At 37.4% G+C, this 72,089-nt stretch overlaps 3 protein-coding genes and 1 non-coding gene across 4 annotated transcripts; 2 read left to right on the top strand and 2 right to left on the bottom strand.

The window, feature by feature from the left end:
• Positions 1 to 1,288: 1,288 nt before the first annotated feature.
• Positions 1,289 to 1,444, top strand: Smp_200610 (uncharacterized protein; the record flags this gene model as incomplete). The annotated part of the gene is made up of 1 exon (XM_018794518.1): positions 1,289 to 1,444. One exon carries the CDS (start codon positions 1,289 to 1,291, stop codon positions 1,442 to 1,444), a length of 156 nt encoding a protein of 51 aa, XP_018648923.1.
• Positions 1,445 to 24,615: 23,171 nt separating this feature from the next.
• On the bottom strand, positions 24,616 to 25,461 carry Smp_160720 (hypothetical protein; the record flags this gene model as incomplete). The annotated part of the gene is made up of 1 exon (XM_018794517.1): positions 24,616 to 25,461. One exon carries the CDS (start codon positions 25,459 to 25,461, stop codon positions 24,616 to 24,618), a length of 846 nt encoding a protein of 281 aa, XP_018648922.1.
• Positions 25,462 to 35,666: 10,205 nt separating this feature from the next.
• Smp_160710 (putative upstream stimulatory factor) lies at positions 35,667 to 69,697 on the top strand (the record flags this gene model as incomplete). Its single annotated transcript, XM_018794516.1, has 6 exons — positions 35,667 to 35,900; positions 56,971 to 57,613; positions 59,914 to 59,995; positions 61,191 to 61,338; positions 63,308 to 63,820; positions 69,025 to 69,697. 6 exons carry the CDS (start codon positions 35,667 to 35,669, stop codon positions 69,100 to 69,102), a joined length of 1,698 nt encoding a protein of 565 aa, XP_018648921.1. The 3' UTR covers positions 69,103 to 69,697.
• Positions 41,371 to 41,436, bottom strand: Smp_tRNA_01076_Gln_TTG.1.1. Its single transcript has one exon. It is a non-coding gene (tRNA).
• Positions 69,698 to 72,089: the final 2,392 nt, after the last annotated feature.

The following is a 72,089-nucleotide window of genomic DNA, read 5'->3' as shown; positions in this document are numbered from 1 at the left end:
TTCTTGATTTATATTAACGATCTTCCCCAACAAGTTTCATCTGACTTATTGCTTTTTGCTGATGATGTGAAACTTTGGAGAGAGATACGTAATCATAATGACATACTAGTTCTTCAGGAGGATCTGACTGGACTTCAAAGTTGGGCAGACGACAACGGACTTACCTTCAACACTTCAAAGTGTAAAGTAGTCCATCTGAGACATGTTGCAGACTATAGTTATAACTTAGGTAACTCCCCTCTAGAAGTTTCCCAAGTTGAAAAAGATTTAGGAGTGTTGGTACCCTATGACCTGAAATCGTATGCGAACTGTGACAAAAACGCCTCTCAAGCAAACCTTGCACTGGTAACATTGAAGCGCATTTTTGGCCAGTTTGATGGTAGAACCTTCCATATAATCTTCAACAGTTTTATTCGTCCCCATTTAGAGTACGGAAACATAGTATTTCCTCCCTCCCTCCAAAAGGATAAGGACACTCTGGAACGTATACAACGTCGAGCCACGAAATCAGTTCGGGGACTCAAATTCAAACCTTACGAAGAGCGCCTCCAATCACTTAACCTTTACCCGTTAGAGTACAGGCGTCTTAGGGGTGACCTTCTTATGACTTACAGTATACTTAACACTTCTGGTCATCCTCTTAAACATCTTAAGCTTAGTCATAACACTAACCTGAGAGGTAACACCCAGAAATTGGAGACCCTACATAGCAGAACAGACTGCAGACACAACTTCTACTCCGTTAGAGTTGTCAAGTGCTGGAATTCGCTGCCGACTGAGCTAGTCCAAGCGACCTCCCAGGAGTCCTTTAAGAGGAAACTTGACCTATTCTTAAGGACTAAGGATAACATATTATTATGATTTACCAAATTCTTTTTTTCCTCTATTATCGTTCATATACCTAGGTTCTTGCCTGGAGGTATTGGTGATCCACTGCTACTAGACACGGAAGCCCGTTAAGCGAAAGCTTCTTCTATTCCGTCCTCAACCATTTGAACATCCCAATCCACCTGTTGTAGATAGTCCTGTAAAGCTAACAAATTCAACCGTTAGAATTAATAAGTTATTCACGGAATTTTGACTAGGTTATATTTTCAGCAATGAAGAAAGATAGGCTGGTATTTCTGAATAATGTAAATTAGCCAGTCTGCGTGTATAGGCTAATCATAGTGACTTTGTTTATATTATTACTAGAAATTACCCACCATGGCAACAGACTCGATCGCAACAAGAAGTAAGCATCGCCACGTTTTGTTCAGAGAATACTACTCTCGTTTGGGAACATTATATGGATGAAAATAAGAAGTCACTGGATGACATGCGCGCAGAAAACAGCGATATGAGCAACGGTTCAGCAAACAACACACTTGGATCTCAGACATCAGAATACTATCGAATTGATAAAAGATTGCCATATCGCTTCAATAATCCTGGTAGACATTAACTAATACTCATATCTGGTAGATAAGTTTGGGGGATATGATCGTCCGAAGCTGAACCCGCTGTATAGAACGACCAATTCAGAGTATGGTAGGCTTAAACCAAACGTACATACGATGAATGTTGTCTATTACAACAAGAATCAAGAATTTTCCAAGGTATTCCACATAACTTCCATGCTGATTTTTAGCGGTACATGAAAGCTGGCAATTACAGAAATCACTCCCTGAATACTGCAACCGATCATAAATATTCATAATATCATGAGTATATATACTCATAGCAACTACTATGCCATCGATTCAGAAAGCCCAGATGAACTATAAGATGCGACCTAACATGTTAGGCTTATTTCACTTATCACATCTTTGTGTGTAATTTTATCTATGAAAATAGTGTATGTATCCTACTCAAAATACAATTTGCTTGTGAATTTATGATTTAGATGTTGAAGATACCAGAGGTATTGTAGTTTGACAACACCTTACCAGTAACACCTTCTATAATTTAATCACGCCCACCCAGTGAAATCATAAGTCAGAAGCGAGGAGGTTAGGAGATATATTTGATAGATTATCAATATATCAAGAAATGACTGATCTAAACAGGCTAGTGATCGCAGGATTAGTTGATCACAGCGTACCTACTCGTGATCCGGTGCGGAGGCATGACTGAGCATCTTCAGCTTGATGAGTCTATTACAACTAATGTGGCCAACATCCAATGTCGAAGACTCACAGAGCTATTTATTTTGGGGATTTATTTACCGCTACAATGTCCTTATTGTTTCTGTAGTTCAGCTAACCAGCTTAAGATTCAAGGTTTAAATTAATATATGTGAAGTTACTGTAAGAATACTGAAGGTGATTCTATGACCAAAAGTTTTGCCAAGGAGAGGTGGGAGATTGATATCTTCGTACTAATATGCATATTTATCAAGAAAAAGTTAGATAATAGTTAATAAGGTGATCGTTGGCTATATGCAGATTTGTACATTGAGGGAACTAGCAGTGTCTCTCGAAACTTGCATCTTTGAGAAAATTGGTGTCATACGTCCACAACACCAAGGCTAAATTTCGTGATCATCTCAGAGGAGTGGACAGTTAAAGCAGAAGTCCTCGTTGCTAATGCTTGGCATGTCCTTGAGAATCTATAAACATAAGTCACCAAACCGTAAGTATCGTAGGCAATACCATGTAGCATCCTACCAAGGCTCAGAAAAGACATCTGAATCCTTCTTTGTAAAAGATAAAATATTTGAGAAAAATGTGAGTCAACAAGGACTGACCAAACTAAGTCTCATTATTAAGAATCTAAGAACATCCGGGTTTTAGTCGCACGGAAATCTTCAAAAGAACGTGTAGTAAAGCCTACTAGCTACTATAGAGAATGAAAAAATGTATGTTTCTATACACAACGTAGGAGGCAAAGTCCTGTGATATCCTACTGACAAAAACCAATGTTATCTTGTATTTAAGAGACACAAGACACGGTCTTGAGGATTATCACCCAGTATTTGGCCAATGCAGGAACAATCAATACAGTAGAATAACGTTAACTCACTGTATTTTTTGGTTTTTCATCAACTGCTTACAACCTATATATAATAGTATCAATCTTTAAAAGTCAGTGTACATATATTATATCATAACATAGGAAGAGTTTTCATCAATGAAGATTGATGAAAAGAGGAACGAGTACGAAAGAACGACAAAGGGTTTTCATCTGTTAATCGATGTGAGTGTTTATAGTTTGAATATGGAAATATTCTATAATAAACAACTGAGAAACAAAATGACATAGAAAAAGTATCCTGATGTTATTGATGTAACTGTTTGGCTGATCCAAAGAACTTCTCGCAAAAGATAAGAAATGCTCAGGAAACACTAAGAAGCATTTTACCCAATCAGCGTTTACTAGAAGTTTTGCCAGAAACATCACGAAAGTGAAAAGTCACAATTAGAGTTTCTGACCGGCTGATTACTATACTGCTACTATGTTTAGTAGCACTCCAGAATTTCCAGGAAGACCCAAGGACTTTTAAAATTATATAAAAACCCTATATTTTTTGTAGATGAATGAAGCTCTGGAGTAAAGTGCTTCTCGCATATTTTGCGCCTTTTCTCTCGTGTTCACATTGCTGTGTAGATTTAGTTTGGGGAATACGAGTATAGCGTTCAGTTAGCAAGACTTATCAGCAATCTCCGAGGAAATCATTGTTGTTAATATACTATCATATAAATTATGATAAGTATGTAAAAAATATATCGTCAATATATTTGTTCTATGTAATTTTGTTTCTCAATTGTTTATTATAGAATATTTCTATATTCAGACTATAAATACTCACATCGATTAACAAATGAAAACCCTTTGTCGTTCTTTCGTACTCGTTCCTCTTTTCATCAATCTTCATTGGTGAAAACTCTTCCTATGTTATGATATAATATATGTACACTGACTTTTAAAGATTGATACTATTATACATAGGTTGTAAGCAGTTGATGAGAAACCATGAAATAAAATGAGTTCGTGTTATTCTGGTTCATTAACTGTTCTTACTTCATTCAAATTTATAAATGGAAAAAGGTCGTATGAAATGTCTTCCAGTTTCATTAGTCGAAATTGTCAATGTTTAAGAGGTTATTATCAAGGAATTATTCAGATGTATGTAGTAAAACATGATACAGTAGCCTCTACAAGTTTTAGGAAAGTTTTGTAAATATATGATGCATCCAGCCACCGAGAAATTGGTACATTCATGAAAATCTACACGGTAATTTTCTCCTTAAAACTTCGATACTGGGTACAGTCAACCAACCATGACATGAAAAGATTACTAGCCTCTCAAGTTGGTTTGTGAAAGGCCGGCTATATCGATTTCTCGGATTTCAACACAAACATACGACGGACTAACTAGATCAAACTTGCTCCTTCCATCACATAGAAGAACCCGAGGTAACCCGATCAGCCTTTGAATTACTTAATGGTGACTTGACATTTGAAATATTCCCACTGTTCGCTTTCTAGAACAGAGGATGTACAAGGACTCCCTAAAAAATTTCATAAGCTCAGATCAAATAACTTGATAGCCAACTACTAATCGTTTTCTGTCGAATCACTAACATGCGGAACCCCTTAACCCAAAGTGCGGTTACACGTACCTCTGTAAACTCATTGAACTGGTAAATTGAGATCGCCAAGACTTACACAGGCCTACCAACTTTCTGACCTGGTCAAACCGAGACTGAATTTGAAATTCTGACAACTCTCAAAGTTTTGAGGATAGGTATTCAATCTAACTAGTTTTGGCTGTGCCAAATGAAAGACAATTAATGAGTTTAGTATCCATATACAGCTTCCATAGGCGTATGAAAAGATGGCTGAGATAATTAAGGTACTATGAGTTATTAGAATATAAGTTTTATTTATCCATTGAACCATAGACACAAACTTGGCTGTCTTGTATATTTGTTATAATTAGGTTCTCAATCTGACGTCACTCATCAATGAACCACTTGTAATTGTCCTTGTATTCTTGAAGTTAGAAGAATGAAACAGTTCTGCAAAATTTAAGTAAATTTATTTGGTGTGTTTAAAACCTAGCACCTAGGTAAAATTAGACTACAAATTTATCTTAAGGCCACTAGTGTTATACTAGAGCAAGACCAATATCCATAAAATTAGTCGAAATATATGAACCTATCTTAAAAGTTACTATAAAATAAAATAAAAACTGCATACACGTGTCCCCTCGAACTTCTTGCAAGATTGAATCAATCTTTGTGACCATCCAGACAGAATACTGAACCAAACTGCGCTGCGATTTATGGATTTCGGTAAATATGTTGACACAGTTTTTCCACAAAATTGAGATGGCCACTTTGTAGCTGACTGTTATTTTGGGTCTCCAAAAGATTGTAAATAATTACTGAGTCAACAAAGAGCTTGAGATGGAAAGTGCGTAGCAGCTTAGTGCCAGTAAGGGCTTATCCTAGCTTTCCGACGGGCTTTAGTAACTTAGACAAAATGTGATTATTGAATCGTTTTTCACTATTTTAATAACTTTATTCTCTTCACAAACAATTATGACCTTCTGTACGTATACCTCTTTTGTTTATGTCCTTATAATTTTAAACCTAGAGGTCTTATGTGTGATTGTATATGTATTTGTTCATCATTATCTTGTCTAATGAGTCTCCTCGCTCGCACAATCTAGTGTCTCTTTTAAACTATATTAATGCTTGTCATGAACGATATATGTAGTAATTGCCTTACAGGAAAGGTAAAAATCCTGGTTGCCATCTATGCCAGAAAACGTCTGAATGATAATTAGTCCGTCTTCGCCGCCCACTATGTTTATCACCGATAAAGTTCACTACACTAAAACCTTCACACTCTCTTGGCACTAACAAACTGTTGAGCAAACAGCCTAGTCTATCATGAAAAATCTATGTCGCGGGTACGAAAAGATGATGATTTAGCATTCCTTCCACTTGATTCACATTTACACGTGTGCAAACTCTGGATTGTCTCTCAAGTCATCAGGTTAACAACAAATAAATTCATGATAAACCATGAAATGATCACTGGTTTAACATCTCACACGGAAATGCTGATTGACTACGACTACATTCAACCTCTACAACCAGCAATAACTGAACAACTAACAGTTTTGAGTCCATGCAACTATCTGAAAACTGGGAATCAACACCTGTATACATAAACTACTACCATCGGCATGCTTTGATGGTCCAACTATCCATAAGACACACATAATACTATACATTGCCACTCTTAAAAGTCCCCTTTGTTTACTTCAAATAAGCAGAAATAGTACGTAAATAAAAAGCAGGAATAGATTGTGATTAGAACGAATAGACATTATTGATTTACTGTTATGAAGTCACCAACGAGTACCCAAGTCGCAAAAATACTCTAAAGATGTTTGATAAATTCTCATTGAGTATATGAAAACTAATTTACTGCATAATAACTATAACTATTATTTGGTAAAGATATAAGTCAAGAGCACGACGGAAGAAACTGAACCATAAAGTGATTTGGTATTTCAAAATACGCAACTCCTTTTGATATTTGAAATCTCGAATAACTTTATGATGCAACATTTCATATCCCTCTATCAACCTATAGAATTACCAAGCAATTATAAATACGAATGTCTAGCTTAAGTAAATGATTCAGTCGAAAACAAAGTTTCTTAGCCGGATTCTCGTTACTTTGACGTAAGTCTCTTGTTCGACCCTTTCGCAAATGGAAGCACTTAGAAAACGGGCTAGTGAAAACACAGCTCTCTCTCTACATATATATATATATATATATATATATATATATATATATATATATATATATATGTCTCGCGTACATACAGCCACCTGTTTGAGTTTTATCCAAAAAATCGGTACATATCATCATTAAAACAATATAAGTGATCAGAAAGGAACAGTTAGTCCGGCTGGAAAGAGTCATGGAGCCCAAGAAGTTACTACATAAAAATTAAACTCCAGGAGTTTGTAATGGCCCCCGAATGCCCTGGTACGGCCGAGTGGGGGCCCGCTCTTTCTCGAAATACTCTCACACGGCAACACGTACACAGCAACTGCCAGGGAAGTCCTACTCACTGCCTTCTCGCGGTGGGGCTGCTGTTTACCGAATTCAGAGGACGAAAAACGAATGTCCGACGCTTTAACCAGGTTGGTGGATACGGAGCATCCACTAAGGGGAGTTGGAAAACCCCGATCCCAAACCAATGGTGAATATAGGCTCCAGGATCCCAAGGGAACAATTGGCGTATGAACCAATTGTTGGTCACCGGCTACCATGAGACTGCATCTTCTGACGTTGCCCCACTGACTCGTGGATCAGACCTTTAGGTCGAAGGTTCCGAGCGTGGCCCTTTAAGAAGACCATCTGCTTTGGTTTGGGCATCCGGGTAGTATCATGGCCCTCGCACAATTAAAATGAAATGACAATGAATACAATGTGGCGCATATAAATTTGGTGCCCCCTCCTTGTACCAATATTTATGTGTTCAAGTAGACAAATAATAAGTCAGTAATGCTGAAAATATTTGTGAAAGTGAGTGACACTCACAGAAAGAATTGTGAAATAATGTTGGTAGAATATAGTGTTTAGGCTAATATATGTATAGCAACCAACTTTGCCTTTTTTAACTGCTCAAAATTCACGGGATGAGGACTATTTGCGTTTATCTTCTGAAAGAAAAAACATACTAAATTGTCTAACGAAATATATTTAAATTACGTCCAGAGAGCAACAAATACAAAATTCAATTGGTTCAGCTCGTATATCTACAATACAGACACACTATTTATGTGAAAATTATGCCTATGATGTAGGCGATAACTTACAAGTTTCAAGTTTTCTTATGTTCTGCCAATATATGACATCCCTCGCACCAAATGAGCGCCATAAGAAATGCTTTTAAATTCCCTCATTGTTTGCGTTACCATATCTTTCTTACTTTCATATGGTTACAGTTATTCTTAAACGCCATCCATTAGAAATCTGAATACAATCAGTAAAATGGTATATGAGTTGACTTTGTTGGCTATTAGAATATAATACTAAGCCACCGTTCCATCACGTAAACTTAACTTTCGAAAAGTTGGTTTGTCATTGTAATACAATGGCAAACAAAGCTTGTCTGCTTCTATACAAAAGTGGCTCGGAAGAGACAAAAATGGCAACACTGCAGTAGCTCCTTTTCTTTATGTCTTATTATCATACGCTTTGCCCCCAAGTACGATTACTATTTACGTCAGATAAATCACATAACCTGCCAGTTTTTTTTGTCAAACGTATCAATTAGCCAAGTGATTTCTCTGCAGTGCTGTCTTTTGTACTTTTCTCGCCACTAAACTTTCACACATAACCCCGATAAATTTCTTTCTTTCTGACAATTTAAAACATTTGATGATCAGCAAAAGTGTGGTATCTATGAGAAATCCATTCAGATAAACTCATTAATTATTTGAGAAAAATCAGTACAAAATTCATGAAACAACCTAGGAAAAGTGTAAAGCTTGAAATTGTTGATTGTTTTTGACACATCCCTATTTCATCCATTCCTCCTTGACTGTAAATGTTACCCTAACTGAGATCAATTTGTTATGATGAAATTATGACAAACAACATCGTCTCCAACTGAGCATTCCACAGGTTCCCCCTTAATACAGAGTAAAGCGTATAAACGTGAGCCACCAAAATAATTAAGATAATTTGTGAGTCGATAGTAAATATTGCTTGGATTTTACAATTAATAGAAAGGAATAAAAATCGATAGTGTTATGACAGGTGTCGTACAACACTATTCATAATAATAAGCACTACTATCATCATTATTGTTCCTGTTAATATCATTAAAATTGATATTGCCATTATTATCATTGATGTTATTACCACCATTATCAGTGTAATTATTATCATTAATGGTTGTAGCGTGGTGTGTGCTAATTATGCAGACAGATATAAGTAGTATGTAGCACCAATTAGAGGTGGAAATCTTGTCAACAGAAAAGTGAATTGAAGAGAGCAGGAAGGGCATAGTGGCTTAGCTTCAAAATAGATTCCTTAGGCTCAGTATATCACTCACTCTGATAACAGTTACTAAATAATTCCTAACGGTGTGCCAATTCACAATGCAACACGAAGCGCAGACTTCACTTTATTGCTGGATAGGGTAGATAACAAAGCTACAAGCTAATATACATGCGAAAGCGAATGATTCATTGAGCGAATTTTAAGCAACTAACGTATAAACTATAGAGAGGGATTTGTGAGTAGGCTGTCACATGTGATCAAGCATAGATGACTGTGTCAACATGATAGTAATAATTTTACAAAGATATAGACTCGACATTCCGACGGCGTGAGAGGCACAAACTGCGTCAAATAGGGGTGAAATTAGGCTCTAAATTATTAAGTACAGAAGTGAGTTCAACTGAAACTGAGATCTCTTCAAGAGATCAAGCTGATGTTAAAGTAATTCCGTCGCGTGAATACGAGTCTGATACAGACTATATTTATAAACATAGCTCACTTGATCTAAAGGGTTTTACAACGCTGCAACTGCACGAAAAAAAGCGTTCGAAAAGTTCGGTTAATAATCGACAATATTATCTTGATGTTAATAAGTTGCGCGATGAATCTCACGACAAACTGGTCGATACTTCATTTCTATTTGCGACAAGAGAATCTATGTTCGTGTTATGTATATATGACGCTACTGTCAAGCAGTGGTTTATAATATTTAAATTATGCCCAACAACTATGAATCCTAAAAATTTATGTTTTCCTATTGACTGAAGTGGTCATTCGTGTATGAATTCAAATATGTTTTTGAAGGGACGTAGTATGGTTACTAATTTACTTAGAGGACTACAAGTCTGACCCTGTAATGATTTGAAATAAAGATAAAAACAACTGTGCATCACTTTCTAGACAATCCAAGATTCATGATTACATGAAATACGATGCATTGGTAAATAGCAAAGGCTTTGATTTTTCAGGTTCTAATCTTATAGTTAACCATGGGATATTCTGAAAGTGTTGAGAGGTATGAGCATATTGCCGTTTATATTATTGTTAGTTTAATATTTGACTTAGTTAACATATCTGGATGCATGACGATAATCTTATGTCACATACTGTCAAAGTATGAACCGATGATTGATATAATGGATATCAGCGAGCCTTAGGTATCTGAATGCAAATGGATTTGGGGTTCAGTAACTCTGCAAGGCTTAACGTGTCGGCCGTTTCCAAGGCAGGATTTCCTAGCTAATGTTCTTTATGGACTGTAAAACTTGGTTCCTAATATGACTTATGTGAAAATTTTTGGTAATCCCGCTAATATCGTTAGTAATTTCAAAGTTAAGGACTACTTACTTACGCCTATTACCCCTCGTGAAAGATCATAGGCCACGCACAAGCATTATCCATCCAGTCCTGCCATGGGCAATCCTTTCTAGTGGTTATTCATCCTTGTCATGTTTACTTCCAATTTTCAGTGAAGTGTGTTCTTTACTTTTCCTCTTTTCCGTTTCTTTTCAGGATTCCAAGTCAGCGATTCCTTCGTGATGCAGTTTGATGATATCCGAAATGTCGGTCCTATCCACTTCCAGCACCTTCTAATTTCAGATGGAAGCTGGTTTGTTTTCTTCCACAGTAGGCTGTTGCTGATGTTATCCGACCATCAGACATTGAGTATCTTAAGTAGACAATTGTTTGTAAATACTTGGACCTTTTTGATTATGGTTGTGGTAGTTCTACAAGTTTCGGCTTTGTACGGTAGAACTGTTTTGATAGTAGTATTAAAGATTTTGATTTTGGCTGCTGCCAGTTTAAGAGTCTGTTAAAAAAAACCATATTCTTTTGGTCGGGAGTGTTACAAGAAGGAATAAGAATATTTGACTGATTAAAAAGTGTTATACTGTATATAATTAACTTCACTATGTTTTGGATGTAATCGTTTTACTGAACTTTTGAACGTGTTCAGACTTTAGTTCCACTCTATTTCTGGTTCAATAATTCAGAGACTTTGCTCCGGAAACCTAAACATTGAAGAACGGTATTTTTGAGTCGTTCACTTGCAATTTAAAAATAAACTTCAGTACCTTAATTGGAATTTGGTCATATTTTCTCGTGTTCATAAAGTAAAAGTGGATCAATCGACCGTATTTCAATAACAGACGACAGAAAAATTTGCACGTAACGGTATGTCTAAAAAGGGCAATCGTTTATTATTTTATTTCTCATAGACCATAACGATACCATTTCGTACGCTATCGAATTTATCTAGTGACTGAAAAACAGCAAAATCTCTATCACATATAACTAATATATCTCCCACTTATCTCCTTTAAAGTTACCTCGCCAATGACCTCACTAGTCATGTTTTCAGCATATGACATATATACATCAGCTAAGAGAGGCCTCAAATGGCCAACTACAACATCACTAATCTGTCGAAAATGTTCACCTTCAACCGTGAAGTGAACTTTTGCAGTACATTACGAAAGTAGTTATTTCGATAGTGTATACCGAATGAGAAAAAATGAGAAATCACTTAATATATGGTCACAAAGGAAATTAACAGTCTTAGCTAGAGGTGCACTCGTAAAAACTGTTTACATCAAAAGGATGCATAGTCTTTTCTTTAGTATAGATGTCATCAAGAAGACCAACTACGTCAAATGTATATTTTAAGGAAAAATTACAAAGTTTATAAAAGAATAGGTCGGGTAATTTGGCTAACAATTCTTTTAGTCCATGTGTAGGTAAACCACAAGTAGACAATAGCGGTTGTAATGAATTACTAGGTCTATGAATTTTAAGCAATTCACATAAATTTGGGAGAACGTAGTCTTGACATCCGCAAATTTAAACCCCCTTATGTATGCGAAAAAATTTGTCGTAACCTTGAATTTGTCCCCGTAATACTAAGCTCACTTTATTTTTTTATTTTTTATTTATTATTAATGGCTTTATTCAATATTATAATCTGGTACAATATAGAATTCTCAGCACGGTAATGCGACAATTTTCTATTCTTTCTGTACGATGCTAATTTTTTCTCTTCCCCTTATTTACAATTATTGCTTCGTCCATTTCACCTTCATCCAATTGATCTTGATTAGTTTCCATATAAAATACTTTGAAAAGTACATGTGCGACCAGATAGTTTGAAATGTATAGCACAGATCCATCATATTTTCCGCATCAACCCATGTTCTCGTTATTCTATCGGACTTTACAAAAGGGACTAACTTCTTTGGATTTCTCTCCTATATTTCTTCCTTTACAAAGAGGACTTCCGGTTTCTTTGTTCAACCATGGCAGGCTGCTACGTGGCATTGTCCATGGTACGTATGGTTTGGCGATCCATCTCTATAAATTCTCAAACTCCTGCCAAGTAATGACTATGAGGACTTTCAGTCTGATAGTTCATTCTCCTGTGAAGTTAGTCAAGAATTCACCTTGTAGTCCGTCTACGTTGATGTTCTATGTCGAAATGATTGGGGGCCTACTATAGTTAGACGAGAATGGTGACGAACCAACTAATGCTGAAGTCACACCTCGCGACCGGCCCTTACGTGGATTGAACCATCGACGCATCAAAGGATCATGGACGCTATGGAGAAGAAGTGAAAGAACAACCACTGCCGCGTGGGCCAGTCCATGCATATAATTGACTGGTGCGCGTTGACTATCCTTGACCTTGACAGGGATCGATGATCTGTTCGATATTCAGTGACATTTCACCGACCCTACAATACTCCCCCACCAGATTCAATGGTCGTTTGAATCGATACCAAACATGTTGGGAGTAGTCGCGCGCCGGAGGTTGCCAGACGATTATTATGAATCCTACGGGTATTGCCGAGCTGTAAGACAAATGGAAAGGAGGGGGCAGAAACTGATCGGAAAACAACGAGTAAAAACACGTAACTAGGACGTTGGTTGAATGTTAAGCGATCAACCATAGAAATAATAGAAAAAGAAACATTTTGGAGTTTTATCAAGTCGCGTTGAAAAATATAGCTATGACAAGTAGTTGAGTTCCTCAGATGAGAAACGTTAAGTTTGCCGCAAGAGTAGTGATGTCACAGTGATAGTACGATAAGTGTATTATCAATCGATGCCGATGTTTGTACTGCCCTCGGTACAGAGTAGAAAGTCAGTAAGTGTCGTTGACATCTGTTCGTAAGCGTCGATTTCTAGTTATATCTATATTTAACAGACTAACTGTAAGTACAGAAGTATAACCGTGAAGATAAGTCGTGGTTTCCTTGTGCGAAGCTTCTGATCAACTTGCAGTCAGTTTGGAAAAACTGATAACTGTTGTTACAATCAAGAAGGGTCGAAGAATACAGAGCGAGAGCGAAGGTGGCACGATGAAATCTCTAAAAGATGATAAACGGTGAGTGCTGCACATGTGTTTGATGAGTGAACCGAGAAATGTCGAAAAGAACATAAGAAACCAAGAGTGTCACTCTGGACTCATGTCAATGATATCGGTGAAAAATGCTGTCAGTGTTGGGGTCGAGACGACAACATCGTTGTCAGTTTGCAGGAGATGCGCTCGACTGCGTAAACCGATGATTCACGTGAATGAGTGTCGTCAAACCACCAATTGAACTGGACAGGCTTTAGATCGTCGAGTAGTTGAACAGCCGATTGATGTACCGAAATCATCTATTAGGTAACAGCCACGCGGAAACAAAACTTCATAGGATAAAAAAATACGACGTCGAATTTGAATAACTACAATAGTTCGGATGTGTTGTAATGTCACATCGAAGTAACATCATTTCGTATACTGACAATTGTATTGAACGTTCGTTTGGGCATTGTTTATGTAGCAATTAGATGTGCAGTAGCAAACATATACGAAGACTATCGTGGGGTTAGTGGAAAATTTCAGAGGTCGTTTAGATATTTCTCAAACCCGTATTGCATGTGAATAAGCCGAAGACGGAATTAAAGTGACTTTCGTGCAATAAGGAAATCGAGCCATGATTTACTGTGAGATAACAGCAAATACAAGGCGCATAGTAAACATTAATTTAAATGGTAACCACCAATGTAACTAAAGTTTAGGTTTAGATAACGTGATCGTTTCGTAAAAGAGCTTATTATCTCGTGTTAAGTGACATTAAATACGATGAATTGTCTAGTAAGGACATGGACTAAGATTGCTCGTGTACACGTAATACGTTTTTCTACAGCATGACTTAAGAGTCATAAAAGTACTTGGTTTCGACTAAAACTTGACGGCAGTGACAGAATATATGACTACTTTACGTGAAAATAGTCGCGAAATGTTATTAGTCATCATAAACATTATACGTAATTATCTAATGCAGGTATAAAACTCGCCTGGGTTACTCTTGCTCCAAAGTAATTGAAATTTGTTAATTAAATTCGTAGATTAACAAAGCGTTGTAGACTGAATTGGTATACGTCCAAATTTAATTTGAGCCAAACACGTAGCATTGCCTGGCGAAACAGTCTAAACAAGATCTAACATTGCAAGAAATTTATAGTTCAAACTCACCGTAAATTTGTAGCATTCGTATCTTCTGATTCGCCATGGAACTCAGCAATTGGAAATTAGGCAGGCAGCGGTCAATAAAGTAAAATATTCTAGTGGATAGTTTTTGATAGTAGTTAGTTGATAGTGATTAAGCAGAAAGATGAATTTATAATCGACAGTTAATCCTGTATTGGTTATGCAAGTGGATAAGTTGCAAACTGATATGCGTTCGTGTTGCCTTGAGGCTATACTTACGAGTGGTTGATATTTTAACAGACATATTACACAGGAGCATTTACATGCTACTAATGCTTGTTAAAGAACCACGATAGTCGATTATAGTCGTAGTTGATTGGTTAGTTCTATCGATTGAACTAATTATTTCAGTTGAAATACTAATCAACATTGATATGAAGCAACGAATGTTCACAGAAACTGATAAAGATAGCCGAAGTTAAAAATGAAAAATAATAAGTATAGAATGCAATAAAAAAGATCATAATGATAGGTTGCGTTATTCGAAGTCTTGCTCACCAGTGTAGAACATCAACATTGATGTTCTATGTCGAAATGATTGGGGGCCTACTATAGTTAGACGAGAATGGTGACGAACCAACTAATGCTGAAGTCACACCTCGCGACCGGCCCTTACGTGGATTGAACCATCGACGCATCAAAGGATCATGGACGCTATGGAGAAGAAGTGAAAGAACAACCACTGCCGCGTGGGCCAGTCCATGCATATAATTGACTGGTGCGCGTTGACTATCCTTGACCTTGACAGGGATCGATGATCTGTTCGATATTCAGTGACATTTCACCGACCCTACAACCTCTCCAATATACTGGTAGTTTCTCTTTTCCTTTGATTTTAGACCATCAATTCGTAAACTTCATTTTTATTTACCTTTAACATCGATGTCTGTTATCTGAGATTTTTCTTGCAAAGTTCAGTTTCAGTTTCAGTTTGAAAAGGACAGGAGGCTTGATGGCCTGTGTTAGTCCTGGCAATGATGGTCTCTCAGCTGATCCAACTTTCTTTTGAAGGAGTCGACGGATGGAGCCTCAACCACGTGCTGAGGTAATGAATTCCACTCGTTGATTATTCGATGGGAAAGTCGGTAGTCAGCTGACAAGTAATTCGTTCGGGGCTTGTGAACTTTTTTGGAGTGTCCTCGTAGATTTTCTGTTTTGGAAGACAAGAAAAATGAGGGCATATCAGGTGCAAATTTGTGATTAAGCAATTTGAAAACTGTAATCAAGTCGCCTCTGATTCTTCTATATGACAGCGGGAATAGGTTCAGCTTGGTCAGTCTAGTATTGTACGGGAGCTTTGCTATTCCGGGAATCAGCCTAGTTGCTGTTCTCTGAACCCTTTCCAAGAATTCACTGTCTTTTTTTAGGCAGGGGCTAGCTGCTTGTATGCAGTACTCAAGTTTAGGGCGTACGAACACTGTATACAAAGTCAGAAACGTTTTAGCGTCAAGATGCCTAAAAGCCCTGCGTATGGACCATAAAGTCCTAAAACCTTTGGCGGCTATTGCGCGGCAGTGTGCAGTAGTCTTTAAGTCTTGACTAACGATGACGCCTAAGTCATTGTGTGCCTGAACAATAGGTAACTCAGTGTTATTCATCGTGTATGTATCTGTACCCTGGTGGCCAATATGCATCACAATACACTTGGAAGTGTTTATCGGCAATTGCTAGGTTTGGGACCATTCAGATAATCTCTCCAGGTCATTTTGAAGTTCTAAGCTATCGCCCTTGCTCTGTATCGCTCTCCATATCTTGACATCATCAGCATAGAGTAAGACCGATGACGATAGTACGACGAGGGAGATCATTTACGTACAGGAGGAATAACACTGGCCCCAAAACTGTACCCTGGGGGACTCCACTAAGCACAGTTTCCCAGCTAGGCAACTTGGAGTTCACCCTTACTCTTTGTTGACGCCCAACCAGGAAGTCTTTTATCCACATCAATAGATTGCCTCCAATCCCGACATTCCTTAGCTTATATAATAGCCGGTTATGCGGAACTTTGTCGAAAGCTTTGCTGAAATCGATGTAAGCTACGTCTATAGGTAACTTTTGGTCCTTAAGAGCGCACCAGCTTTCACGAGCGACTAATAAGTTTGTGAGACAAGAGTAACCTGTTCTAAAACCATGCTGCTTTTCGGAGAGAATCCGGTTTTCATCGAGATACTTTAACAGCTCCATCCGAATAATCTTTTCTAAGATTTTAACAACCACACTGGTTAGGCTAATTGGTCGGTAATTCTCAGGCTTATGTTTTGTACCTGTTTTGAAGACTGGACTTACTATGGCGTTCTTCCAGTCTTTTGGTAGACGACCCTGGGTTACGGATAGATTAAAACATACACTTAAAGGGTTCGCAACAAAGTTAGCTAATTCCTTTAGTAACCTAGGATGCAGTTCATCGGGTCCAGTGGATTTACCTATGTCAAGCTTAACTAGCAGACCAAAGACATCGAGTTCTTTAATGGTTACGCTGTCCAGTGCTTGTGTGGGGGATTTTCATGGACTGGTGAGAAGGGTGTTTCTATGGTGTATACATCGCTAAAGTATTTAGAGAATACTTGAGCTTTGCCAAAGTCGTCCTCCACTAGTGATGTGGCAGTACTCTCTCCCCATAGTGAAGGAACGTTTCTTCTTCGTTTTATCCTTTGGTTTATATACGAATACAAGCGTTTAGGGCATTCTATGGATTCCTTAACAGTTTTCTCTTCGTACAGCTTTCTGGCCTTACGGAGGGTTGAGGCACAGGTATTTCGAGCCTTTTGATACTGAGATTTTGCCTCATCAGTCTCCAGTAACGTAAATCTATCCCACATTTTCCTTCTTTTACGGAGAAGGATGCGAACCTCCCTACTGAACCACGGTGGGGAGTTTCTCGGTCTCTTAGGCGTAGTCCAAGTGATGTGGGGGGCGGTAACTTCTAAGTATAAATTCCGGAATATGTCCCAAGCCGTTTCGATTGATTACTCTGGGTCTATTTTCCAATCTACTGATGATGCTGATTTCATGATGTCTGGTATGTTTGCTTTCCAGACGTTAGGTCTGGATTGAGCTGAAGCGTACTCGTGATCGACAGTTATATGGAAGTCAAAGCTTAAAACTGCATGATCACTTTTGCCTAGGGGTGGCATGTAATCCAGGTTTGCAACATCATCCTCATAATGAGTCAATATAAGATCTAGTAAGGATGATGCAGAACCCGGGTCGTACCTAGTTGCTTCCTTCACGTGTTACACTAGGGCACATATGATTACCGCATCAACTAGTTCCTGTTCGAAGGAATTTGTTGACGATTCAGTCCGCAGATTTCCCCAGTCCACCATGGGTGCATTGAAGTCCCCTAGGATTAGACATCGATCACTTCGTGATAAAGTGTTGAGACTGCTTAGCAGGACCTCGTTTGCCTCACAGCTTGGACTGCGATAAATCAAACTAAGTAGCAACTCTTGTCCCCTGCATTTCAGGCGGCAGCTAACTAATTCATACGTCCCACTCTCGTGGGATACACTGTCGATAATGGTGAATGGGATAGCATTCCTAATGAATAGAGCTACTCCCCCTCCTTTACGCGTTTGTGTTCTGTCGGCCCTTACTAATGTAAAACCCTCGAAATCAAGTTCCCTACTATCTATAGACGGCGTCAGCCATGTTTCTGTGACTGCGATTATGTCTGGCCTAGTTGAGTCAATCTGTACACCTAGTTCCGGTAGCTTATTTAGTAAGCTCCGGGCGTTGGTATAACAGATCCGAAGCTTATTTAGGTGGCCTCGTGCTTCACCCAGAGTGGCTTCGGCATCATCCTCTGTCGAAGCCTCACAACCCGAAAATTTACAATTTTCAGGTCTTTTTCGCCAGCGTCTAATCTGAGCTGTAGTTCCTTTTCGGCTTCCCGTCTTTTAACACGGTCCGCCAACGGTAAGTCCTTACGGAGAAAAACTCCTGAACCCTTTAATTTATGTCCATTTTCTAAGATTAAGTCGCGTTCGTTCGGGGATTTGAAAACGACTTTAAGTAGTCTAGACTGATTTGGTTTCAGATGCGCTAGATTTCCTAGTCTATACACCTTTAGCAAGGTGACTCCGGGGATGTTTTTGGGCATAACTTGGTTGAGTAGTTGTTTTATCAACACAATGTCATGCTCAAAACGAGCTTTCGGTTCTAAGCTGTCACTCTCCTTGACTCTATGGAGAATGACTGATCTGTCGCTGTGATCAGACCTCGGCTTGTCGACCCTTTTGGTGGGGGTATGATTTCCTTTTGCGTCATTTTGGCGTTTTTTTCTTACGACCCGTACCCAATCGCCAACGTTCTTTGGAGTGGTAACCACAGTCGCGTCAGGCGTACTGTGGGATTCCGGAAAGTTCAGGACGACTTGAGAGATTGGGTCATCTTTCGCGCTGGAAATCGATCGAGCCTTGCGGTTTCGGTTTCCGGAAGTTCCCTTCTGGGCACCATTTTTGATACGAGGGACAGAAGAGACTTTTTTGCGCGAGTTTCTGGTTGTGTTAGACCTCTTTGGAGGATGTTCTTCCTCCTTTGTAGAGTGTGGGTCGGCATTTTTTGGACTCACTTGGGCCTGCCTTGTGTCAATCTGCGTGTCGACAGATTGAGTTCTGACTGATGTATCCCGACCGCGCTTGCCGAGACACTTTTGCGGCATTTACTATTGAGATGGCCTCGGTTAACAGGCTATTTGCATCCAAACAGCACTGCTGACATAGTCATATGCACCCATTTTTACTGAACCGCTTGAAAGCTGCAGGTGTTAGATTTGTGCAAACTTCGTGGTACCAACCTTTGCACTCATCGCACTGCATGCCGCTATCAACAGGATATCGACATCCTGGGCGGTGGCAAATGCTTTTGTTGCATCTTCCAGTCATTTTAGGATGCGAAAGTGAGTGTTGACTATAAGTAGAAAAAAACTATAAATAGTTAGGACTAAAGTACTAACAGACACAATAGAAAAACAAAGGTACTCTGGAGTACCGACGATAAAACTATTTAGGATACCAAAAATGATACTCTAATAGAATACTTTAACTGAAAGAAATTCAATCAAAGTATAAAAACAGTAGTCTTGATACGTTAATAACGATCAAAACAATAGAATTTACTCAACGAGGAAAAATACCACTGTCCTTTTTAAATAGCGCGCGGAGTGATGCACTTCGTAGTGGTAATTTTTATTTGTCCTTAACAATCCAATATAGTGTTCATTAAGTGACAGGTTCACCTTGCCTTTTTTAGCTGATAATAGTTTGATGTCTTTGTTCACTCATCTGATTATTATACTGCGGATTTATTTGATTTCGTTGAATTATTGACTGGTATTATTGCCGTTTAGTTCCGTTTCCTTGGGTAATTTTATGCAAGGCATATTTTTTATTATGATAATCACAATCGTACCCAACCCAACTATCGTTCTTAATTCACGTTTGAGATATAGCGAGTGCACAATACATTCATCTGGGCTGTACATAGTCCAAACACACTGGTTAAGAAATAGCGTTTGTTTTGGTTTGCTTCATTTATCGTTATTTTATTGCCCACGGATTCTGGATTTTAACCATCTTCTTGGTGTTATCGGGCTTTTGATACTTGTACCAATCTCTGTTCCATTTGATATTCCTGTCCATCGACTGTAAATCTGAACCGGTTATTTGACCGGTTTCGGAGAAATTAACAGGTTTTGTTTGATGTTATCTATATGGGGATGCATTTCCTTGCCTACAACGACAAAACTATAAGGTACCTTTTATGACGACAACGTTAACGCTGTCGTCATGAAACACGTTTGATAAACTTGCAGCTTATTTGCACTTATTTTTACTTACTTTTAGATGAAGCAAAATAGATTTTTCGTGCCTATAGGTAACCCTCGTGCTATTGATAGAAGAAACCAGAGAAGTAGTGAATAGGTCTTTATTTCGATCTTCGCGCAGTCACAGTGGAGCGTGGGATTATCTGTTCAGACAAACAAAGGCTCTCAACATTCCATATAAGATAGTAGGGAATATAACGCTTACAAAAGGTAAGGAAGTGAATGAATACTTGAACAATACTGTTTTAGCATATGCTTGGTTGTTTGGGGTCAACTCTTAACCAACCAACCTGAGCTGTTACATTAGCTTCCCCCTAGAATCGACTTCCGTAGGAACGTCGGTTCGATTAACCTATCTATCGATAACACCTTCGTTCTATTTCTCATCCCAAGGCGAAATTATCAACTCGCTCACTATTTGACTTACAATCAGTTACGACTAACGCTTTCAATGATAGTCCATGGATGTCTCTTCATTTACCAGCTTGTCATCTTTGTAGCATGTGATCTTTTCTACAACTATCGCTGACGGTTTGCTGCGTGCTTTCAAGAGAAAGTGTGAGAATGTGGAATAAGAATATCTGAGGAAGTGCCGCGAGCGGGCTACCCAACACCATGTTGGTGAGGTACGATTTTTCCATGCTCAGACCGGCTATCAGGTGTTTACTCACCTGCCTCTTGAGTCGCCCTCAAGTAAAAAGTAAAGAAGAGTCTACTTCAAAGGTAATGGTGAAAATCAAGCAAACCTGAAGAACTGCTCCACTGCCTGCATAAAATAATAAGATACAAAATGGAAATACATAAATGCAATTGATAATTGTCTTGTTCATGTAAGTGCTTGGCCTCCAGAACGGATTGGTATTCTGGGTTGCTTTTTGAATTCGTTGTATTTGCCAGTGTAAGTTGTACGAGTTTGAATAAAATCCTCAGCCATCGTTTCGGAATACCTAGCTTATGTGTCCAGTATTTAAAAAAAATATTTAACATAACACTTATATATCAAAGGTAAAAGTTCTGGGGAGTTGTATGTGAGGCGGAATGAAGAAAAAAAATTATTTTTAAGTAGATGCAGGGTCTGATTAGCTACGTGGTTAGATTTATCCTGCAGTCGAAACTGTCAACATCCTTGACTGACTAATCGGATGTGCCCAGCGAACCGTTTTAGTCATTTGTAAAGATTTATCATCTTTACATTTCGATTCCGTAATGGATTTGTCAGTTAAACGATCTAACAACACGTATGGTGGTTCATGATCTAGATAAGCCGGCTTTAGCCTATCAATACTTACTGTGTCGATGTTTCCATGTTTTTCTATCACGAAATATTTAGATTTTCTTGAGATGACTTTGAAAGGACCTTCAAATGGAGGACTGAGTGGTGCTTTTATTTTGTCACATCTTATCCAGACGTGCGTGCAATTGCTTAGGTCTTTAGGTATATATACGGCGCGCGACTGTTCACGAGTATTAATCGGCTTAAGTTTAGACATGTGGTCCCGTAGTTGATCTACATAATTTTCTAAATTAAGTTTTTGACTGTTAGTATTAGGGTTAATAAATTCACCTGGTAGTCTCAGAGTTGTTCCGAAAACCAGTTCCGCAGCTGAACACTGTGCGTCAGTTTTGACAGATGTTCGTATTCCCAACATAACTAACGGTAGGAATTCTGTCCACTGATTCGGGTTTGAGTGAGATATAAGAGCGGTTTTTAGCTGACGGTGAAAACGTTCTACCATCCCATTAGCCTGAGGATGATATGCAGTGCAGCGTATCCTATTGGAGCCTAGAAGTTTAGCCAAGTTATTAAATAGTTCGGATTCGAATTGCGCTCCTCTATCCGTCGTTATTGTTATAGGTGTACCAAAAATGGTTACCCAGTTCTGCATGAAAACTTTGGCTACTGTTTCCGCTGTGATGTCCGCTATCGGGATGGCTATAGGGAATCTGGTAAATCGATCTATGCATGTAAAAAGATAATTAAAACCGTTTGAACGTGGTAAAGGACCTACCAAGTCGATATGCACATGGGCAAAACGTGCATCTGGTTGCGAGAAAACACCTATGGGTGAATTTGTGTGACGGTTTATCTTTGATTGTTGACATGCTGAACACTCTCTAACCCATTTGTGTACATTCTTCTGTAAATTCGGCCATATATATCTGGCATTGATTAGTTTTGTTGAAGCTTTTGCGCCAGGATGAGACAAAGAATGAAAGTTATTATATATCAACGTTCGCATACTTTTGGGAACGAAAGGTCGCGGCATTGCCTTGGTCGTGTCACAGTAGATTAGAATACCATCGACAGGTGATGGGAACTGTTTTAAATTAAGACTTGAATTGTTTGTTTTAAGCAGGTTTTGTAATTCTAAATCCTGCTCCTGTTCGTTTCTCAACGTCTCGAAGTTTACTGTAGACTGCTGTAGCACGTTTATTTCTAGCCTAGATAAAGCATCTGCCGCCTGATTGTCCTGACCTTTGACATGTCGGATATCGCTTGTGAACTGTGATATATAGTCAAGGTGTCGGACTTCTCGAGGTGAGTATTTATCAGCTCTCGCTTTTAGTGCATTCGTTATTGGTTTGTGATCCGTAAAGACTATAAATTCCCTGCCTTCTAACATGTGTCGGAAATGTTTAATGGTTAGGTAGATTGCAAGAAGTTCTCGCCCGAAGGTAGAATACCTTGTCCCTGCTGGAGTGAGTCTTTTTGAGAAGAAAGCAATTGGTTTCCAGGCGTTTTTAACCAGTTGGTTAAGGGTACCGCCTACTGCTTTATCAGAAGCATCCACCATCAAAGCAAGTGGGGAAAGAGAATTCGGATACATCAACGTAGTTGCTTGAGCTAATTTATCTTTAAGCTGTTTAATAGCTTCGACAGCGTCAGAAGACAGTTTGAATTCTTTTGGTTTTCCTTTTAGTGAATCTGTCAAAGGTTGCATTAATTGTGCACAACCTGGTATGAATCTGCGATAAAAGTTAATTAGACCTAGAAAACTTATCAGTTGTGTTAGAGAACTAGGTTTGGGGTATAGTTTAATGGTGTCTACTTCTTTTTTGATCGGTTTAATCCCTTCTGGGCTTATTGTGTGACCGAGGAATTCTAAAGTTTGAACACCGAAAACACACTTACTTTGATGTATGTTTATTCCATGTTCATCCAGTCTTTTTAACACTGTTTTTACATGCTGTTCGTGTGATTGCAAATCGGGGCTGGCAATTAACAAGTCGTCTATATACCCCTGCGCAAATGGCATATCTCGAAGTAGATTGTCTATGAGTCTTTGAAATGTCTGTGCCGCATTTCTCAGGCCGAATGGCATGCGTACAAACTCGAATAAGCCAAAGGGTGTTGTAATAGCTGTCTTGGGGATATCTTCATCCGCCACTGGGATATTGTGATATGCCCTGACTAAGTCAATTTTAGTGAATATGTTCATACCCTGTAAACCGTTTGTGAAATCTTGGATATGCGGTATTGGGTACCTATCTGGTACGGTTTGACGGTTGAGGGCTCTGTAATCCCCGCACGGTCGCCAGTCACCTTCATTCTTCTTTGGGACCATATGCAAAGGGGATGCCCATTGACTATCAGAGGGACGGATAATACCCAGTTGTAGCATATAATCAAACTCGGCCCTAGCGATTTTGAGCTTATCTGGTGCTAGTCTCCTGGGTTTTGCAAAAACCGGTGCACCTTCGGTTTTGATAGTGTGACTTACTTTTAGTTTGTCTTTAGAAGGCTGTGGGTTTGGTTTAGTTAAGTTTGGAAATTCCGCGAGTATATCTTGGAATTTCGCTGTTGTTACTGGAGGAGTTTGAATCAAGTTAAGAGAGCTGATGTGACTTTCTTTGCCTTTTGTGTAATACGAAGTTTCTTTTAGTGTTAATCGCCGTTTCTTGGTGTCAACTAGAAATTCGTATCTCTCTAGAAAGTCCATCCCCAGTATTGCCAGATCTAAGTCGGCTACCGTGAAAACCCAAGGGAATTGCCTCCTGAACCCCAAATCTAGGGTTAAGTTTTTCTGCCCAAATGTCGCAATTTTAGTTTTATTTGCAGCTTGAAGTGTAATTGATGATGTTTCTCGACTAATCTCAGTTTTATTTTGAGGGATGATGCTAAGAGCAGCGCCAGTATCCACCAAGAAATTCAAGCCAGAGTTTCTGTCTCTAACATAAAACAAGCGACTGTTTTGGCGCCCCTCCTCAGTCGTCGCGACCTGGGGAGGGGTTACTCGTTTCCCGCTGTCTTAGAATTATGCTTAGGCCAGGCGCATGGTTGCATGCACTTGGTTGAGTTGACACCAAACTTCCAGTGGTACCAACAAAACTGCCCAGGTTGTCTGGACATTTGTGACCTGTTTTGTGACTTGGATCGTGGTCGTTGTGGTGACCTGCTCCTGTTTCTATGACCCATTTGCATTCTGGTGACAGCCTCAGTGAGACTCTTAACACTCGCAATGAGTCCTTCTATGACGGGGTCTTTTGCTGATTCTACTTTTTGTGTGTGATTTATTGTGCCTGGTCCAGTTGGAGGACCTCTCTCCATTATTCTATCGGCTATACGCGCTAAATGAGATAATGAGGTTTCAGGATCTTGTGCATCCAAACAGTGTTGGACGTAGCATGGGAGAGCTTGTATCCATCCTTGTTTTAGGACTGCTTCACCCACTGTGTTATCACCCATTAACACTTGGAGGTGACGCAAAAACTGTGACGGCGACCGATCACCTAGTGTTTCACCTTGAAAAAGTCTTTGGATTCTTTGACTAGCTGATAATGATAAACGGTTCATTATCTCTCGTCTTAAGATGGTGTATGGTTGTGGTGATGGTGGATCTAAAATCAAGTCACGGACTTCTTTGGCAACTGAAGGAGGAAGGATAGAACACAAGTCTCTATAGCGAATCCCTTCAGATTTGATATTGTGTCTCGTGAAATAATGCTCTAGTTGAGCAAACCACAACTCAGGATCACTACGATCAAATTCTGGAAGTCGGGATTTCGTAGTTATAACAGTGTCTATCACCACTGGTGACAAATCCTCCAGATTATGGGTTTCTATTGAGTCTGACATGAGGTATGTGACAAATATAGCAATAAAGTCAGCACGAAAAATGGTTACTATAACACGAATAACTTAAGATAATACGGAATAAACTAGTTATATACTCAACTTAGTTTACGGATAATCCGGTCTACTTTTACGATTAAGTAAAAAAAAAAAAGATTAATAACAGAAATGAGGTTAAATTGTGTTCAAAAAGGGCTCACCACTTTCGTGCCTATAGGTAACCCTCGTGCTATTGATAGAAGAAACCAGAGAAGTAGTGAATAGGTCTTTATTTCGATCTTCGCGCAGTCACAGTGGAGCGTGGGATTATCTGTTCAGACAAACAAAGGCTCTCAACATTCCATATAAGATAGTAGGGAATATAACGCTTACAAAAGGTAAGGAAGTGAATGAATACTTGAACAATACTGTTTTAGCATATGCTTGGTTGTTTGGGGTCAACTCTTAACCAACCAACCTGAGCTGTTACAGATTCACCTGTACCTTGCTGAGTAAGAGCCCATTTTCGTAGATAGTAAAGATATATGTTAAAAGTAACCACACGTCTCAAATTACCTTTTTCAAGTTCAGACGACCTTAAAGCGGTGAATAAATCTCCAAAATAAATAGCTCTGTGAGCCCTCGACATTTGATGCTGACCGCATTCGTTTTAAAGGACTCACCTAGCTAACGATGACTCTTAAGTCATTATATGTCTGGACAATAGGTAGCTCAGTGTTATTCATCGTGTGTGTATCTGTACCCTGATGACCAATGTGCATCACAATACAATTGGAAGTATTTATCGGCAACTGCCAGGTTTGGGACCATTCAGATTATTTCTCCATGTCATTTTGAAGCACTTAGCCGTCACTTTTACTCTTTATCGCTCTCCACATATCGACATCGTCAGCATATATCAAGACTGATGACGATAGTAGACGAGGGGGGTTATTTTCGTACAAGAGGAATAACACTGGCCCAAAAACTGTACCCTGGGGGACTCCACTAAGCACAGTTTCCCAGCTAGGCAACTTGGAGTTCACTCGTACTCTTTGTTGATGCCCAACTAGGAAGTCTTTTATTCACATCATTAAATTGCCTCCAATCCCGACATTCCTTAGCTTTTATAACAGCCGGCTGTGCGGAAATTTACTGAAGTCGATGTAGGCTACATCTACAGGTAACTTTTAGTCCTTATGAGCGCACCAGCTTTCATGAGCAACTAATAAGTTAGTGAGACAAAAATAACCTGTTCTAAAGCCATGCTGTTTCTCCGAAAGGATCCGGTTTTCATAGAGGTACTTAAACAGCTCCTTCCAAATAATCTTCTCTAAGATTTTAACAACCACACTGGTTAGGCTAATTGGTCGGTAATTCTCAGGCTTATGTTTCGCACCTGCTTTGAAGACAGGACCTGCTATGATGTTCTTCCAGTCTTTTGGTAGACGACCCTGGGTTACGGATAGATTAAAACATACACTTAAAGGGTTCGCAACAAAGTTAGCTAGTTTCTTTAGTAACCTAAGATGCGATTCATCGGGTCCAGTGGATTTGCCTATGTCAAGCTTAATTAGCAGACCAAAGACATCGAGTTCTTTAATAGTCACGCTGTCCAGTGCTTGTGTGGGGGGTTTTCATGGACTGGTGAGAAGGGTGTTTCTATGGTGTATACATCGCTAAAGTATTTAGAGAATACTTGAGCTTTGCCAAAGTCGTCCTCTAATAATGATGAGGCGGTACTCTCTCCCCATAGTGAAGGAACGTTTCTTCTTCGTTTTATACGAATACAAGCGTTTAGGGCATTCTATGGATTCCTTAACAGTTTTCTCTTCGTACAGCTTTCTGGCCTTACGGAGGGTTGAGGCACAGGTATTTCGAGCCTTTTGATACTGAGATTTTGCCTCATCAGTCTCCAGTAACGTAAATCTATCCCACATTTTCCTTCTTTTACGGAGAAGGATGCGAACCTCCCTACTGAACCACGGTGGGGAGTTTCTCGGCCCCCTAGGTGTAGTTCAAGGGATGTGACGTGCGGTAACTTTTAAGCACAAATTTCGAAATACGTCCCAAGCCGTTTCGATTGAGGTCATTATTTATAGACTCACAGAAATCGCCCTTCGATAACACTGACTGGTCACAACCAGCCGGTAAACTGTAGGTGATAGAAAAGAACGTTGGTACTAGGTCCATTGAAGTGATAACCATAAGAATGGGACAAACTTCCCAGGAGGGGTGTAGCAGTTGATCGCACAGCAAAGGCAGATGTCAGTGTTAGGCTGTGTACCTATGCTACATATCGTTATAACTAAATGCTTAGGGGTCTAACAGGACGCTATGGGTGACGAGGTTTGAAAGAGACAACTCCTTCATGTATATTTTTACAATTGCAGGGGTTTTCATATCAGTAAATGGAATTATTGTTTATAACACCAGAAGGTATTGTTTAGCGATAAACAGTACGAAATCCTCAATCCAAAGCCAATCATCTCCCTAGAAGGAACTTGGTCAAATCCACAATTTATGAATATGGTAATGGATCCATAGCTAACCGCTTGACATTAAACTGACTAACCACACAAATTTTTCCAACTATTTCAGTCTGCTTATGGCAATGTTGGGTTAAAACTCGACATAATTCATAGCTTATAAAAAACAGAGAGGTCGCGTCGTGCAGTATACAGGCTAGTTATTTCTAAGTAAGACATAGTATCCTATTCAATCACTTTGCCAAACATTTTCCCCATGATGATCGGGCTTGCTGGTTTGGAGTTTGTTAAATGATACCTCAAATTCGTCCTGGGAACTAGAGTAGCCTTCAGAACTTTTCAGTCCAACGGTAGTTCACCCTGGTCAAATGATATCTTGAATATCCTAGTGGGCAAGACCGTTATGATTATTGAACGCTTTCCGAGAAACTAGGGGTAAACCGGACTATTCCTTTGGATTTCTTCATCATTGAACAGTGTAGTGTCTTTCTTATATCATACTAGTTAAAGTTAACAGTGAGTAGCTAGGTTCGTGAGTGCTCTTGGTGCCGGTCATGCGTCGACAAGAGGGTCAATATTAAAAACCCTCACAAAGTAATCAGCTGTAATTTGTGTATTGTCTCAGTCTTCCTTTATCGACTGAAACACATTTCCTTCCCTTGTTAAACTTTGGATCCATTCATATATGAAAAATATTAGTTTTTATTACGTTCAAATTCAGTTTACCTCGATTGGGTTCCGAATTTCCTCAAAAAGCAATGGACCTCAAGATGTGTTTGTTCCTCGTCGACTTAAACAGTTTCATTACCTTTGTCATACCAGGTATGATTGCGCTGTCCGAGAGTTTTTTTCTTTTGTCCAGTAAGCTGCAATTTTCACGGTTCATCCAAAAGTGGATAATTTTTTGTTTGTCGAAAAATGATTGTTTGGATTTCGGATGTGATTTAATGCTTCGCCTACGAAACTTCTGACTCGATTTCCAAGAATTCAGGATAGGCCGTAAAAGTGACTGCCTTCACATCTGCCTTCTATATGTCAGGACAGAAAAAGACTTCTGCTTCTTACTATACGGCAGGAACTCACTTTCAGTTTTCAGTTTCAGCTTGGGAGAGACAAGAAGCTAGATGGCCTGTATTCGTATTGGTAATGATGGTCTCTCAGTTGATGTACCTTTCTTTCGAAAGAGACGATAGATGTGGCCTCAACCACGTGTTGAGGCAACGAGTTCCACTCGTTGATACTTCGATAGGAATGTCGATATTCAGCTGACAAGTAAATTGCTCCGGTCTTAGGAACGTTCTTGGAATGTCCTCGTAAATCCTCTGTTTTGGAAGACAAGAAAATGGTAGCATATCAGATGCAAATTTATCATCAATCAATATGAAAACCACAGTCAAGTCACCTCTAGTTCTTCTATATGACATGATAAGGGAGCATCGCTGCTCCGAGAATCAGATTAGTTGCTGTTCCCCGAAACCTGTACCAAAACCCCAGTGTCCTTTTTCGCAGGAGCTAGGCGCTTGTATGCAGCACTCAAGTTTAGGCCGAACAAATACTACATAAAAAGTCAAAAATGTTTTAGTGTTGACATGGCCAAAGGCCCTATGTGTTGAACATAGGGTTCTGAAATATTTGGCAGCTGTTTCATGGCAGTGTGCGATAGCTTTTAAGTTTTGGCTAACGATGACCTTTAAGTCATTGTGTGTCTGGATTACATATAGCTCAGTGTTATTTATCATGTACGTATCTGTACCCTGATGACCAATGTGCATCACAATACAATTGGAAGTATTTTTCCGCAACTGTCAAGTTTGAGACTATTCAGATAGTTTCTCCATGTCATTTTGAAGCACTAGGCCGTCACTTTTGCTCTTTATCACTCTCCACATATCGACACCGTGAGCATATAGCAAGACATATACTTGAGGGATTCGCAACCAAATTTGTTAATTTTCTTAGTAGCCTAGGATGCGATTCATCAAATCCCGTGGATGTATCTACATCATGCTCACTTAGCAGACCAAAGACATCAAGTTCTTTAATGGTCACGTCGTCCGGTGTGTAAGAGATTTGTATGAACTGAAGTGAAGGATGTTTCTATGGTTTTTAACTTGCTAAAGCTTTATCATAGTCGTCGTCCACTAACGATGAAGCATTAATCTCCCTTTATACTGCTGAAATATTACTCTTCTTTTATTCCTTTGGTTTATATACGAATACAAGCGTTTAGGACATTCTATTGATAGGTAATAAACTATCAAAACAATAAAATGCACTGAGCGAGGAAAAGTGTATACAATAATCGTTTGTCAGTGTAGGTACGTGATTTGACTGATATCCCTATACTTGGTAAGGACTGGATCTAGGGCAAAAATGGAATGAGATTTGTACTATTATGGACCAGAGTGAGTGATATATTGATCAAGAATTATAATCAAAATAGTTTTTCAGTAAGCTTGTCTCTTATTGACAATAGTCTGTAGAGTATGCATTGCTGTCACCTACAACAAATTTTCTGCACCTTACTGAATAGGATTTCAGTGCACTTTGTGGGGAATCATCTGCCATTTGTAAAGGACTGCGGCAAACTGAAACTAGTTTGCTGTCTTATCACGTACATTTCATTTGGCACCCTACCGATTCACATGTCCCTGAGTTCACAAATATGAGTTATCTGGATAGCAGGAAAGACCCACATCTAAGAGGTCTGTCACTAATATTGAGGGGAGCAGCTTCAATCCTGGTAGCACCGCTTAGTATGATGTTCTCACACTTGCCAAGTTGAGGAAAACTACCGGAAATTTGGAAGCTGGCTCACATCACACCAATTTTCAGAGGTCGACGCAGCGAACCCTCAAGCTACCGACCAGTGGCCCTTCTCTCCATACCTTCTAAAATTATGGAGTCCCTGATATGCGATGGTGTACAAGACTATTTATTACCCTTAAATTTCTTCTCACCCCAACAGCATGATTTCAGGAAGGATCACTCTTGTATAAACCAACCTGCTGACTGCGGTGGACAGATGGACAACCATGCTTGATCGCAAGAGGAAGGTTGGCATCATTTGCCTTGACTTCCCAAAACCTTTTGGTAGGGTCAACCATATATGTCTTAGCAATAAGCTCGAACGATTAGGTATCAAACCACCTTTAATTGATTAGCTGACTTCATATCTAAATGATCGACATTTTAAAGTCAGGGTTAACTTCACTCTCTCTCAGACTATGAACTGTCCTAGTGGGGCTTCCCAGGTCTCAATACTAGGACCTCTTCTCTTCTTGATTTATATAAACGATCTGACTTATTGCTTTTTGCTGATGATGTGAAACTTTGGAGGGAGATACGCAACCAAGAGGATGTACTGGTACTTCAGGAGGATCTGACTGGACTTCAAAGTTGGGAAGATGACAACAGACTTTTTTTATTATTATTAATGGCTTTATTCAATATTATAATCTGGTACAATATAGAATTCTCAGCACGAGTTATTTCAACAAGTTTTTTACCAAAAAAAAGAGTTTATACAAATTATCGAATTTGAGACATGCTTAAGAATATAGGTTATTTACTAGGTCAACTCTAACAGCCTGTTCGTCACAAAGTAAATTTGCTAAGTAAGGTATTACAGAACTTTTATAGACTTGCTTGCGTGTATGGATTTTAATGTATTTACGTCTCGTTCTACCAGAAGATATACAAGGAGAAAGATATAAATGAAGCGGATGGTTAGTATCTGATAAGATAACACCTGCCAAGAGTTTGCAAGACTTAAGATGTCTAACCACAATCATATTAATAATGACTTCAAAGGATTCACCACATACCTTGCAAACCGCCTTCAGCACTCTACGCAAAACAGCAAAGTCTTTTCTCAAAGGCCAAGGGAAGAATGATGGAGAACAATATAGAATAATAGGTAATATGCAGGAATTTACAAATTGTAAGAGTAAATGGTGAGTAATCCCAAAAGTATGCAGCCTCTTTATGTAGTATATCAAACGGTAAACTTTTTTCGATAAGAGTAAAAGATGAGAAGACCAAGAAAGATCAGAGGAAAAAATGACACCAAGATATTTGACCTCCGACACTGTGTTTATTAAGGAGTCTCCAATGGCACAAGCATTATGGGATCCCAAAATAGAGTGTAGGTTCTGTCCATGTCTCAAGCTAAAGTTAACAGCCTGACATTTAGATGGATTGAGTAAGAGACCATTACCAACAGACCACCTTTCAATACGAGATAAAAACTCATCCATTTCTATGGGATGTAAAGAGGTAGAAATCGGCATACATACAGTGAGGTCGTCCGCATATTTTACAAAAGTGTTTTCTGTGGAAGATGGTAGATCATGCAGAAAAAAAGAGAAGAGCGGAGGTGAAAGAACAGCTCCTTGTGGCACACCTACAGTAGATAGTAGAGATGTTGAAAACTCTCCTTCAAATACAGTGTACTGTTCTCTTCCAGAAAGGTAGGAACATAGCCAATTGGTTATCCAGCTGTCAGTGTCGACGCTGATCAGCTTGTTAAGTAAGAATGGTCTTGGAATAGAATCAAAAGCAGAAGTAAAGTCCAGAAAAGCGCATCTAACATACTTCTTACCCTTTTCCAACCCGAACACTATATTGTGATGCAGAACAGCGACGGCATCTAATGTGCTTCTTTTGCATTTGTAAGCAAACTGATATGGATCACAGTGCTCTTTTACTGCAGGTTGGAGTGGTTGTATCAGTAATTTTTCCATTATTTTGAGTAAAAATGAAGTTATTGCAATGGGTCTAAGTTTCACATTTTTATCACCAGAAGCTTTCTTTGGTATAGGGATTATCTTTATCTTTCTCCACATTTTCGGTAAGACATTAGTTGAGAAGGATCTATTAAAGATATTCGTGAATGGATAACATAAAACATCAGCACATTTTTAAAAAAGGAGGTTTGGGATACCATCAGGTCCAAAACATAGGGATGAATTAAGTGACTGGAGACATTTTCGGACATCATTTTCAGTGAAACTAGGAACACAATTATTCTTCAAACCCTTGGATATAGGGAGCATGATGTCAGATGACTGACGTATAAAGGACTTATTTAAGTCACAAACATTCAGCTGGTTATCGCTTCTAGTCTGCCTGTCCCCCGTAATTTCTTTAAAGAGTTTTCACATACTTGGAGAGCTTTTACAAGATAGGAGTTTTTGAGTAAACACAGAGTTGAGACGTCTAATCTGTTGGTTTATTTGACCATTTAACTTACGAACTTCAACAGATAGCGCAGATGCTGTGCAGTCTGGAGTCATTTAGATATTGGTAACACAAATATATTTGTATTTATTCAGGTGTTTAGGACGGCACCTTAAAGTTAGACAGTCAATAAAGTCATTTGAAAACTTGAAACAGGCAAAAGTAGATCAACACCAGTTAATGTTTACAAGAGTAGCTACTCCGCCACCACAGGTCTTTTTATTGTTTGATCGATCCTGACGATATATATTAAAATCACGTAATGATACTAAGCAATCATCCTGTAAGTCAGTTAACCAAGATTCTTGAACTGTGATGACACCACAATTACGATACATGTTTTGACTTAACAAAAATTGGAGATAGTCCACCTTGTTAATTAGAGATCGACAGTTAGAATTAAGCAGCACTGGAATCGACATTTGATTAATATTCATTCTGTTTAATGCATATTGCCAACCACCACGATGTCTCGTATTGTACTTGTTTGTGATTTTTGCAGCGAAAGGACGTAAGCTTTTCATAGACGCGCCTGTATAGGTTATGCGATTAATAGACATAATGATAAGTTAAAACAAATTGAAAAAACCCAGATAACTTGTTGAAATATTTAGATGGCAGAAACAGGTAGCCCAGGTATTCAAGCAGGTCGCCTACCTTCAACACTTCAAAGTGTAAAGTAGTCCATCTGCGACATGTTGTAGACTACCGTTACAACTTAGGAAACTCCTCTCTAGAAGTATCCCAAGTCGAGAAAGATTCAGGAGTGTTGGTAACCTACGACTTGAAGGCTTACGGTAACTGTGACAAAAACGACTTTCGAGCAAACTTTGCACTGGTAACATTGAAGCACACCTTTGGCCAGTTTCACAGAAGAACTTTCCACATAATCTTCAACAGTTTTATTCGTCCCCATTTAGAGTACGGAAATATTGTATTTCCTCCATCACTCCAAAAGCATAAGGGAACTTTGGAACATGTGCAAAGACAAACTACTGTGAACCGCTTACACCTGCTGAGGAAGCTTGGACAAGAAATGATTTCTAAACAGTTTCTCGTCAAAAGACCGCTGACCAATGACATTTTGCACTCATAGTAACATTTCTGTTGCTGAGCCGTGGTGCAACTCCATGTCGTGAGAAGGCAGGTCCAACGTTTATCGGCCAGTTAGGTCTCCACGTTTAAGACTACCCTCTTTAAAAGTGTCATGAGGCTCAGAACCATCACCAGCAAACGTACTAGATACGAAGTGCTTGTCAAAATCCCACGGTAGTATCTCTACTACTGCGAGACAATGTACACATGGAAAAATCGTCCTGTGTATTTGAGAGTCAGCTACTGTGTAGCAGAACTAGGCATTGAAATTTTTGTGCCACGACGACTTTGGTTGAAAGGTGGGAGGCGTAAGAGTCTTAAAATTAAGAAGCGTCGGTGTTTGTTCCGTCATAATGAAGAACCGTATAACTCAAAGGACATTACCAAAATAATGTTAGTAAGAATGGGTACAGAGAAGATTGTGAGACCACCACCACATGATCCAGTCCATGGCGTACGATTGAAAGGTGCGCGTTGTTTGTCCTCGTCTTCGATAGGGATCGATATTCAGTGACCCAACTGTTGGATGATTTGGCTAGGGCTCAGTGACATTTCTCTTGCCTATAGTATGAAATAAATGGGAGGGCATCTCTAAAATTATACAAAGTTTAATCATTTTGGGAATATTAAAAGTGGCCTGGAAAATCATTCTCTGTTAAATCCTCACAGTCCGAATATTTACAGCATCTGACCTTAGTCTATGTTCTCTTTTAGCTTTTCGTCATTTTATACGGTTTGCGAGAGGAAAGCCTTCACGGAACAGAACGCCTGGCCCCTTTAGTTTGTGTCCACTCTGTAAAACTGGGTCCCTTTTGTTGAAGGATTTAAACACCAATTTCGGCAGCCTAACTTGATTCTGTTTCAAGTCTGTTTGGTTACATAGTCTAAAATCCTTCAGCTTGTCGACCTCAGAGATATCCTGGAGCAATAAACTCATACAACGCATGTAAAACTGCACTTTTCCTAATTGATAACGTTCTGCTATTATAAATGCTCAGATCGTAAAGCAGAAGGATTTCATAATTTTTACCTTTTAAAGCCAAAGGTTTGAAGTTTGAACTGATTCCGCGATTACTTGATTTTGGTGTGCTCCACTTGGGTGGTTAGTTGCGGGGTTTAAATGGTTTGGTTGAGAGCTACATAAGATATTCTAATTTTATGCATTTTCGGCTACTGTGCTAGTGTTTTGCTTTTTAGTTGCAAATGAAGTTATCATCATGTCAGGTGAAAAGGGCTCACTAAAAGATAATAATTAGCTTACGTGTTCAGTTTCAATTATCTAACAAACTTGCGTACGTGATTTCTTGTCATGTGTCAGAGATATTCATTGTGATTTATTGTGATATTGTACAGCTTATATTTCATAAACCCATTTGAATCAGAATTTTTAAATTTGGAAATTCAATGATTACACCATTGGGTGATATGGATGAGGAATTTGATGAAGGGGTTGTTACAGATCATCATCACACACATGAAGGTTTTGGTGACCCAGGATGTCATCAGTACCAGAGTTTTGACAAGTCTGGACCAAACTGGGTTAATATGCTCAGGCAACAAGGTGCTTCGGTTGACGCAACTAGTCCTCAAACTTCACACCTGAGTCCAGAGGTACACAGTATATCAGATTTGACTTCCGTAAGTAAATATATGTGTTCTTGTTCCCACCTTTGTTAATGAATGCTTAGTTATCGTCTGACATAAATATGCGGTTGTATTAATACTGGCTTTAGATTGGTTAATAATATGGTATTTAAGTACTACTATTATGATTTCTATCACGACTGAGCCACTATAGTTATACGTCATTTCTCAGTGTTGGGACTCGCTTAATAGTAAATTTAATGTTCATTTGCTTTGAATTTCACTTCGATTTCTAACTGATACCACTCAGTTTCCCATGGGTTTATCACAAAACTTGGGGCTATGTTCACTTCATAATTAACAATAGTATATGCTAATTTTCACTGAATAGATTCGGGTGCTGCAAGTTATTTTATCATAAATTCGCTACGTACTGAAAAATATCAACGTTTTGTAGTGCGTTGCATCTTTTGAAAGTTCTGTAAGGGCAGAATTATCATGTAGTTCTCCTCACAAATCCTAACAAAGCAAGATGAATAATGTATACAGAACGCGAAAAAATTGTTGTTATTCACTGCTTTCTTTTCAGCCACACATACTTATGAGTTTAGCTCATCTCTCCGGATCAAACATTATATTACTATTTGGAAGTTATTAAACTTATTAACTTCTCTGTAGCTGAACGGAAAGCAACGAAATACATTGTGTTCACTGTATCCCGCAAATGTTCTTACTTTGTTGAAAAAACGGAAATCCCTAAAACTTGTACAGTGTTTGAACTCAAGGAAAATCCCGGTTTCATCTGTAAAAAGATGACATCTGTGTAACATGATTGTTACCTAACTTTCAGTTGTATTGGTCTTTCGGATTGCCCACTTTATACACTGTGGTCAGTTTGCTGTACAATGTTATATCAAATAAGCTGATATTCAGTCGACTAATAACTACTACTTTTCTGACTCGACATGCTATGTTAAAGTATAAGTTATCGAAAAATGTAGTTGCTTAATATTTGTATTCATGTCTAGACCGGTCACAATACTGCAATTAAATTAAAATCTAGACCTGAAATAAAAGTTACATCTTTTATCAATTTCCTGTTACTGTCGTAATCCTGAGACCTTTGTGACTGATCATATGCTGATGCCTGATAAACGTATGCTAAATAACATGCGACCCAAAACAATAGATCAGTTTAATTTTTACTCTTGTCTCAAGAAGTTAGTGGTTGAAGATAACCAAATCAGTGAACTTGGTTCCCTCCTACAGCTGTGATTTTGTGAACTTTAACTATTAGAGCTCCGTTGAAATTTCATGCAATCTGAGTTCTTTAACTGGGCCCAGTAGATATTAAAAACAAATAATTTAAACAATCCCAGTCAGTGAGGGTTAATATATCACTTTTATCTGGTTCCTCGCGTATAGGTTGGTTCATAGTTATTTTTATATAATAACGAGTTGCTGAGTATATTAGTATAGTCGTCAATCGTAAAGAGTTTTTCTTTGTATTTTGTTGTGAAAGTGGATATCCTTGTTATTTTTATTTATTATTTATTTAAACACATATATTGGTACAAAAGGGCACCAGATACATATGCGCCACACAAAATAATGAAAGTAGGAAGAGAAGGGATGAAAAGGTAAGGCGGACTGAAATGTACAACCAGAAGACTCTTTCAGTTAAGAAAGTTAGAACCACTCTTTATGTAGAAAGTAAAAGAAGGTTGCAGCAGGACCGCCACTGGCTTCTATTCTGAGCCATATCTGATAACGTCTCTAGCCACTGTGTTGCACCATCTCTCGGACCCCATCCAGGGAGTCGTGAAGGTCCAACAGAAGCTAGCCCTTTGCAGCTTTCTTTCATGCCATGACACCATGTCATACACTGACCTCCTCTCCGCTTTTTCCAACCAGTCCCAGAGTCGGCAAATAATGCACGACGTGGAAGTCTCTGGGACGACATTCGTAAAACATGTCCAAGCCACCGAAGTCGGTGTTTCAAGATGGTGACACCAATTGAATTATCGTCTCTGCGCCCGAACACACGATGCCGAACCTCTGCATTACTAACATGGTGTTGCCACTGTATGTCAGCAATCCTTCGGAGACAACGATGATCGAACACAGAGAGACGTCTAACATCCTCAACTCGGAGAGTCCAGGTTTCACAAGCATAGAGCAAAACTGCTCTCACCGACGCGTTGTAAATCCGACCTTTTACAGCCAGACTAACATCACGAAGGCGCCAAAGATGGCCCAGATTGGCATAAGCCGCTCTGGCTTTCGTTATACATGCATCAATCTCATCACTCACGCCACCACCAGCACTTATATAGCTACCTAGATACACGAACTTCTCAACTACTTCAATCTGCTCACCATCCAGGGTGAGTACAGGATGAGAATCCTGCCAGTCTTGTAGGAGTACTTTGCACTTGGAGGGTGCAAAGCACATGCCGTACCTGCGGACACTGATTGCCAACTGATTAAGTGCGGATTGCATGCCTTGGGCATTATCGCACAGTAAGACAATATCATCCGCATACTCGAGGTCGAGAAGTCGTTCTCCAGGCAACATATCCACACCGCCATTACTTACATCCATCAGAGCTGTTTCCAGGATGTCATCGATGGCAAAGTTGAAGAGGAATGGTGAGATCGGGCAACCCTGCCTAACCCCGCTGCTCGAATGAAACAAAGGAGAAAGGTGGTTGTATGCCCTCACTCTGCCTGAGGTGTTCGTATACAGGGCCTTTAAGATGTTAATGAACTTCTCAGGCACACCATTCTTCAATAGACAATCCCAGAGAACAGTCCTGTCCAACGAATCGAAGGCAGCCCTGATATCAAGAAACACTACGATTATTGGCCTGCGATAAGTATGACGGTGTTCTAACATTTGGCGGAGGGTGAAGATGTGATCAATACATCCTCGACCAGAACGAAAACCAGCCTGCTCCTCGCGAGTCAATCGTTCTCGGGTTTTAAACAACCTACGAAGAATGACAGAAGCCAATAGTTTGGACGCAATCGGAAGTAGACTTATCCCACGATAGTTGTTACAGGAACAACGTGAACCCTTTTTAAAGATAGGGACGACTATTGACTCATTCCATGATGTTGGAACACTTTCTTGCTCCCAAACCTTTGCAAACAACACCGTCAGTTCCTTAGCCAGAAAGTCACCACCATCTTTAAAAAGAACCGGAGGTAAGTCATCTGGGCCCGGTGATTTGTAGCGCTTCAGGAGTTGGAGTTCCTTGCGGACTTCCGCCTCGTTTGGTGGATCAGTCGTCACCGGCCATGGAGAGCAGGACAATCTGGTTGATGTTGCCGGAGCAGCAGGCCAGTTGAACTGCCCTTCGAAAAATTCCGCCCATCGTCCAAGACGTCGAGAGATGTTAGTGATTGGCATCCCGTCATCCTCGTAGATTGTTTCACTCACACCAGACTTCTTGCTGCCAGTGGCTCGGATGAGTTGGAAGAGCTTCCGGCAGTTACCAGATGCAGCTGCTGCTTCCATCTCATTAGCACGCTCCGACCACCAGGCTTCTCGGTCCTTACGCAAGCTTTGCCCGATTTCATCACGTAACAGCCTTCGTTTGTGGTCAAACTCACGGTCACCCGGAGTAGACCGACAGGCTTCCATCAGTTGTAAGGAGCCAGAAGAAACCTAGTGCTTGTAAGCGGGACGTTTCGCGAAGCCGCAAGCGGCTTTACTCGCCATTCTCATGGCGTCGTGAAGATGCAACCAATGCTCATCTATACTTTTCGATGGGATGGTAGCTAGCCTAGAGGCTAGCTCCGCTCGATACTTACTTGCAACAGAAGTTGCAGCCAGTTTACCAACATCGATCCGTTGGTGGTGGTCAATCCTTCGGCCACTGAAAAGTAAGGTGAGATTGGCGCAGACCAGGGCATGATCAGACTCCAGATAGGTACTCCAAAAGGAGCGGCAGTCTTGTACACAACCACGCCAGCGGTAGCTAATCGCGATGTGATCAATCTGAGTCCAGGCTTGAGATGCAGAGGGAGGACGCCAGGTGGCACACCGGCGATGACTGTGCCGGAAGTTAGTGCTAGTCAGAAACAGGTTGTGGTCTGTGCACAGTTGCAGCAAACGGTCCCCGTTATCTGTCCTGCGACCAACAAGTCCTCATCGGCCACCTAAACGACTCTCTTCTGTGCCTAGATGCCCGACCTGAGCATTCAAGTCTCCGGCTAATACTACAATATCTGTCGAACGCGCTTTCTCGAGAAGAACTGTTAACTGATGGTAAAACTCATCCTTGATTGCATCCGGGCTGCAATCTGTCGGGGCATAGGCGGAGATGACGAAAAGACACCGATTCTCACGCCGATTTCTTCTCACTTTGATGGAACTTTCTAATCTAACAGCACATAACCGACTGTTAATGGGGATCCAATCGATTAGTGCTGCCTCAGCTCTAGCGCTTAGTGCAACACCAACGCCTGCAAGACCAGACGAAGATGCCACAGAGTCCCCGGATAAGCGCACGTGAAACAAGCTTTTCGAAGCGACAGATGGAGAACGAATTTGTAGTACTTCACTAGAGTCTTGAATACGGGTCTCGGATAGGCAGCAAACATCAACATTAAGACTTTCTAAAGACATGGCCAGCCCCATCTGTTGTCCGATCTGCATTAGTGTGCGAACGTTGAAGGAAGCCAGCTTGAACGGCGTACGTGGTTTCAGAAAGACTGCTTCAGTATTCGTAATCGGTGGAAGCATTCACTTTCAACCAGACAGTGACTGGAGATCGTTTAGATAGGACAGAGTTTCCACCATGGGCGAGCTACTGCATAAGTTGGAAAGGAAGGATACACAATTTGGGAATAAAGGGAGTGAAAAAGCGACGTAGTAAATAATAATAATAATAATAATCATAATAATAATGGTAATAATAATAATAGTGTAAATTGTCTTGCTTCTAATATGAGCGAGAATAGTATCGTCAATAGAATTCATCATTTCATTTATTTGTGTGTGGGCTGTGATACTGCCCGGGTGCCCAAACCGAAGCAGGTGGTTTTCTTAGGGGGCCACACCCCGAGCCTTTGACCTAAAGGTCTGATCCACAAGGCAGTGGAGCATCGTGAGGAGATGCAGTCCCATGGTAGCCGGTGACCAACGATTGATTCATGCGCCATTTGTTCCATCAGGATACTGAAGCCCATGTGAACCATTGGTTTGGAATCAGGGTTTTCCAACTCCCCTAGGTGGACCCTCCGCGTCCACCAACCCGGTTAAAGAGCCGGACATTCGCTTTTCGTCCCCTCACTTTCGTAAACACCTCCACCACGAGAAGGCAGTGAGTAGAACTTCCCTGGCAGAGGCTATATATTCGCTGGCCATGTGAGAGCATTTGGAGAGGGAGAGTGGACTCTCCCCACTCTCGGCCGTACCAGGGCATTTGGGGGCAACTAGCAGTGGAATCCAGGACGCGCGTTTCGTCCCATTTGGGACTCGTCAGCTGGATGTACCTGCATCTCAGAGTTGATGTTCACTCTGGGACTCGAACCCAGTACCCTCGCTTCAAACGCCATCGCGTTATCCACTCGGCCACTGAGTCCTGTTCATGTGAAATAGGAACATGTAACTGTTCTTAGATTGCCAGTCATACAACTTGCCAAATATATGCATCGGTTCAAGTTGTCACGTCATAGTACCACAGCGATATGGAGTTACTAAAATGGTACTAAGAGTAGTAGCAGTACCATTTGTAGCACAAAAGACTAAGAATAAAATATGGGATTTCAAAAGAATTTGCAGAACTAAAAGTATAAGTTAATTTTAGAAATCACGATCTAAGGGAAAAACCAGGAGTAAATACATATGCACCAATACGAACGACTCTAAGCCATATTATCTGATGTCTCCAACTATTGTTTTAGTAGTCACTCACACTCTAAATAAGTAGTCTGGATTCATCAATAGTCGCCGACTGATGCCACGTCTTTGTTTGGCTGCTCCTAACTTTCTTCCAACTGACATCAGAAAACATCTTGCGTCAGGGTAAGAGATGATAGGGCATAAGTAACACATGCCCCAACCACTTCAGTTGATGAAGACTAACTACCTCAAGCTTATTTGCTGTTTTTAAGCAGTACTGTGCTTCTAACCTTATCATTGTCCACTCGCCAGTCCCGACGTAGATGAGCATTGCTTCAAAGGTATCTGTGATTAAATAGCTTCTATTTTCAAAACTCGTTTCGCAGCCATAATGTGGAACAAAACCAACCGCTATGGAGTATATTCGACCATTAATTGGGTGGAGGATGTCTTGCCTACGCCTTACATGGTAGAATTTGTCAAAATTCGAACTACCTTTCGAAATCCGTGATATTTCGTCAGACACACCGATCACAGTTGATAGTATTTCCAAGATGAAGTAGTCAGCTAGCTCGACCACTCCACACTCAATCATTAGTTTCGAAGTGATACTTGCGACTTATGGGGAGCAAAACTCATCTTTAAAATCGTTCCGTGGTTACTTAGGGCTATTGGATGACTGGGTTTTGTCAGCGTCTTCATCAAACCATGTGTACCAAAACTTAGTCTCATGCCAAATAGTGTTAAATACGTGCTAATCTGAATTGTAATCATTATTCAATTTGAATAAGAAGCCTTCGTAATAAATATCTTTCCAGTATGTCGTAAAAGAATATCAAAGTAATCTATTTAGAGTGACTGATCGTATCAATTTTTCCATACGCCATTCAGGCATTTGTCTTGTAGGATATCGGTTCTCGGAATAAAACAAGTGAAACATATGCCATGGTGGTCAGCGTTTATGAATGCAGACTTAAAATATCCCTTTCTAAAGGGCTTTTGGATTTGTTATTTGGATGAATTTGTAGGAAACTAAATATATAGCTGTAAACCTCATTCAGTAACTTCTTACCTCTGCGTTTTGATAAGTTCTACTTCTTAAAGACCTGGGAAATCATATTTTTAATTAGTCCAGTTCAGACCAAATTTATAGAGGTGTAGCCCATTAGTTACTCGTGTCTATTCTGCGGTTGAAAAACGAACGAACTAGGACCTGCAGCAAGTGAATATCAGTTCAAGTTACCCTCATTCTCGTGAGCACATCAAAATCGAATCAGCGATGAGAAAAGCAATTGAATGGTTTTGTATAGTGACTTGCATAGAACAATGTTTAAAGTTCAGTGTTTAAAGTAAGATTGAAATTAAATGCATATGTACCTATTGTGACTGACTTTGAGCTTTGAGATCCTAACCATTAATTCCAGACCTTAGCCGTACTGTTCGATTCAAATGTTGACGATTTACTTACTTGATACCAAATCTTGGTCTCACCTTCAGATTTCTTTTGATATGCTCTTATGTTATCCACCACAACACACCGAAGTGGTGATTGAATGTGCATCAAACATTTCAGTCACTCCAGTCGATATAGCTTTATGGCTTCATTAACTAGTTTGTCCTCTTTATCTTTGATTAAATGTCAGCAATGCAACCCCCCCAAATGCCCTGGTACGGCCGAGTGGGGAGAGTCCGCTCTCTCTCTCTAAATGCTCTCACATGGCCACGCGTATATAGCCGCTGCCAGGGAAGTTCTACTCACTGCCTTCTCGTGGTGGAGGTGTTTACGAAAGTGAGGGGACGAAAAGCGAATGTCCGGCTCTTTAACCGGGTTGGTGGACGCGGAGGGTCCACCTAGGGGAGTTGGAAAACCCTGATTCCAAACCAATGGTTCACATGGGCTTCAGTATCCTGATGGAACAAATGGCGCATGAATCAATCGTTGGTCACCGGCTACCATGGGACTGCATCTCCTCACGATGCTCCACTGCCTTGTGGATCAGACCTTTAGGTCAAAGGCTCGGGGTGTGGCCCCCTAAGAAAACCACCTGCTTCGGTTTGGGCACCCGGGCAGTATCACAGCTCTCACACAAATCGAATGAGATTTGTGCGTCGCATATTTATCTGGTGCTTCCTTATCTGTTTAAATAATAATAATAATAATAATAATAATAATAATAATAAATTTTTTCTATTTATTCAACGAGGCAAGAAGCTTGACAATAATATGGTTTTTGGTAGTGTTAGTATTTCTTCCTCCTGGTATTTTTAACTAATTACTTTTGATGGTCGTAGCTGGTGTTATTGACCATAATATCGGTCATAAAAAGCAAGATTCGACTTAAACTAATGGTCTACCCGTCACCACAGTGGGAATTGTGGTCAAGTTAATTTGTGTGGATGAAGTTACAAATTAAAGCATGAATGCAATGGAGCATTAGTTCGGACACAGCTCCTGTAAAATTCGAACAGAATACAAACCAAAAGAATAACCTATTAATAAGGTAGTTTGTCTCTAAGTTACTAACGGATTATTTGATAAAGGATCAAGGAGAGAGGTGTGGGAACGTGAAAGTACACAGGAACTAAGAATGTTGTTAAATACTTGATTTCCTTAGTGTACCTTTGTTAATTCAAAGTTCATGAATAAATAATTAGTCGTTATACATCCACTATATCTATTATATTTTATACAATTGGTCGCTTATTGGTGTTATTTGTTTTTTAAGTATTTGAAATTTTGTACGATTTTCAGTTTCGAATGTTTTTGTGTTGAGTACTTTTGCATAATGTTTAACAAAAATGTTGTAAGTATAAATCTACAGTTAGAATTTCTTAATCATTTTCCTCACTAAGTTTTGCAATCTTATGTCTTTAACTCTCTGATGGGTTCTGTGATTGTGGAAAATATTGTTAACTGATATGTCAATTTAATCACGTGTATTATATAAAAGGTCAGGATTTAATTAAAGGACTGAAACGCTTTTTGCAATTCATGCTAAAGTTTATGGGTCAGATAACATGTGACGGCTATATTTACTAGCTATGTATTCTAGTTAATATGTTATGCTTTAAATATTTTTGTTAGACACCAGTAGAGTGAGAAAGCTCGATTATTCGTCTCATCTTTAGATTTCTTGAAGCCTAGTTGTCTGCTTAATACAATCTCCTCTAAAAGCGTTTGGTCTATCATCATTTCTTGAACAAATATTTTAGTGGTTCCCTGCTTTATTATTTATCAAGTCTCACACAGTTTGTTCATTTTTCTATACAGAAATATGCTAGGTCAATAGTAAATGTCTGTAGCTGTACAAGTTCAATAAAGTAAACCACTTCAACAGCTTATTTACAGATATCGCGTTAGAGTTTTAGGTCATAGCAGCTCACATACAGTTGAGTTTGTTTACATCTAATTTGGTTAAGCCCTTTTGTTAACTTATGTAACGGACAGTCATTCGTAGAATAACAACCTATCTATACTATTGTACCTTTATTATGTACGCTTGAGCATTGTTTACTGCCTACGCACATATTTTGCTCCCTATCCAAATGTAAATTGTTACTCCAGGACTGGCCTGCGTCAACACCTGAACTAAGGATAGGGAGTGAAGTAGTCGAACGCGTCGACAACTTCACTTATCTTGGAAGTCTGATCAGCCCTAATGGGTTGGTGTCTGACGAAATCTCAGCACGGATTCAAAAAGCTCGTTTGGCTTTTGCCAACTTACGTCACCTATGGCGAAGACGAGATATCCGTCTATCAATTAAGGGACGAGTATACTGCGCATCAGTTCGCTCTGTTCTACTTTACGGCTGTGAAACATGGCCATTAAGAGTAAAAGATACTCATAGGTTACTAGTATTTGACCACAGATGTCTTAGAAATATTGCTCGCATCTGGTGGGATAACCGGGTAAGTAATAGTGAGGTTAGACGCAGGGTATTAGGGAACGATGGTAAATCAGTTGATGAGGTCATGAATCTTCATCGACTGAGATGGTTGGACCACGTGTTACGTATGCCTGAACACCGATTACCACAACGCGCTATGATGACTATTATTGGGGATGGTTGGAAGAGAGTTAGAGGCGGCCAAACCAAAACATGGCATCAGTGCTTGAAGTCACTAACTTCTAGTCTGAGCCATGTTGGCAGATACAGACTACCTGGTTGGGGTCCGCGTGACTATCGTAACCAATGGTTGGAGACTCTAGGTGACATGGCTCAGAATCGATCACAATGGCGTAGGTGTATACACTCTTTATCTTCCCTTAAACCTTGAGATTAAAATTGCTTCATATCTCTCTTCCTTCCTATACTATATCCTTATATACAATCTTTCTTTATATACTACCACCTCCACTAAATAAACTACTTCTATGAATCCGGTGTTGATCTTGTTGTGCTAACGAGGTATGGCAACTTGGACCGATGCATATATGTGCCTGGTCCTACGTTGTAGCTGACTGACTGACTTACTATTAATCGCTTAATTGATTCGATGATTCATTCATTTCACTGTGTATATATATGTACATCTTAATCCTATTCACCGACTCGTTGTCTCGCTCGTTGACCCGGTCACTCTCTTGCTCTCTCATTCGACTTGCACGCTCACTCGCCTGCTTAACGTCACTGCTCTTTAATGCTTGCTAGAATACTGCACTTAACAGCAATATTTGTTTATAAATAATTATTGTTTCACTCTCAGACCTTGTTTACGGTTTAGTAGATCATAACTTCGTTTATACGATAATGACCAAAAGCAGTATTAACCTATTCAGGATCACTTGCCTACAGTTTGAGAAGTTGTTACTAAGTTAGTTAGGTTGAGACTGACCTATAAAACAAATTATTGTAGGGTAATTATTCACTGAATGAGAACTTATTTATTTATTTGAACATATAAATATTGGCACAAAGGAGCACAGAATACATATGTGCCACACAAGTCACTTGATTTATATGTGGGCTGTGATACTGACCGGGTGCCCAAACTGAAGCAGGTGGTTTTCTTAGGGAGCCACGCCCGGAGCGTTCGACCTAAAGGTCTGATCCACAAGTCAGTGGGGCAACGTCAGAAGATGCAGTCTCATGGTAGCCGGTGACCAATAATTGGTTCATATGCACGCCATTTTTTTCCCTTATGATCCTGGAGCCCATGTGAACCATTGGTTTGGAATCGGGGTTTTCCAACTCGTCTAGGTGAATTCTCCATATCCACTAACCTGGGTTAAGCGTCGGACATTCGCTTTTGTCCTCTGAATTCGGTAAACAACAGCATCACCGCGAGAAGACAGTGAGTAGGACTTCCTTGTCAGTGACCGTATACGCGTAGTCATGTGAGAGCATTCCGAGAGAGAGTGGACTCTCCCCACTCGGCCGTACCAGGGCATTTGGGGGCCTGAATAAGGAAAAATGCCACTTTTTTGTGCCAACCTAACTTTTAAAATTTAGTGACTAGGTTGTCATTTGATACTACAAATACATGTGCTTAATATTAAGTGCCTGAAGTATAACTATTTTTAACAGAAAATTACGAAAGACCGGGGTTAGTTTGCTAGCTGTTCGATGTACAAGATTTCTGTATTTCGTGTGAGTGTGATTTTTTTTCAAGATAAACGTAGTGTTTTCAAGTCGTTTTAAATAATTGACTAATCTCAATCACAATTGTATTTTGAGTATTGGCTTACATTTAGTTTGGTTTAGAATTAATTTGAATATATGTGCGCCATAATTCTTCGGTCATCACTAATACCTGGAACCTTTTCGAATCGTTCCAAATCCAAGGGCACTATTAACCATACTACTAGGTCATTGTAGCCACCAATCTGGTCAAGAAGCGTAATATTTTTCGCTACTATAACTTGGTATTTTCGCATTGTTGATATTCAGAACTAAATTGCTTTTGCGTGTTAGAGCTCCTTCATACCAAATTTGTTTTTAAATTAATTTCTAGTTTATCTCTTTTGAGTTCAGGTTTATGTTCTAGTTACAGCCATACTGCCAGGCCTCCAAAGCCGGTGTAGGTGAAGCGGATTTTCACACCAAACCCCGTAGTTAGTTCTTTGTGTTCGAATTAAGTAGGGCTAAATGACTTTTAACTTTAATATTGTTCTGTTTTTTCATCATGATATATAGTCCGATCTATCAAATTTTGTGTGGGTGGGTGGGATATTTCCATGTACTCTACATTTCAGAAGTTTGGTGACTACTTTTGGTTAAAGTGTGCGTTTTCGTAGCAACTGTATCATTCTGCAGATGCCTGTTTTATGACGTAAGATTCTGTGATCATAAAAGAATGTAGGTGAGTAGGTTTTGAAATTCTCATCTTATAGTTGATACACAAAATTTTAGCACATCGGATTCAAATTTTAGCGATATAACTTCAGTGGGTTTTGTATATCACTTTTCTGTGACCTCAGTAAGTTCTCAAGTTACTAAATTTTCAGGATGTCTGCTTAATAATTAGGTAACTGAAGCATCATTTTTGAAAAGCATTCACGTGTAACTTTTCAGACTGCATGATGAAAACTTTATGTTAGTGGTCTCATAGAAGTCATTTAGAATTACCGACTTAGGGTTTTTGTTTTCCGAATGATCTGAATTCCAGTTATGGCAGTTAATTTTTTGTTCTTTGAAAAAGCAGTGGGTAGGCCAGCTGTTATGATTTTCCAAATGAATTGTCAGAGTTTTTTAAACTCCAAAATTATGGGATCTCGTGATCTAATCATTTTCGAAGTAGATATTAGATCACAGAACGTAAAGTAATTTACAATTTTGGTGCTACATTTTTTTGTATTGAATCTAAGGTCACTTTTTTTCAGCGTGTTTCTCATTCATGAGATTTGCCACTTGAATTAATCGAACAACTCATGGTCTGATGTAAACTAGGTTTTCTCAATGTGCAATTACTGGACAGGGAAAATCCTTTTTTTGTGGTTTACACAACCTCTCCTACTGTTACCAGTGTTTACCTTCAGGACCCTGTATCCATAGTCGTACGACCTGTGTAGTTTTGGTTTGTTTATAATAATTGAAATTGGATTAGTATTCGTGTATATATTGTGCAAATGCACGTATGACCTTGCCAAGCTAAAGTGATATGTACTTAATCCAGGTTATTGTCCCACAATTGGTCCAACTTTTGTCAGAAATAGAACAACCGGCTTTGTGTGTATCGCTGTTGGTATATATATCTACACCAATATTTCTGCATATATGTAGTTTGATTTATGCTAAATGTTTGGTCACTATATAGGACATCCAAATAATACGTAAAGTGCACATGTTTGACCTTGGGGTAATCGATGAATGTATTTAAATGCCATGGATAGTAACTACTAGAATTGCACCAACAGGTTTTTCTATCTTCTTCCTTTTCACTGAGAGAACCAGTCAATATTTTCATTAAAAAATGCAAATAAGCTTGTCTAAAATTCCTTTTAACATTTTTGCCATGATAAACGTTGTTTGGGTTAGGGAAGGTTGACCTTTGCTTTTGTACTCAGGCTTTCTATGGAACTATATAAACACTCAGATGCGGTTTTATCAAGGTCGTCATGGCTTAAACCATTGGTTTGCCAATGAACATATTTGATCGCTACTTTTATTCATGTAGTTTAGAAAAGGCTTTTGATTTACTTTACTACAATGTGCCATCAATCCTCATAAAGACCTGCTGTTAACTTGAGCTATGTAAGAAATGTTAGGCCCATTACCTGCCTTAAATAAGATACTAAAAATAACTGACTTTTGTAGCTCATAACGGATATCCAGAAATACTATTCTACATCCATTTATTTTTGTCTTCTTTTTATGTAAACTTAAAATTATTTTTCTTACGTAGCTTCTGTCTCGGTGTATCTCAACTTAATCAAATGCACTATTACTCAAGGTTAGGCTCTGTCTCAGTCAAATAATATGTATCAATTTTGTACTTTATCCTTGACACAGTCTTGTCGTTTGTAGTTGACTATTAATTTTTTTTTCTATCAAAAAAAATCATTCGTTCTCAATTTTTGTCTATCTCGCTTTTATAGTACGAACAAGCCAATTTATGTTGAGAGAGTAAATATATTTTATCATTTGAGTAATCTGAAATTGATATTGTCATCTTAACACAATGAAGATTTATTGTTGTTTAAAAGTTTTCTTTCTGCAACTAAATATGCCTAAGAGTACAAGGTTCTGAAAATTTTTATTAAAGTACTCCCTAGTTTATGATAATAATAAGTTATTATTACTATCACCTCAATTATCATCGCATGATAGTTTCGTAGTTGTCCACTTATTGGTATCATTAGCACGAACAACAATTGTATTGATGGTTTTGTCGCAATAATAAACAAGTACCTTTTATTCTCTTCTCTAACCATATTAATTCTTCCATGTATTTGTGGACATTTGTTAACGAATGTGTCTGTGTATTTTGTTTTTGTTGTGTTCATCTGTTCACTTTCTTATATTATGATAACAATCATTACCATTGTTATTATGTTGCTAGCGCACAAATTCACCTACTTTTTCTTCTTTGTTAAAACAATCTGCATTAATTGCTGTACACAGTGCACATTTTGTCTATATTCAGATCACTTAAAGTTCAGATCTAAAGAAAGAAAAAAATCAATGAAATGTCATAAAACTAGTAAAAGTGCTTTTTTGTTCTTACCTTTTTTTCAAATGTATTTTCACGTATCCATCTTTATTTCTTATGAACAAGCAAACTTAGTGACGAATATTAATTACCTTTATGTTGACTTTATAATTTAACGAAGTAGATAAATCTCAGATATAAGGTAATAACTTGAACTCTGATTATACCTTGTCTTGATGATAAAGCATGAGACAATTGTTCATATTTTGATATAGTCGATTATACGAGCTTGAATGTTTGGCTCTACAATAAGTAATTGGTCTATAGGACCAACCAACCACTCCTCAAATGTTTTAACTTTAACAGTTTGGTTTCAAGCATAATCTTAATTTCATGTTTATGTATGTTAGAGTGTTGACTATCATCGATGTGCAAAGTTTAGGTATGATGCACTTGTGACAAATTATACGTAATGGAAAAAAACAATTAAATGAGTGAAAAGTGCTTATAGATTCTAGTAACGGTTGGGTTTAAATCAAATGTTCCTGTGTCATAACATGGCATACACTAATTGAAAAAAACTTCAATTGTTTACGATAATATAGACAAACTAATAGAACTGACTTCAGTTAATCTAACTAACATCCATGGCGTGCATTTTATAAATATTTTAATTGTGGAGGCTGTAGAATAAAGTTAAAGGACCGAAGTATCTGTGCAAAAGTTTGGGAAGCAAAGTTGTTTGGGTACTCGAACAAGTATGTTGTACCTCTACATTTTGAAAAGTATATTTCTGTTTCATTGATAAGTAAATCCGACTTATTCACAAATCCTGTGTTATTAAATTAGAACACTATTTAGCATTCAAATTTTCCAGCTATGAGATAGTGTGATTTTTTATAGCTATATGTTGTAGCTGCCCTGTGGTGGGTGGAGAGACCCCTAGTTGATGACCATTATTTTCTATCTTTTCCGTTCATATTTTATATCTCCATGTGAAATACTTCACTCGTGATCTGTAGAATGCCTAAAAAAGACAACAGCTCAAGTGACAGGCATAAAACAAGCAAAATAGGAAGACCAGTAGTTTTAGCGGTGAAAATGGCAGTATATTAGAAATCTAAGTTCAATGTTCATAAAAGTTTTATACAGACCTAGAAAGCACTATGTCGTTACAAGGGACTATAAGAATATTTCTTCTAATTTCAGTTAAAAGGGGTGACTGGTGGAGTTCAACCTAGTCAGCATCATTAATGGTAATTGATGGCCGTCACATAATATTTCATGTTGTTGTTCCCATTTTCACACTAAAAACCGAGAATTTATTATTATTTTCATCTTACTCTCTCAGCCCTGGGCACACAAGGACGAACTAATATCTTGTCATAGTTTATTGAGTTACTTAAAAAAGAACCAGAATCTTCCATTAATAATAATAATGATAATAATGCTATTTATGTCCATCATTATTTTACTCTACAGTGATCAGAATGATTCACGCATGTATATATGCGCAATATGAAAATGAAGTATTAGAAGAGCGAATTGCTACTAAATAAAACAAAAAAATTTTTTTTATAAATTTAATCAAGTCAATATTTCATATTGATTTAATTTGACTATTGCAATTCTCTCAAATTGTGTGAAAAATTTAATGACATGTACTGCTAATTTGATTTATATGTTAAGAAAAAAAAAGATTTTTAGATGCTTATGCGTATTTGATGAGTGTAATAATTAAGTTGTATGTATTTAACCATTGTTAAACAGTAAGTCCTGACGTTGCGTGTATATATATATATATATATATATATATATATATATATGCGATCACTTATTCGTATTAAATTAATCTTTTTAGCAGCATTCAAGTTTTCATTGTCACTATGATTCTGTTTGATGAATCAGTATTTACTTATATCCACCTTAAGATGTATCACATAAAAACTTTGGTACTTAATCTTCCATGTTTTTTTTGTCAGCATCTACTTCGACTGCTAGCTATGAGTGTACAAATCAAAACATGGTGTCTGTTCATAAATTTATTGACCAGTTAGTTTAAACTATGTGGTTTGAAAACTTTGGCTAACAAACATTTTGTAAGGTTATGTATTGATTATGAATGTTAATTGACTTGTCACATTTAACCAAAAGTCTTCATAGAACTATACGATCTCACGTCCTGACCAGTATATATCTTTCATTTTGTTCTTATTAAGGTCAGTATTTTATATTCAGATGAATGTGAAAGTCCGTGCTAAAAAACTGTGTACATAAAAAAGTTCAGCATACATTGTTCTCAGTACACTCAATCAACCTGTTATTCTCTCATATTTATATTTTTGGGCAGAATAACGTGAATTTATTTTGTTTTGTTGCGTTCCCCTTATCGATCCACAACCTGTGGTATTGTAGAATAAAAATTATCACCAAAGTTAAAATACATATACCAGTGAAATTAGTTAAATGGGAATATATATATTACCATCTACTTCGTTGCGTAATCAAATGATATTTTAGCTCTATAAACTTAAATTGCTATTCTGATGTTCTGCAATCCTCTTTCGAATAGTCCTTGTTTGCAACATTTTCTATATTTTATTAATCTGATTACTTCTGTTCTAATCGCCATTTTCCCATAATGATACATATTGACATCTAATCCATTTCAGTAGTATAAATACAATATCTTTTACGATAATTTTGATTTTAAAATATTCTAGGTTGTAAGTAGCTGATGGAAACTGAATGAAATAAAATAAAGTTCATGTTCTATTCAAATCTTTGTTAATGCCCTCTCCATAGTATGGATTAACTTCTTAAAGACTGACATCCTCCTGTAATCCAGTTTTTACCCCGTCCTTTCGTTCTCTTTATCTCTTTTGGAAAAAATGAGCATTATAAAATCAGCTACTTGTCGATTGTAGGATCTTAAAAAGTATATTCGCAAGAGCAATTTACTTGTATTTCATATGGAATAAATCCGTTCTGCATAAACCCGTATGGGTTAAACAATTTGTGTTAATCAACTGTTCGATGTTTGGTTCTTTTAGCCCGCGTAACAATTGATTTAAATTTATACACGTAACTACCTGACTTAAAGTTCCGATTTACTAATAGGAAATAATCTCAATGCTTTTATTGTTAGCTTCATTAAAGTTCAGTCTCATAATAGAAGTCGGTCTGATATGTTAAAATATTTGTTAATTATTGATAGTCCCACTATTATCCGATTTTACATACTTTTTACTCAAATCATTATTCGTAGGATATTTCTAATGCCTTTGTTGATAGTAATCAGTTAAGAGAAACCATCAAAGAGCTATGAAAATGGACCTGACCTATTTACTTCATGTACCGTTCATATATAAAATTAGATCTGTCCCGCAAATAATGTGATTTTAAAAAAAATAAGCTGTTTTTTAATCCGTATAGCTTTTATAGAAATCGTAATATGTTTAAGCTAATGATATTTTCAATAAAGACAACAGTGTTTTAGTCTATTCTAAATCGACTGTAAATTCTGGGGTGTATGTTACGCATCTCGGTCTACGGAGTATGTCGGATTTTTTTAAAACCTTAGAATTCGAATAAATAAAGCATCACAGTAATTTTTCATAAAGTCTAATTACTGGTTTCAATTATACGCGTAAATTTACGTAATATTAAATTAAAATTGATTGGTCCCGTGTAAATCTATCGACATGTGCCAAGATTAATTCCAAGATTTAATTTTTCGTCATAATTATATAATTTTAAATTTATCACTTATGATTCAATATAGAAAACTGGATTCATCAACTTTTTTCCCGCTCAGTATCTGTTCATCATCACGCTGAAATGATTTGCCATTACTACTTCCTCCTTTCTTCCTGATTTTCTTTTACTTTATCCTTTCCTACTCTGCTCTTTTTTGTCTTCCACTGTCATAATATACTCTATGCTTTTTCTCTCCTTTCATTTTTCTGGTGATATTTAATTGAATCAAAACATAACTCATATGATTCATAAAATAATGTTGGAGGAGATGATAACTGCCAATTTTCAAACTATATATATATATAAAGTACTAATTTACTAATTATGATAATTATCTTTTCTAGTGTTTTAGAAAAAAAAGATATGAATTGTGTTTTTTTAAAATATAGTCTTTTTGAATGAGAAAGACCCTTTTTATTGTCAGCAATAAATATATTTGCACTATTATTATTATTATTATTATTATTATTATTACAATTTACTACTGTTCAAATTAATCAATAGTCTTTTGCACATATATGCATATATACAAGCTAACTTATACGCGTATGTGCACACAAAATTAAATGAAAACACACACTACGCTTATGCACTTAAATAGTGTACTTTAAGAAAAGAAAAACCCATCGAATTGGTTTAATCTAATTTTAATTACCAGCATGTAATTTTTAAAATTATTTCTTCATTTCGTTTTCTTTTGTTTTTTTTAATGGTTTTTGATGTGATTTCGTAGCCATATTACATCATCTATTGTTAACTGTAAGCATGTATTTAAATTCGCTCATAAAATATAGGTTTACAAGTCATTCGAAGACTTAATATTGCTTTTCATTAGAATCTTTTGATGTAATCCGTTTTAAATTTGGAACTAAGCATGATATTCTTTGCTTTACTTCACTAAGTTATATTAAGAAGCTAGATTGTAGATTATCTCATCAGGCGTTTACTCAATTATGATAGTTATATTTAAAAGAACACTTAGCTCCCATTTTGATTTGGTTCAAAGCCTCTGAAATATCAGTTATTGTTTTTTGTTACCCGTGATCTATCTAATAAATAAACATCCCTCAAGTTTATGCTTATTAACGTACGATTAGTGTACATTTGAAACTCACTTTAAATGTTGTATCAGTAGTTTTCTTGTTAGGCAACTTCAACTTCGTGGTCTCTACTGAATTATGGGAGTTTCTTTATAAATTCGAATTGTTGATAACAGGATATTCGGTTTTTGAAATGATTTATATTTTTTATTCTCATTAATATCGAATTTTTCATATATTCATGCAATGGAAACATCTTAATTAAAATATGACTTTTTCTAATTAATATAAATGTTATGTATTTATATTTATCATTTCACAAGGTATTGGACCTAATTATGAAATAAACTTCTATGAGACCTAGCTTTTTTCCATTAACTTATCACGCATAGACTCACGTACTGGGTTTTAGGCTACACTCCAACTGTGAGGGATAGTGATGCCACCTGGTTACCCGAACCAAAGTAGGTAGAACAGTGTTTGGGACTGGAAAATAGGGGATAAAAGTTGACCGCCTGAACATTGGATCCACTTCTCTTGACGTTATAAATCTTCAACAAGTCTATCACAGTTTGAACCTACGGTTTCGCAATTTAAGACCAGTAAAGTTTGGCTTAAGGGACCGTAAAAGTACATTAAACATCTCGTTTTCCGCATGATAATGTGTTTATCTCAATTCACTTAGTATGTATGTTTTGCTTAGTAAACGCCTTATCAGCTTACGTAGAACGTTTTGACTTTTGCGATATCAACTTCGTAAAAATCGGTGTTATAGTGCATATATATGGTTGATTTCACCGAGATAACAGAGGAAACTTCCCAAAAGAACCACCTAGTTGAGAGGACTTAACATTAATAAAAGCGTCCACCGAAGATACAAGTATCTTCCATCATTTCGTAGTGGGTAACCTTATGATTTCCTTACTTCACATAAGGTTGTATGTAGTTCTATATGTTCCCTGATGGTTAAGGCGTTCGATATCAAGCCACCAATTTATAGGTTCGAACTCTCTTCAGCCTACTTCTGTTTGTGCAACCGAGTGACATCATCAACCCTCACACTTAAAATGTTGTTCATGCCCAAGTACCAGGTAAATGAGTTAGTTTATATATATATATATATATATATATATAATTTTTCTGGTTTCGTAGTTCATTGATATTTTTCTTTCAGTTATTAAGTAATGATTTCATATATCCACTTCACCTTTAGAGAGCAAGATTGCATTTTCATGCTTTACACACTAATTCTTAACTGTTTAGTGTTCGGCTATTAGAAGGCAAGTCGATCTTTTGTTGGTCATGAAATAATGGTAATGTCATCCCATATTTCGAGTTCCTCATTCATATTGGTATTTTTCATTATCCACCACCCAGATAAGTGAAATATCATTTAGTCTTCTGTAAAATAGTGACTTCTCAACAAGACATTTTTTACAATGTGTTATACATACTATCAGATGTTTCCAAATTAACCTGTTTTCACTCAGTTCAAACTACTTGGTCGTCGAATGTGGAACAAATTACTTTAGATATAAACTACAGTTGAGGATTTATATTAAGCGTCCAATATTTAGCTGTTGTAGTCCAATTTTTCCATTCTTGTTATTTTTCTAATGTATCCCATCGTTTGATTTACGAATGTTTCTTAACTCTGGTAAGTCATAGCGAAAATACTAAATACTATGTATTGAAGGCAATTCAGTTTTTCTTGTAACTCTCAAACACTATAAAGTTGTACCTGTTTCTACATTATTTTCGTCTACAAAATGTTTGTTTAGGATAGTGTATTTACTTTTCTAACTTAACTTAAGTGTTGCTTACTTTTTTGCGCTTCTTCCCAGTACTTATCATTTCTTTTCTCTCTCCATTTTCTAGTTTGACTATGGACAACGTCTGCCATCTTTAGAAGGCAGTTCAAGCGCTCCAATCAGTAAAGGAACGCCTAATATGGCTCCACATTCAGTTTTCGCATGGCAGCCCTTTGGGAACACATCAGTTCACAACCAGCCACAGGCTTCTTCCTTCCACGGACAACCCGGACATTTAATTCCATTGATCCCAGGTTCAACTGCCACTTATAGCGGTATGGTTAGCTCTTCTCCCGCTAGTTCAATGCCTACAACCACTGATTTAATGGATTGTCATCAGAAAAATAATTCACACTATGCATATTCTACCAATTATTCCAGCTCCTCTACGTCAAATAAATCTCGTTCCATCGTATTAAGTCCTGCCACTCAATCTGGATGCTGTCCTTCCGATGTACAGAATACACGTTTAGGAATGCTTTTACCTAATTCTCATTCCCCAACTACTGCTCCAGTACCAATCTATGCACCTTCACTTTCAGCCACTACCACTTCTAGTTCTGCACCCCATCAAGCCTTTTGCTCTCCGAATAGCTCTTCAAGTTCGAATCTATTCAGTACACCTCCAGTATTGACTAATCATCCAGTTCAAGATCCCGCTAAAGCTGTCAGTCAAAAGCAACGTTCAAAAAAAGAGAGTCATAACAGAAGTTAGTTTACCATTGTTTTGAAGTTGCTAGTTTTTTTTCTCATTCTTATTTCCTTACTAATGAGCCGGATCAATCTAGAATTTATCAAGAAAATGCAATTAATATGAAAAAGTAAGCAAAAAAGGAATCAGAAAGTGGAACTTTCGACCTAAAGTACTTCATATAAAACTTCAGAAGAACTTTGAAATGCTTGCTATCATAAAGTCAACAAGTTTCGTTAGTTTTGCAGCTGGATTTCTGTTTGCAATAATCATTCGACGTTTTCAATCCTTATCTGTTTCTTTTTCTTCAACTAGTTTCGTAGAATACTTTCTTCATAGTAATGTTGAATTTTAATTTGATACTAAGTACGTAAGGATGATAAAAATCAACCTAAATTGTTCCTACTACCCCTTGTGATATCGAAAATCGATAATTTTTACTTGTGTTAAAAGTAAGTAAATCTTTATTAGGAGTCGTAGGTTGATTAACTGACCCACTTTTGCGACCCGCTAAAATTTTTCTACATATGTTGAAAGCAAAAATTCCTAGCTGAGATTGTTTTCGGCTGTAAAAGGTTCTTTTGTAGATTAGATGCGGGAAAAACTCGACTTTATATATATGGTATCCTATTGTATTTCGAAGCCAACTTTACGTAAATTTCCTTTTTAATTACTGCTAGTGTACTGTTACTAATATTGATGTTAGTAATTTTGTATTATATGATTAATTTACCTTCGAAATAAATATACATGGTTATCATACAGAGAAAAATACCATGTGTGATTTTGTAAATAAGTTGATCAACTTGTTGTTTATTTGGATGATATCCATGTTTTGTTGTCAAGCAATTCTTAGAGTAAACCTAATTTTATGAATTTTAACTTTTCATCAGACTCCTCGTCATTCGACTTTAAGCAATCTATTAGAATATAATTTAATCTTTTTTTCTGTGAAATTGGCAAGAAACTAATATTTTTAAATGGTTGGTTGTATTTGTTATTTACGTTTTCATTATCCGTCATAAAATACAAAATAAGAATTGTTGTAAACTTGAAATTTCAGATCTCCAATCAGTGATTATTTTCTTCATAATATTTGTGCACATACTAGAATGATCTCTATGGCTCATTGGCTTGTTATTTTTTTCTGTTATTCTGTTTACAAGATTGCGCGTAAACGTTGGAATGTTATTTTTACAATATGCAAAATATAGTGCAGTAAATCGATTCCACTGGTACTCTTAATTGTTTTCATCAACATATCAATAAATAGACCCCACTTTTTTCATATCAATATACCACATGTCATTGCTAGCTCACAGTTGACGAAATAATGTTAAATGACAAATAAAAATTAATTTATTGTAAAACGTTAGCTTACATGAATTGTTAGAAATATATACATATGTGTATGGAGTTATTTGTGCTTAATACAAACAAACCCAGTTAAAACTCCTAAAAAATGATAAGTTTGGTTGTTCAATACTTCTGTCAAGTTTGAATTTCAATCCGTCACTTAGAAATGTAACTCTTAATGTTGAGAAAACTTCTTATAAATATATACCATCAGCCCATCAATCAATTATTTACTATAGTGAGTCGTTTCTTCATGCTTATGGTCCTTATTTCATGTCCACGAGATGATCATAATCTGTGATGCCATAGCCACTCTATTTCTGAAGCTTCACGATTCATCCGCCCGTTTCGTTCATTCTTTTCAAGTTACATTTTGTGTGCTTAGCATTCACTTTTAATGTATCTTCTGTTCATTTCTTCTGGTTGTATTAATGGTCATTGTGATGAATTGCGATGACATGCAAAATCCTGTGTATTATGATTGAGTGAGCATGTGTATTCACTCGATTATCTGACTTCTAATAATTCTGTTGAGTTGAAAGTAAAGTTGATTAATTCCATATTTTATAACAGTATGTTACATTTTTGCTATCCTCCATTCCATGATTTCATGAGTACGTTGGTAGTTGCGTGTTCGTATGTTTTGATCCTATTGAAGAGCTCACTTTAAGGTCTTTGAACTGGTAATTGTTCTTACTTTCAATTTGGCCTATAAATCAATTGATAATATGATCTGTGAAGACGGTATTCGTTAACTTATTATGAGTGTTTTATTTGAAAATTTTGAAAGTTCTTTTGATCATAAGTTTGTGTGGACTCATTTTCCCAGTTTTTTTATTGACTAGATGAATTCACTTCGTTGTATAATAACTTTACCTATTGAATCTGCCGTTTTTTCAAGTCAATCCAAATATTATTTAGAAATCTAAGTTATTATGTCTTTTTTCATTTTTCAATGTCTAGTTGAACGGAAGCGAAGAGATTATATTAATTCACAAATCGTCTATCTCAGTAGTTTACTCCCACCGGAACTGTATCGGGATGTGTAAGTCAGTTATTTTTTATTTTAGGCTCTTCCTTGTAATCACTGTCATCTTTGATACTTTAGAATGCAGTTGTTTTTATTACCTTGTAACTTTCATTCTTCGGTCTACTTATATTTCAAAATATTTTATCTCTAGTACATTGATCAACTTTTACCTAATATAAGTGGCAATATTTATCATTTCCAAGTTTTGCGTAACGTGATTCTCCTTGGTGTGTATAAGAATACTCCTTTCAATAATAGATAACAAGTCAGTTACGAAATTAAGAGAAAGATAGGGTAATTTCCTCATCATACAAACAGAATTCGATAAGTGACTGAAAACTAGTGACTTTGTACCTTGTTATCATGTCTGGCGATGACGGATCCTCTTCATGAACGGATTAAGCACTCTCTTTTTTTGGCCGATTGGGTTATCGTCAATAGTATCCTTAAATTTAATAACAACCTATTGCTAATTGACACTGCTTAAGGTGAATATTTAAGACTTCCTTGTTGATCATGGCAGTTTCCTCACATATCGTTATTTATTTGTTTATTTATTTATTTGGACACATAAATGTTGGTACAAAAGGGCACAGAATACATATGTGCCACACAAGTCACTTGATTTATGTGTGTGCTGTGATACTGACCGGGTGCCCATGTTCACCATTGGTTTGGAATCGGGATTTTCCAACTCCCCTAGGTGAATCCTCACATATCGTACCGCAACACAATCTGCCTACATCCAATTGGTTTCAATATTAAAAATATTAATTATTAGGATCTGATACACTGATTGAAGTGTAACTTTTGTTTCAATAGATCTGTTCCAGTAGGATTTCGGATTATACGGGAATATTTTGAAACTAGATACGATCGATATTTTATCTGTTCTGTTTCCAATTGAAATTTCATCTAATCCTAGTTCATAATTTGAATCATTAGCCGATCAAAAAATAACCAGATTTCTAAATATATGTCTATTAGGGTTAAATTGCTATTGAGTGTAAATTTTTTGGTCTAATGTATATTTAATCTGGAACAACTAACAAGTACTCTTGGGTTTTCTATTTGTTCTCCAGTTAGTTTCGAGTTTATGTTAAAAACTACTTTGTTTTTTCTCTCGTTTGATAAATCGCCTTTCAATGATGGACTTGAAACATTTTTTGAATGATTTACCATGTTTTCAAAACATATCCATTTCTTATAGAGACGGTCGACGAAATAAAGGTAGTGTTCTTCGACTTTCAGTTAGTTACATTATGGAGTTACGTGAAGCTGTTTCAAGAATGGAAAGTCTTAAACAAGAAAATACGATAGCACGTCAACTAATCCCCCTCCTTTTACAACGTATTGAGGTAAGATTTCGTCTTTTTTTCTTCCGAATAGAATCGTTCATCGTTTATTTAGTTTAGTTTCATTCAAAGAATATGTATTTTTACAGGACATTTTACTATGTTGTATTATATTCGTATCCTGTTATAACTTATGCCTCTGTCAAATAGCACGTGACGAAATCGCCAATCAGAACACCGACTTATATGACCTTGTATCTGTGCTAAGGTAATGTTGTGTTGACCAGTTCGAGCAGCCTTGAGTCAACTCTGAGTCCTTATTGGTCCTCTATGTAGCAACCTCTCGCCTAGCCCAGCCCGTTCAGTCCAGAACACAAATATCGGCCTCCGCTGTATGAATCGTATGTTTCAGACATAAAAACAAACTAGACAGCATCACACCATAAAATTAAAATAATTATCATACAAGACCAAGTCAAAAGTGCCTGTGAGTATGGATACTGTAAGTAATAAATTGCGAATAAGTTAAGAATGGTAAAACCTATAACAGTGGCCAATAGGTCAAGTAAAAGTTTATGATAAAAGAAATACGAATATATGTATAATTTAGTTATTTAATAGGTATCCAATGATAATATATGTAATAATAGTCCATAGATAATTCTTATCAGTTACCACTTATTTACTCTTCGCTGGGATATTAACATATCAATTTTATTAGTGTTAAAGTTTTTCTTGAATATAATATGCTTTATGACTGATTGCCTAGTGAATTATTAAATCAAATACAGTAGTATAAAAATCTCATCCAAGTTATTTCTCTTTTAAAAAATACCACGGGGAAAATACGATAGGATTGCAAGTAACTAAATTATTATCAACTATACAGGTGAATTGAATTGAATTTGTAAAACCGATGATGTAAGTTGAATGAATGTGAGTCAATATGGTTAGCTGTATTAGGGATTATTTGTGCATTCAAATCTTTGTTCTAGTTATAAGAAGCCTATAGCTTCTTTTGTAGCTCCTTTAAAAAAAACGAAGTTGATTTCACTTATGCTTCGTGGTATGAGACAACCTTGATACTTTTTGTCCTCCTAATTCTACTACTCATGTCTCGTATGTTACACCATGTAACGGAACTTATTTTCATTTTCATATGTGCTTTTGCTGATGTTGCGTCAACCATAAGATTTAGTAATCTTTTTTTAGAAAGAGAAACAAGTTGGCCAGTTTAAAGTCATTACTGGCTATGTATCAATAAAATTTACTCAAAAATTAAGCAAAATACTTCCTTGGTTTTTTCTTCATATTTCTTCGGTACTAGTTGACAAAAAACTTTTTTTGTGTGCAATTTCCCATAGTTCTTTGCTATAGAAGATCATACGAATTAGATTTCTGGGTGTTTGCGCAGATGAACAGAGAATATTTCCCACAATATATTTTTGTTTCTGTTCATTTTCATACCTTTGATTTACTAGTATTATTACTGTTGACTAAATAGAATGTCCTCGATTCAGACATTGTCTGAGTTTTCTATCCCATTGTGGTCCAATAATTTGCCAGTGTTGTAATCTTTGGTCACGTTGTTACTATTTAAAGTTTGTTTCTCATTCCCTTTCCTATAAAATTCACTTGTGTATACTTATTCTGTTAACCTAGTTATCATGACACTCATATATGCTAGCTTAGCATCTAAAAGTCAGATACTTCATTTACCTAATATTTGTCCGTTATTTCGTATTCGCTTAGATTCACTTCCTATCTGTATATGTATGTATATAGGCACAGATAATTGTTTGCTTGCTAGCTGTCCATTCTGTATGTTACTTATTGATTTTTAGTAACCCGGTTTTCGGAATTTCAAACTATGTCATCATTTTAGGCTCGTTGTGTTTTTATTTATTGCTCAAATGAAGGCTTATTTTAACGATTAAATTTCCAGATAAATAAACAAATAGATTGAGTAAAAAATGGGTGAGATTGTTTTTTATTTATCTGTACTTTTTGCTTTAATTAAATGAATGTAAAGAGCCTTGAGAAAATGACCTCGGAACCTAGTGGTGATCTAAAATCTAGAGAACAGTTACATCACTCCTCATCTGCCAATTCATTGAGAAATTTACAGTCTCTTGAAGCTGTTTATCAATCATGGCTTTTATTAAATGAAGCAAATCAACGTGGTTCTAATAGTAGTGGAAATACACCAAATTTGTCCACATCTGTTTCACGACACTCAATTCATCCTGCACATACAAATGCAACTGATAGTCGATATTTACATGAGTTAATGATGCAAAATGAAACCCCAGCTGATCTTGATTTCAGCGGTTCCAAATTACACCCAGTCCAATCAAGACACAATGTCAATGTAAAAAGAGAACATGGAGAAGAAGAAGAAAGAACAGATGATTGTGGTTCATTATGTAACAAAACAGATACTCGACGTCCAGGATGTTCATCTCGATCAAGCTTTACTGATCATCCAACATCAGAGAAGATTGAAGAAGAAGTAGCATCACAAGATGGAAGCTTTGATAGTAGAGTATGTTAGTTTGTTATGAAAATTTGTACAACTTGTATTCATTTATCTTGCGTTCCTCATATTTTTATTTATTTACATGATATCTTCACTGCTGTCATTCGCCAGTTTTTGAAAATCCTTTTAAGTTCTAATTTATGGTCCTACTGAACACCTTAATTTTTTCTTTCTACTCTTTTGACTGTAGTTTATTTCCGCTGACCTTAGCTGCTACCTTGACGTGGTGGTCGGGCTTGCCTGTCGTGATGACCCAACTGAACATATGTTCCTGTAGGTTCTATCATGCCAGGCAGGTCGATTGGAGAACGGTAAGGCTAAAAGCAGCAACTCAAGGTCTGAGGGCGAAGTAGTACTGCTGACTGTAGAGATTTGTGACAGCAGTCAGGTACTTCCCTCGGACAACCAGCATCTGCAGCGATGCTGCCTTCTCACAAGGAAGGAAGGGGTTAGGAAAGGTTGACCCTAAAAATGTCACCTTACAATTTACCTCACGGATTTCCGTCTCCGGCAGTAAGGTCCTTTTGAAGAACGGAGCTAACACGTCAAAAATCCCCCACAAAAAGGCTGTGTGCGACCGGCCTCAAGCAGTTGTCCCTTGGGCACTGCGGTCACGCTCCCAGTTCGTTAAGACCAGCATTAATCCAACTTCCTTTTCAGGTCCCTCAAGAAATGCCTTTCCATGGTGTGGGCAGCCGGGAAGTGATATTAGCCCTCATACCCGTAACAGCACACAAAACCAAGTTGGTCACATTCGAATCCTTCCTACACATCCTAATAACTCTGTTATCTCCACGACTAACCCTTCTCACGTCTCTTTATTACCTCGCACCGCTAGGGCGAACGATTCGAGTACGCGGAACTTTATTCCTGGTCTCCTGAAACCACGCTCTAAACGACATGTAGGAACTTTTAACGTCCGAACATTTCGCCAAATAGGACAACAGGCTTCCTTAGCTAGGACTTTAGAATCTCGCACCATCGATGTGTGCTGCGTCTCCGAAACGCGCATACAGGATCCGAGTAGCGTCATTCATTTGACCTCACCACGTCAAAATAATGAACCAACTCGGTTCACACTTCGTGTATCTGGAAGCCCTGATGCTTCTTCCCGTGGCCTCACTGGAGTAGGTATAGCATTAAGTCCTAGGGCAGAACTAGCTCGTTTAGACTGGATCCCAGTGGACAATCGTTTTTGCGCTATCCAACTAAACGGAACAGTAAAGACTTGGAAAGATAGGGACACTTGTCGTTGCCTCTTCGTCGTCTCTGACTACTCTCCCACTGACTGCAGCTCAGACGATATAAAAGATGAGTTTTACAGAAAGCTTTCTGACGTTCTCCTAGCAGTTAGGCGCTCTTATGTAGTAATAGTGGCAGGTGACTTTAATGCTCAATTAGGTAAACTAATCGAAAGGGAATAACACTTGGGTAGATCTTATGGTATCATGGTTCAAAGAACAGATAGTGGCGACCGTCTGTTACAACTTTGCTCAGATAGCCGTCTGTTTCTTGCAAATACTAACTTTAAGCACAAGGGAAAACATCTTTTGACATGGCGACCCTCGAATTCGTCTCAACGTTGGACCCAACTAGATCACGGGGCTATCAGCCACCGATGGAGGGGCTCGATAGAAGACTGTCGCTCATTCTGGAACACATGTTTAGGTTCAGATCATGCTCTAGTGTGTGCGCGTATCTGTCTGCGTCCTACTGGACGTAGGAAAGACGCTGCTAGGAAACCTCTTAGGGTTCTACTTAATGATAGGCAAGCTAAGAATATATTTCAGGAACAACTAGAAAAACAGTTAGGCAACCATGTAAGTTGTGCCCACCCCGAGGCAGTGTTGAATCACATCCGAAAAGCTGTGGGAACAGCAGTGATATCTGCTAGCACGATAAACCATAAGGTTAGGGAAAAACACTGGATCTCGGCAGCATCTACCGCACTGATAGATGCTCGAAAACTTATCCCACCTGGCTTTGAACATAACGAAGAGCAGAGTCACCTTGAGCACAGGCTCATAAGAAGCCTACGCAATGATCGCGAACAGTGGTCGGTAGCGAAAGCAAGAGAGATTGAGAAGGCAGCGGTAATAGGCAACAGCAGACAACTGTTCAGACTTGTTAAGGAAACCGGTATTAGGAACCCAACTATCAGCCAAACTATCTCAGATAAAGATGGACATATTATTCATTCTCAATCCAGGAGATTGAATCGATTGGCAGAACACTTTAGGGATCATAAATAAATAATATATTTGTAATATCCCAATGAGTAGAAAAATTAGATTTTTCTGACGTTTCGTGACTTAATTTATTCAAAATTATCAAATCAAAACTTGGTAATGATACCTACTTTAGAGATCAGTTCAATTGCCTTTAGCCACACTCTGGCTTCTCATAATCCTCAGTTGACCTTAATGGCAAGTTAATGTAAGTCCTCCAATTCTTTATGTGGTTGAAAAAGCTATAAGAAATCTGAAGCGTGGGAGAGCAGCAGGCCCTGACAGGTCTACCCCTGAGATTTTTAAGGTTAGTAGTCCTGTACTAGCAGCGAGGTCTTAGGTAGAACCTGGGGACTAGACGTAATTCCATCTGACTGGTCCAAATCACTGATTGTTCCAGTCTATAAGAATGGACGAAAGTCCTCTTGTGACAATCACAGAGGAATCAGTTTAACTAATATGGTGTCTAAAATATTAGTTTCAATAATACTTGGACGCCTAACCAAAGCTCGTGAAGAGCAGACTAGAAAAAACCAGGTTCGATTTCGACCTGGACGTGGTTGTATAGACCAGATATTCACACAACGTCAGGTCCTAGAACATAGACATACATTCAGACGCCCCACAATAGTAGTATTTCTCGACCTTAAGGCGGCATTTGACTCCGTTGATCGTGAGGTTCTATGGCACTGTTTGTCAGTGAAAGGAGTACCAAATAAGTACATTAACCTCATAAAGGCTCTCTACTCGAACACAACTGGTCGAGTTAGAGCTTATGGCGAACTGTCATCAGAATTGGTTACCTCAAGTGGTGTTCGTAAGGGCTGTCCACTCTCTCCATTCTTGTTTAACTTTGTCATTGACATGCTTTTAGAGATAACACTTTCATCATCTCAATCTCCAGGAGTTGAACTTTTACCGGGAGGCTCACTTGTTGACTCACAATACGCCAACGACATAGTTTTATTCGGTGAAGACGCTGACAAAATGCAGGGTCTTCTGACCACTATAAGCAACTATGCAGGCATGTTCGGAATGTGATCCTCTCCCTCGAAATGCAAAATGTTACTTCAGGATTGGGTTGCATCAACACCTGAACTAATGATAGAGAGTGAAGTAGTTGAGCGTGTTGACAGCTTCACTTATCTTGGGAGTCTCATCAGCCCTTGTGGTCTGGTGTGTGACGAAATCTCAGCACGGATACAGAAGGCTCGTCTAGCTTTTGCCAACTTGCGCCATTTATGGCGTAGGCGAGATATCCGTCTAGCAACCAAATGACGGGTTTACTGCGCAAGAGTTCGTTTCGTCCTATTTTATGGCAGTGAAACATGGCCGGTAGAAGTAGAGGATTTTCGTAGGCTACTGATATTAGATCATAGGTGTCTTTGAAGCATTGCTCGTATATCCTCAGACCACCGAGTAAGTAATGCAGTTGTTAGGAAACGGGTACTAGGTAAGGATGGCAAATCGATTGATGGAGTAGTGAAACTTCATCAGTTGAGATGGCTGGGACACGTGTTACGTACGCCCGAACTGATGTACGTACGCACGGCTTTCTGCGTTGTTGTTTACTGACTGTAGTTTATTACCAAGTCACTGGCTTACTTTTTTGTCCATTAAAAGAATACTGTTTAGTTGAATTTTCTCATACTGATTTCTGGATTTTTCATTATGTAGTCCACGATTGTACACAGCTCTCGATAGTAATTCCACTGACGACCGGGTCACTGTCGAATTCAGGCTATATGTTTTTGAATAATAATTCTGTTTCTATTTTCTAGATAAGGTTTAAACAAATTAAAACTAATAGGAAAAAGTTGTAAATACGTGGGTTTAACATATTTCGTTTGTTTTATGATTATATCTCATAAATTCTGATATAATGGGGGTCAAAAACTATGATTCAGACAAAGTGAAATAAAGGTATTGAGAAGAAGTAGAAGAGGAAAAGGTTGTATATTCAGAAAACAGTATCTAGTAGAGAATTAAGTTCAATTAAGCAAATTACACAACCAAGATTTCTTCTATCTGAGAAAGTTCGCCTTACTTGTATAAAGGATGTTATGTAGAACTACATCTGTAACTACCTAATTAAGGGATTACTGGGACTCCCAGCCAGTCCTAGTCCAGGTATATAAGAACAGATAGCCGATTGTATCAGCAAAGTATAACGAGTAACAATATCAATATTTATCAAGATAAAACCAAAGCCATTGGAATAAAATTCTTATAACATGACCACAGCACTAAAGTCAGTTGTTCAAAATGGTGATACTGTTGTCTCATAGTCACTACTACTAAACACACATTTCTGGGCCTCAGGATTGATAATAAAGTAATATCAAGAAATATTGGGGATCTTTCAGAGACAACAGTAATGAAACACAATATGTTTTTGAACATTCTTAGCACGGACAGGTCACATTTATAAACCTTAATTCCTGTCACTGATAGGCTTCATGTCTAACCTTTTACATTCTTTCGAAGCTTTTTCCATTTACTCTCTGATTTATATTTGCAAAAATATACATAACGATTTTGACGAGAATTTTCTTATTAAGTTGTTGGAAATTTCTGAAATTGTAAGGTTACTTGGCAGGTTTCGGTTTGATTCAACTTAGTATTCATCAACAATTTTATTTTAACATACACTAAAGCGCATGAGAAGTTTGCCATTTCACTCAATTTGCATTCGCGTTTCTTCTCTTAAATCACTTATTAACCATCTCATTAGTATATCAGTCGAATTTCTAGTGTAAATCATCCAGCTACTCGATTTACTTCACAATTCGACATGGTAGACCAAGCCTTTTTGGTAATACTACTGATGCATCCAATTTTTACTAATTACAATAGATTATCTTAAAGCCATTTGTTCATTCGATCTTTTTTCTTGTCTATGATTTTCAGTATCGTGTACGTACAAGATTTATAACAATCTTTTCCATCTCAAATCCAACTTTTTTTCCATTTACTTTACAGCCTAATTCTGCATATGAGTGCTATCCACATAATCTGCCAAGAACTCCACAGTCAAGTGTTTTCCTGCAGAACCACTGATCATCATCATACTTCTGTTTTGTTCATTTCTGTTTGACTTATTTTTATTTGGTAGAGGAAAATGTCACTATTCTGAATGAATCTCTAGCTTGTTACTACCATCATTATTATTATCGCAAGATAACGATAATACTATTAAATATTGAGGATTTTCTCTATCTCCTTAAACCTCCTCTGTCTGTGCGTGTGTGTATGTGTATATCCATAAATTGTTGCCTTATTTCACCTCTTAAATTATTTTCGTTTCACATTTGGAGTTGTTTTTTGTTTTGTTACATTATTTTTGATGATTATGACCGTTCCTCTCTTTTTTTATTTGAAAAAAATATCAAATCAGAATAAATAAATAATGTTCAAATAAATGAACTGGAATATTCTACATAGATACTTATTGAACATCAATCTAGATTAAAATAAAAGATTATAGTGTACACAGATTATTCACACTTCAGATGTTAGATTATTCCGTTTGTTTTTTTTTCGTTTTCTTATTTATTATTACTTGTTACATTAAATACGATCTATTATCTTTTGTTTCCTTTGAATGATTAGTTTGTCTGTGCTCTTGTTCTATTTACACTAGTACGCACTATTTGATGATAAAGAAAAAAAAGGCATAATATTCATATTGTATTATCATGAATAAGATATTTTTTATTTTTAGTTAAATTTTCTTGCTTTACCTGGCCTCTCCCCAACCTCCCAATATATTATTATTATTTATTTATAAATTGCTATAATTCATTTATTTATAAAAATGAAATTTCAATAAAATAGTGCTTTTGACAATATTATACTATTATTATTATCAATGTTTTTCAGAGAGTTTGCTTTTGGTTTGTTTTTCCCTTGATATATATATTTTTTGGTGTGATTATTATTATGTTGGGTTGTATTAGATTTTGTTTAGTAAAATTTTCGTTGTTTTGTTTACTTTGCTTTTTTATTTACCCAAAGCGCCAAATTAACTTCTATTATTACTGTCCACTTTCAATTGAAATTTTCAATTTATTATTCACTATTTCTTTTTCTCCTTTATGAATGTATAAATAAATAAATAAATGCCCATTGGCTGTACATCCACTTCTATGCATAGACAATATATTTCTCTCTATTATAAATATTTACAGATTTCTCACCATTCATAGATTCAGATTGTGACTATAACTTATTATAATTATTTATTAATACTACTGTTAAACTTTTTGATCTATGGTGTATTTGTGTATGTTTATCCCTTCTTTTTAAAATACTGTATCCATACTTGTGCATATAATAATATGCAAAAAACAAACAAAAGTAAATAATGGGAGGAGAGGAAAATTATTTTGTTTTTGTGAAGGAAAATATCAAGATTTTACATGAGATAAATAGAAATTTCAAACTTGTTTTTTCTTCATGTGATTTCTCATGTATTTGCTTTATTCACGATTACTACGATTAAAGTCAGTTTCCCTTTTTATTATTATTATGGATTACATAAAATAAAAGAAGACTGTTTAGAAGGTTACTGTCAATATTACTTAAAAGTATAATCTTTTATTAGCTTGTGTACATTATTCTTAACTAGATTATTATTATTATTGCTCTTAAGATTAATGATTAATAATATTGTCGGGATTTCTAAATACCTATACACTCATTGTTTAACGATAAAAATCACAGGATATATATACATATAATAGAGGAAAATAACTTATTCATTTACAGATTGTGTACTTGCACACACACTTACACATCTCAAATTACACAATTATGGTTTTTTTTGTTAGAATATTTCAGATTTAAACAAAACGTAAAAAAGAATCTTTATTTTTCCATGATTTTCTTGTGTTCTTTGAAATAGAGATTATTACTTTCTAGTATATTTTATTTGTATTGTTTTGCTTTTATATTTTTGAGTGTATGCGTGTTCAATCCATTAGTTAAATAATGAACCTATACTATCCCTTACTTAGTGTTAACTATTAGAAAATTCAATCATAATATATAGTCGAATATTGATCATTTCACAAATAGGTTAATCCTAATTGGGTTTTACTTAGTACGTAGACTTCTAAATAAACAATAGTCATTTTTATAAGAATGTTAACGTCCAACTACCAAGTATGTGCTATTGATTGAAATTAGGTGTTCAACATCGTTTTTATTAACTATCATAAGGAGTCATTACTTGGTACACTCTCATTTAGGTGACTTTTAGGGCAAAAGCACATTTGCACTTAAAAGAATATCTTTCACCACCAGTACATATCCATATACCATTAACATCAAGATATGATATGAAGAAATAAAAATGAGTATTACTTAAATCATTCATAGGATAGGGTTTTATAGGATAGTGTTGTATATGTGATATAATATTTCGGAAAATCAAATTGCATATTATTGTGTTTCTGCGCATCTTGTGAATATTTTGAAAATAAAAGTAATAACCTAGCTATATGATGCTAGGTAGACTTTCTTCAATTTTGTCGAATGTCATTAATGCTCATCATTCTTTTTGTCACCAAACTTTGTTGGATTTAGGCATACAACAATAAAGAAAATTTCAGTTTCCCATCCATATGACATTACCATCCTAAACACTTCATAATTCACTGGAATACCAAGTTGGATTGCATTGTTGTTGTTTTTTTGGCTAGCGTTACAATGTGCACAATTGCATCATAACGAAAATATTATCTTTCCAATTTCATCATTATTATTACAAATTACTGTATATTGTTGTATTCAATTTATGCGAATTTGATCGATTAATTGGTAAAGAGAAAAAAAAGACATTAAATTTTACTCGCAATACAAAACCGATAAAGTTCATCCCAAGGAATAATGTAAATCGCGTCGTATTTTCTATAACGAATAAAACCGTATATATATGATTACGATCTCATCTCTGTGGTATGACATAGTTTATTGAAATAGAAAACCATATATATATATATATATATATATATATATATATATAATCTAGTCGGCCGATGTCC

Source organism: Schistosoma mansoni, chromosome 1 (assembly GCF_000237925.1).
Source record: "Schistosoma mansoni strain Puerto Rico chromosome 1, complete genome".
Taxonomy (NCBI): Eukaryota; Metazoa; Platyhelminthes; class Trematoda; order Strigeidida; family Schistosomatidae; genus Schistosoma; species Schistosoma mansoni.
Note: the sequence above shows the minus strand (reverse complement) of the source record. Positions and strands in the feature narration are given on the sequence as shown.